The sequence below is a fragment of the Cebidichthys violaceus genome, unplaced genomic scaffold, assembly GCF_023349555.1.
Source record: "Cebidichthys violaceus isolate CVI_PGR_0920_01 unplaced genomic scaffold, fCebVio1.0.p SCAF_3, whole genome shotgun sequence".
In the NCBI taxonomy this organism is placed as follows: Eukaryota; Metazoa; Chordata; class Actinopteri; order Perciformes; family Stichaeidae; genus Cebidichthys; species Cebidichthys violaceus.
Window position 1 is genome coordinate 20,427,023 of NW_027176483.1, and position 72,089 is coordinate 20,499,111.

The 72,089-nt window shown below is 44.3% G+C and overlaps 2 protein-coding genes across 2 annotated transcripts; both read right to left on the reverse strand.

The window, feature by feature from the left end:
• Positions 1-4,874: 4,874 nt before the first annotated feature.
• si:ch211-266k8.4 (carabin) lies at positions 4,875-59,081 on the reverse strand. Its single transcript, XM_068723439.1, has 15 exons — positions 58,848-59,081; positions 58,143-58,230; positions 57,888-57,995; positions 56,032-56,224; positions 55,723-55,848; positions 55,133-55,256; positions 54,496-54,565; positions 51,607-51,721; positions 51,302-51,419; positions 46,453-46,559; positions 30,267-30,371; positions 28,525-28,715; positions 23,747-23,850; positions 17,825-18,106; positions 4,875-5,281 (listed from the first exon to the last, which is right to left on the reverse strand). The coding sequence occupies exons 1-15, from the start codon at positions 59,003-59,005 to the stop codon at positions 5,215-5,217; spliced, it is 1,956 nt and encodes a 651-aa protein (XP_068579540.1). The 5' UTR covers positions 59,006-59,081; the 3' UTR covers positions 4,875-5,214.
• A 2,715-nt stretch (positions 59,082-61,796) lies between these two features.
• olfml1 (olfactomedin-like 1) lies at positions 61,797-67,696 on the reverse strand. The gene is made up of 8 exons (XM_068723935.1): positions 67,237-67,696; positions 65,762-65,865; positions 65,322-65,512; positions 65,068-65,171; positions 64,005-64,196; positions 62,615-62,795; positions 62,371-62,530; positions 61,797-62,200 (listed from the first exon to the last, which is right to left on the reverse strand). The coding sequence occupies exons 1-8, from the start codon at positions 67,363-67,365 to the stop codon at positions 62,044-62,046; spliced, it is 1,218 nt and encodes a 405-aa protein (XP_068580036.1). The 5' UTR covers positions 67,366-67,696; the 3' UTR covers positions 61,797-62,043.
• Between the last annotated feature and the right edge of the window lie 4,393 nt (positions 67,697-72,089).

The window sequence follows — 72,089 nt, forward strand, 5'->3', positions numbered from 1 at the left end:
ACACACACACACACACACACACACACACACACACACACACGCGCGCTAAATGAGGAAGCCGGTGGAATTTTGATAAGATGAGAAACAAGCTCCGGGTTTAAAGGACGTAAAGCTGTTAAGTGGATATCAGATTTAAGATTTTGAGATTTGAAGGAGGGAGAGAAGCTGCAGCCGGCTCTGCTGACTTTTAAAATGTGACTTTAAAAAGGTTCATTTGGTGAACGACTACCTGTACGCCCCGGTGTTATGAAACAGACTGCTCTGGAGGACAAAACCAGCCCACCCCTCTGCTATCATGCTGGCAGGGTGGGTTTCTCACTACTCAAGGGGTCAGGATTGGGTGGGTGGTTCATTTTCATTATGTAATTAGCTGGGAATCTGAGGTTACAGTATCTATCTATATCTATCTAAATTATCTATCTATCTATCTATTTCTATATCTATAGATAGATAGATAATACATATATATATATATATATATATATATATATATATATATAAATAGATAATTTAGATAGATAAGATAGATAGGTAGATAGATACTGTAACCTCAGATTCCGCAGCTAATTACATAATGAAAACATGAATCATGTAGAACAGGGTGCGGTGGCGGGTTTACGATCATCCATTAGTAGCACACTGTGATTGACACACAGGCTGGAGTCAAAAGAGTGTAAAAATGACTCAATGAAAAAAAAAAAAAAAAAAGCAAAACATTTACAAAAAAAGGAATTATATCACAAAATAAGTTATTAAAACTGAAACAAAAAGACCAAAAACAACATGAATCTTATTTAAAATGGCTCACAGATACATTGTTTCACTTTTTAAAAAGGCTCAGCTGCAGTTTTTAGCAAATGCTACTTAAAGAGGGTGCATTTGTTTGGGACTATTTTGTATCTGTGGATTAAAACACATTTGGTGCTCTAGTCTAGTGAGTATTCATGGCAGTGACTTATAATAAAAATAAAGTGTGTGTTTGTTGTTATGAAGGAACGTGTGGATAGGAACAATTAATTGGTGGTTCTGGTCTTTCGGTGTACTTTGTGGCATGCGTGCTAACAATGCTCGTCATTCCATCGTAAACTGTCGTCAGTCTAGAGGACGTGTTGTCATGTGGGTTAACTACTATTTACTAACTATTTCATTGAGCAGTATTCAGTTAAAGCTTAAGCTGACTTAAAATGTATCCAACAAATGAGCTACCGGTGCTCCAGTATGTGTTACTCTAAAGAACTCAAATACAAAAGGTGCAACAAATAGTTTGACACTGTGGAAAATAACAAATTCACTTTCTTGCTGAGAGTTGGATGAGCAGATTGGTACCACTCTCAACTAAATATGAAGCCATAGCCAGCAGTTGGTTAGCATAGCTTAGCACATAAATGCTAACATAGACGCAACATGTCGATTTCTGTAAAACAGAATAAACAATACAGGTCCAACGTTATTGTGAGCTTTAGAGGTGCAGATTTTGTTACCTTCGTACAGAGTCAGGCTAGCTGTTACCAGTCTGTATGCTAAGCTAAGCTAAGCTAGCTGGTTGCACCTTCATATTTACTGTATGACCACGAGACGGGTATCAATCTTCTCATCTCACTCTTGGCAAGAACGTGAATATATGCATCTTAAAATGTTGATTCAATGCTCGTGTCCACTAAACCAAAGAGACGCCCAGTATTATAACATGGATAAGATGACACACAGCACTGCGAGTGAGAGAGAGACCAGGAGAGGAGGATGTCAACTCTGACTCCAGCCTCTTCATAGTCACAGACGGATGAATAGATGGAAACAGATGCTGCATTTCACTTTCCTGCTGCCACTTCCTTTTACTGCAGCATGTGTTCGTATAGGACGTGTGTGAATTCAGCTCTGCTCTCGTTATTTACTGTTCTCTATCAGCACAGCATCACCGCGCAGAAGGAAATTAAACCATTAACGTGTCCGAGCTTGCTCAGCAGTTCTAGGTGAGCTAGTTAGCTATTTCAATAGTGCTAGGTGAGTTAGCTATTTCAGTGGTGCTAGGTGAGTTAGCTATTTCAATAGTGCTAGGTGAGTTAGCAATTCAGTGGTGCTAGGTGAGCTAGCTATTTCAGTGGTGCTAGGTGAGTTAGCTATTTCAATAGTGCTAGGTGAGCTAGCTATTTCAGTGGTGCTAGGTGAGTTAGCTATTTCAATAGTGCTAGGTGAGCTAGCTATTTCAGTGGTGCTAGGTGAGTTAGCTATTTCAATAGTGCTAGGTGAGTTAGCAATTCAGTGGTGCTAAGTGAGCTAGTTAGCTATTTCAATAGTGCTAGGTGAGTTAGCAATTCAGTGGTGCTAAGTGAGCTAGCTATTTCATTGGTGCTAGGTGAGTTAGCTATTTCAGTGGTGCTAGGTGAGCTAGCAGTATAAAGTAAAGAGGCCTGCTCCCTCTTTATAAAATATAAAGCTGCAACCCAAATTACTAGTTTGACATAAGCTAGTAGTAAGAATTTAGGGAGGACTTTCCAAACAAACGTTAAGAATGCACAAACACTTCAACACCAATAAACGTGTTTTTTGGCCCAACAGGGCCCATTTAATGAAGCCGAGACATCTTAACTGTGCTTCTCACAACCTCACGAGCTTAACTCGGTTATTCTGACCCAGTTGGTGTGATGTTTACATGCATCGACTGAGAACAAAGTGACTTAAATAAGCGGGATGAGAGTTATCCTCGCACAGCCACATTTGTCATTTAAAATCACTTCTTCACGTCTGCTTTTATGTAACTTTACGGTGCGTTGCTCTTTCCACCCTCGCAGCCTTGTGTAACCTAATTTCTGTGTCTTGTCATGCCGGTACTTGAACTAATCACGCGCACACACACACACACACACACACACACACACACACACACACACACACACACACACACACACACACACACACACACACACACACACACACACACACACACACACACACACACACACACACACACGAAGTGGATATTTACGCCGTTATCATTAGGTGTGTGGAGCTGCGGTGCTTGCCAGGATTGAAAAGTGAGACACTCCCAGGTTAGTTCAGCGCTCATCCACTGCGGTGCAGAGACATCAGGGTCAGAGGGACTCTCCTCCACTTTCCCCTGGAAAGAATGTGATTGTAGATTAGCTCAACAGGGAGGATGTTAGGAAACGGGAGGCAATCATTAACCTGCGGGTTCCTAGCCAGCTATGGATTTCAAACTCTCTGAATTCCCCTTGCATTAAATTAGTTAAAACTGCAACCGTAAACAAACAGGTTTCCTTCAAGACGTGATGGAGAACGCGGTTTAGTTGCATAGTTATGTAATCTTCAGGACGGCTGGGTAGTGATGGGACAAACTACGCCAACAACGTCCCGACTTTCCACCTATTATTTACGGAAATCTATTTGAGAACCGAAAGACAAGCGAGCAAACAAACGAGACGTGAACAATGACGAATAATGTGCTACATGCTTTGCACCCTTCAGCTGCCAGGACGTCCCAAACAGCAACTTACTGGAATCATTTCTCATGACGACAAATCCTCCTGAAAACAAAAGTACGAGCAGAATAAGAATATTTTCAGGGACTTGTTAATGTTTGACTGAAACCTTAAAACGGTTTCCTGTAAATCCAGACTCACCAGCCGGTGTAACACATTTAAATGTCTAAGTAGGTTGAAGCTTAATGTTTCTCATACAGTGAGTTCATAATCAGACCCAAGTGAAACAGTGTGGGCTAATTGAACACAGGTATGCGACCCCCTAAGGCCCCCCCCCCCACCCCCGCACAGTTTCTCTCCAGGTTTGTGCAGTTCGCCTTTGATCCTGAACTACCGAGTCAAACCGTTACAAGGTCAGAGGGTCCACCTGCATTCCTCAGCTTTTAATAGATCACCAGCAGAAAGACTTGAGACAAAACTAGATCGTTTAATTACAGGAAGAAAGAAAAAGATAGAGAAAGAGATAGAGGCCCAAAAAAACAAACAAGTTCCCATCATCTGCTCCTTTAGTGTTAAATAACCTTCAGCAGCCAGTATCAGTGTGAGCTCGTTTCAAGCCACGCCCCTTCAGCCATCCACTGCAAACCGGGTTTTCATGACAGATTAACAGCGGCAGTAAATCAACAGTGTTAATGACCAGGGAGACACTTGGGTTTCCAGGTAATGAAGAAACAGTTTTGATATACGCGTCGTTAAGACGGAGAATCGAACACCACGTGCGACGCAAAAGATCAAGTCCTCACATCGAATTGACAGAACAGAGACGAGGATGTGAGGGAGCGAGCGTCCCGACTTCAGAAAGAAATGTGTGGGCCTCGTAGAATCCAGGTGGGCGGAGAAGAGACCGAAGGAAAGGAAAGGTGACGGCGTGCGCTGCTACATCTCTCACACACACACACACACACACACACACACACACACACACACACACACACACACACACACACACACACACACACACACACACACACACACACACACACACACACACACACGAAGAGTTGTTATACAGCACCTTTACGCTCAGCTTGGGAATGTTTTCTTTTAACCAGGGACCACTGCTTTACTTTTTTATCTTAGAGCAGAACTGATGAACCACAACTTTAAATTCCAACAGCATGAACAACCCTTTAATTTAAATGAGATAAACAGACTGTGAGAACTGTCAACACCATCTAGCAGTGACGTATTAAATATAAGAAGTTCCAACCCAGACTCGAGATAATTACATGATATGACTGTGGTGTACACACACACACGCACGCACGCACGCACGCACGCACTTTAAGCACATCGGCCCTGCAGCCCCGGACACACATCCTGTTGAATAAATAACAAGTCTCCATTAAAAAGAATATAAATATTTTATTAGTGCCAACTGTGCAAGACAATAAAAAACAGTCATTATGGGTCAACTGGAAATATAAAGAGCACCGGTGCAAAGTAGATCTGGTTCACGTGCACGTGTGCACGCACTCATACAATTCAAGTATAAAGACACCACTAGCTTCAGACTCTGGTGGCTCTAGAGGACCTGAGCAGGTCTTCACATGTGGGCATGGACCCTGCACAGGAGTCCCCACATGACACTTACAGAAGTTTAATTGGGTCGTTGTGCGTGTTAGTTACCCATTTGGTCCAAGATCACCCCGAGTTACAGCACTAACTAACGTCTTGACTTCACTCGTCCCGTCGTGTCCCTCTCCGCTCTTCAGCCTCAGATCAGCTGGGACTCTCTGGTGTTCCTGAAGGGGACGCTGGTCTGATGTCGGGAAGACAACTCCCTGGAAGATAGAAGGCTCAATCAATGAACAGCTCCATGAAGACACACAGGTTGTATGGTTACAAGTATACAACACACATGCATACAGGTTATTTAGATTCAAGATGTAATGCTTCCTTTTTGACCTTCTCAACATAGAAAGAAATATAAAGACATCAAAAGAAGGTGGAGCATTATGTGCTCATAAAGACTTCATTCTGACCAAAGAGCACAGGAAAGCTTCCTCACGTCAGACGCACTTTGTATGACCTTCAGTCATTTCCATTCTAACCCACTGTGTGAATTCCCCCGGGTTCACTGAGTTATTGGTTACGGTTTCCTGATAATATCTTCACTCCTAACCATAACAGAGAAACCGCACCAAGAGTCACATTCTCAGGAGGCCACAATTACATTTTGCTAATTTGCCAAAACCAACCCGGTGGGTAAAAATGTTCTTCAATAAACCACAGACACCACAGCGGTGAACACGCCCCAATGTCGTTAAACCGAAGCGGTCGGTCGGAGCAGAGCGAAATTGTGCCATAAAACAAAATCTGAATGCTTGAAATGAAACATTTGTTTCTCAAATTTGACAATTCAAAACACGAAACATTCAAAAGTAGAATCAAAACCGAAAACCAAGTCTTACAATTCCATAAGTTATTGAAACTACGTACATTTTGTAGTTTTTAAGGAGTGCAGAGGAGCTTTCATTATATCATGTCATTTCTTAGAGTATCGTCAAATCATAGTTTTCCAAACAAAATGCTTCTCAGCACAATTAACATTGTTTGAACGATATACATTTTTGTTGGTTTTTTCGACATATGCTCATCTTTATGAGTAGAAATGCTCACACACAGCCTGATGATTTAAACAGGATCAAGTGAACCGCGACCTCCTGCTGTCTTTAAAGCGTTAAGATGTCTGACTTAGACTGTGTGTGTGTGTGTGTGTGTGTGTGTGGTGATGGTGGTGGTGGGGGGGGGGGGGGGGGGGGCTGAAAGAGAGATTGTGTCCTTGATGAATGCTCCTTGTTCAGTGCCTGTCTGCTCCAGTCAGTGCCGATCGGCCTGATATTTTCACCGCGTTACCCTGAGCAGGTTAGCCACGGTGGCTTTAGCTGCATGTGGCCGCAGACAGACCGGATTCTCCGGGGCCGGCCCTCGGTCTGGCGTCCCCCCACAATGCCAGTCTGCGGGGGTAATTCCACGGAAGAATTGACACTATGGCAAACGGCGCTCCTCGACACCGCCCGCCCCCCCCCCACGCCGCACGAGCACGCGGCCAGGTCGGCCGTTGCGACTAAGCGGCTCAGCCTCGGCCTGTGAAGCAACAGCAGAGCGGTGGGCCCCTCGCTATTCAGTCTGCAGCCTTTAAATGAACTTGGATAATCACATTTAGAGCCAGAGAGGCCAAGTTAAAGGAACCACGGTGCCCCTCATATAATGGTAGCAAAGTATGACGACACACGGCTCTAAAACCCAACACGGACCAGCTGCCACCCACAAGCACTGCTAAACAAGTAGCCATACAGAGACACATAGAAATGCACTCACAATGTCTGAAGAGGACCCGTTAGTGCACAGTCTCCTCCCGTTGAGGGGGAGCTTACAGTGGACTAGACCTGTATGTCAAGTACGGAGCTGAGGGACAGTTAGCTTAGCTTAGCTTAGCAAAAGGAATGAAAGCAGGGGTAACCAACTAGCCCGGCTTTGTACGCAGTTTCAAAGATCTGTCCAGCGCCACCTTAACAGCTCACGACGGTTTGTTTAATCTGTATACAGACAGGAGTGTAAAAAGGAAGTGGAGGACCGTAACCATCTCTTGGTGACAGCCATTCATCACGTGCGGTGTCTCTGCTGGTTGCCTGACAAGCCCTGAAAGTCACAGCACCGGGCTGCTCACCAAGAAGTAGTTACAGCACTCCGTTTACAGGGATGCTAACGGCGCTCTGTTCACTAATAAGCCCACAGTAGAATAAGTATTTCAATAGTTAGACAGACAGACAGCACTACTCCGACCGCCTCGACACTTTCATTGATTGAAAATGAAACGAGAAATGAGGCTGTTTGACATCTGATCCAGGAAGCCAAACCAAACCGGAAGAAAAGCAAATAATTAAACTATTTCCACTGCATTGTGGGAGAGGAAACACTTTTTTTTGTTGGTACAGATTTCACCTTGAAGAGATTGTCCACAGATAAGTTCCTGGTTCTGTGATAACGATCATACAACCAGAGATATGGACTCTACTGAGCTCACGGGTCATATCTGCTCTGCATCTGTTCAAAACACCTCCCAGAATCTCAGACCTGAAGGCAAGAAGGACAATGGTGCCATTCACGTCTACCGGGAGATACTGAACTACAACGACATGTTGAGGCAGACTGAGCCGTGTGGTCCCGGTTGGGCCCCGCATCATTTGTCACTAATGTAGAGTTTAGTTGAGCACAGTTTTTCTCCCCCATCTAACAAAACTACTGAGCTTCCAGTCGTAAGGAGCCACAATGGAAACTGCTAAAACATTTAGACCGGGTGTCAAGTTGGGACCAGGCTGTAGTGGGGCGGGAACCATTCCGACAAGAACCACCGTCAGGTGGACAGAGCTCCTTCTCACACACGTCAAGTCTGTTGTGAGCCTCGATAAGGTTCCACACACACACACACACACACACACACACACACACACACACACACACAAAGGATAACAGGTATACACATTACATACATTTGTATGCATGCACATGTATAGGTATACATAGACAGATGTGTGTGCACACACACTTGAACAAAGAGAGACTATTACCTCTCCGCTCCAGCGGACAAAAAGCATGCATAATTCAAATTCAAATTACACTGCAAGGAGAAGAAGGAAACAAGAGAGAGAGAGAGAGAGAGAGAGAGAGAGAGAGAGAGAGAGAGAGAGAGAGAGACACAGAGAGAGACACAGAGAGACACAGAGAGAGAGAGACAGAGAGAGACACAGAGAGAGAGAGACAGACAGACAGACACAGACAGAGAGAGACAGAGAGAGACAGACAGAGAGAGACAGACTCACGTGTAGCCGTAATGTGCTCTTAGCACAGAGACACCCGATGCCCCTCAGAGGAACAGTGTGTAACTCGCGGTATGGCACTGTGAGCCGGTCCATATCCATTTGGTGAGACCGCCTGACAGTATTAGTGTCGTCTATAGAACTTCTGAAGATGGGGAAAAAAAATGGCCCGAACAAGTTCCCAAGTTAGCCTAAGGTGACGTCTACAGAGACACATGAGGCTGTACTTTATCACCTGTGGTTCACGGCTCACTTCAGCCAGACCGAGGGAATAAAATGACACATTCTAGTTCTGGTCTGGTTCCTGTTCACACAGACTTCTTACAAATGAGTACAAAATGAAGTCAAGTCATTTTAGGGATTGTCATTCTGCATCATCTGACTATACTGTATGTAATGTATCTGATCATAAGATAATATGAGACAGAACAGTACCATAAAGAAAAAGGATAAATGTTTGTACTACAGTTCATCAGAGGACGGGTTATAACAGATGTATAACAGGTATTTTAGTTCGCCAGCCATAGAGAAGCTCTCAGCTATTGACCCTTAGCTAAGCCCCGCCCCCTGCTGATCACAATAAAGCTTTCAGTTACCATGGAGCCCACACTGTCACCAACTGCACACACTGAATGAATATTATTTAATATTTTGCAAAAGCAAAAAAAGTGATTTTAGAGAAGCAGACAGGGTCTTGTTTGTAGCGTACGACTCGACTGCAGGAGCTGCAGACGGCTGCGTAACATCAAACGATGAAATTGGAAGCTAACTTTGCCTCAGCTACTGTCAAACAAGCATCACAACAAATGAGTGAAGCAATGACCCGAGGTGCGGGCTGAGCTCAAACATCTGGCTCTTCTTTGATGCCGTTGCACTTTATGCGATGTTCTGTCAAAGCTCTCCTAAACGGCCCGCGTTCTTCTTGTTCAACCTGGATACGTTAATTTGACGACTCGGCGTCGAGCTCTGCCTCTCGCGGAGAGAGACAATAGACCCGATCGTCCGCCGCCGAGCTTTACGGCCCCCCGTCTCCCTCATCCCGTCCTCGGCAGGTGTTCACAGCGACGCGCAGCAGATACAATCTGACATGCGGGACGTAGGAAGTGCTGGGAAGTTACTCAAGACCTGCAGCAGGCAGTTCATTCAGAGCAGGTTAGATCAGGGTAGAAACACGGCGAGAGGATCTCTGAGGCGGTAGTTTGATTCTACTTCTCGGCCCTGGAGACAGAACCGTACTTATCACATCATTCAAACTCCCTTTCTGTTCACGAGTACAAAACATCGCATCAGATTTAGATGAAGAGCGCTCCGTGAGGCCGTACGATGGCACAGTGATGCTAACAGCAGCAAGCTACCATGCAGACACTGAGCATTGTAACGCGGTGCTGTTAAGCAGGCATAATGTTCGCCGTGTTCGACATCTTGTCGTTGGGTGTTAGCGCGCTATGGTGGCTGGGATACGTGACATCATCATCATCATCATCATCATCATCGTGACATCATCAGCTGGTTCTGTGGAAGTGATGACGAGCTTCATGTCATCACATCGACCCCGCGGTAACCGTCGCCTCTGAATCAGAATCGGGCTGCTGGAGGACGTCCAACAGGCTGCGATCAAAATGGACTATTTCATCACGATTGAACGTTCTCGTGACAAACAAGTCCTTGAAGGAACATCTGCACAAAACACCCTCATTCATTTGCAACAGTACACTTCAAATCTGCATTGTCCTTAACCCCCGTCACCAACGTTGACCCTTTACTGCAATGACTAGATTGTAGATGAAATGGTTCTCTGCAAAAAAAATAAAAATAAAAGTATACTTCTACGAGGAATGACAGTTCCCTTTGTTACCTCACACAGCCATTTATTCTCAATCTATTCAATTTATCACTTCCTCTCACTGCAGGCGTCGGGGGGGGGGGGGGGGGCCTTTTCCATTCAGCTCTTGGAAAAACAGCGAGGTGTGGTCCATTCACGGTTCACTCGCTTTCACATTTATACCTGTTGGCCTCTGTTCACCTGCCTAGATAAACAGCGAGGCGTGGGCCAAAGCTGCCATTCACTCGCGCTGGACGCCGTGTGATCAGCATAATGAGGACTTTGTTTGAATTAAAGTGATAATGCCCTGGTTCTAACTGGAGACCAAGTGGTCTCTGTCATGACTGTAATGATGAGTTATTAAAAGAGCTGCAGGAGAACAAGAGGCGCCTGGTGTTGGACCGAAGGTTTAGACCACAAACTGTAGTTGACGTATGCAAACAAATAAAGTTCAGCCAGAGGTTGAAACAGTTAATCCACCTCTGTACAACTTTTCAGGCTTAGGGGTTGACACGTGAAGTACAGAGTGTGTGTGTGTGTGTGTGTGTGTGTGTGTGTGTGTGTGTGTGTGTGTGTGAGAGAGTCTAGAGTCTTTGATCAAACAAACACCACAGTGTTTGGGATATCAGTGCGAGTCTTGCCCCCCCTCCCCCCCCCCCACTCGTGTGTGAGCTGAGGAATGTTACCGTTCACATGGGTAAAGCCTGCTTAAACACACACACACACACACACACACACACACACACACACACACACACACACACACACACACACACACACACACACACACACACACACACACACACACACACACACACACACACACACAGCAGCTGGGGATCGCTGGGAAATCTGGAGTGATGTCATGAATGATTAAGATTACACTGGTGTACTGTGACAAGAGAACAGTGTTCAATACAAAGTGCAGAATTATGTTTGTTTTAGCCGCTATAAAGCTGTGTAATGTTCATAAGAAAGCCACTTCTGTCACAATACTCTAGAATGATCAAGCTATACGTAGAAAAAGATAAGTTATAAACGTTTATTAATACTGCATTGTTTTTAGTTGGTGAAGCAAACAGCTAGCTTGGTTAGCTTGGAAGTTTAGTACTGAGCTAACAGAGCTAACCCAGGGGGCTAGTCTGTGTTAGCAGCAGAGATGTTCCTCACGTCTTATTTAAAAGTTTAAACTTAGACTAGTCTAAGACACTCAATAATCTATGTGCTTTAACATTGTCAACAAATATATTGTGTGTACTACAACAGACAATTTTCCTTTCATGTATTACACGTCATTTCAAATACCTTTAACATCTGCCTTAATGCAATTTAAATACAGACAGAAAGAACATGTAGTCAGTTATGTCTCATCATACGATCTGATTGGTGATCATACAACAAGTTATTTTGTTCTTTTGAGCTCTCCGAACAGTTCATGCTCCAAACTGTGATCAGAGTATGAACTGGAGTCAAGGGAATATACAATGGTATATTGTGTGAAGTCTTTGTCCATGCGTGTCTCTGTATTTACATGTTTTCAAACAGCGAGTACTTTATGCAGCGTAAAAATGGACTTATGGAGATTATATAATAACAGACAACATACCGTCAGCTCATTATCGGTTTGGATGTTAAACTACGGTACATTGAACAGCCACTGAGGCCATGCATGATGTGTTTGTGGTAGTGGGGGGGGGGGGGGGGGGGGGGGGGGTGAGAACCACTTGGCTGGTTCTGAGCACCAACACACTGCAGTAAGCCTTTCACTGTCCTTTTGTTTCTTTAAATAGGATGTGTGTGTGTGTGTGTGTGTGTGTGTGTGTGTGTGTGTGTGTTTGATCACCCATCCGTCCTGTATCCTCACTACCCTGTTACATAACACCACCACACCTGTATCTTAGCAATTCCCTTAACAATGGCAGAGGTGGTGTGTGTGTGTGTGTGTGTGTGTGTGTGTGTGTGTGTGTGTGTGTGTGTGTGTGTGTGTGTATTAAGTGCATCCATGCATGAATTTTTCCTGCATATGGCAAAACCCTGGATTTATGTTGCATTGTGTTCCGTCACGTGAAGCATGCACAACTCAAAAGGCTCATCGGGACACGCGCATGAACGGCCGCGAGACAAACAAAGCGAACACAGGACGAGTGTCTCCGGTGTTCAGCTGACGTGTGCTGATCTGAGTACGTGAAACATGTGTAAACGCACAACGTCTCCCCCGGGGAGCGGCGATGAGAGGTGAGTACGGGACGGGAGAGCGGCTCCCACACTGCTGAACAGAACAGCCTGCATACAACACGGAGGGATCAGATGACAAGCGCCAGCCCCCCCCCCCCCCCCCCCACACACACACACACACACACACACACAAGCTCATGCAGTATAGTATGCACAGACAGGAATCATGTTTTTGTCTCTCTCTGTGCCTCGCTCTCTCATACATGCACACCGAATGGTGACACACACACACACACACACACACACACACACACACACACACACACACACACACACACACTCTCTCTCTCTTCTGGCAGGCTGCAGGGGCCACATATGTTCTGCTGATCTAACGAGGGAGGAATAACAAAGACAAACACACTCTGGCTCTGAATGCATCATCCTGGACACAATGATCAGCTTCTGTCAGTCCGCACACACACACACACACACACACACACACACACACACACACACACACACACACACACACACACACACACACACACACACACACACATAACCTTTCAAAGGGGAACTTTTCGACCCGGCGCTTATTTTTCCCACCTTTTAGTGTCCAAGCGAGTAATGGGGACAACACTTTTATGATATTGGTCCAACAATGAGGGTGAGCGCTGCACATGGCAGCCGTTAAATGGGCTACGATGTAATCGCTCACCGTCAACGTGCGTCCACTAAAAGTTCTGGTTCTTTCCGGCAACGGGCCCAGTTTGTTATTTTATGGGTCTGACTCGACAGAAACATGAACCCTTCTCCTTTATCTTTTGCTTGATCCAGTCCGTCGTGTTGGACCGTAGACCGTCGATGAGAAGAGAACGTAGTTGTCGTGACGTCACCAATTGGTTTGCGGTTTTGAAGCCTCATTAGGCATTTTAGCCGTCGCCATCTTGTTTTTGTTTTTGCAACACGGAAGTGACCTTATTTGGACTGCGGAGGAATGGCGCCGTGGTAGAGACGGCGTATACGTCTCTGGTAGAGACCTGTCAATCACTGTGTAGCCCCGCCCCTAAAGCATCCCCTGCTTCATGGTCTGTTTGACTCTAAATGGAGCATAATGTACTAAATGAACATCATGCTGTATTGAAGAAGACTGTAAACTAGAGATTGAGACCATAAACTCATGTTTACAATGTTTACTGAGGGAATAAATCAAGAGAGAAGTAGAGTCATTTTAGACTAGACTTCTATACAACCAGAGGAGTCGCCCCCTGGTGGACACTAGAGAGAATGCAGCTTTAAGACACTTCAGCGTTTGCTTCACTCATCAGAACCGGAGGCTTCAGCCCGTTTAGCGGCTGTCGTCAGCAGCATTCTCCCTCATTACTGGACCAATCTTTGTAACGTCCCTGTTGTAAACGGGAGTAAATGGGACAATAGGGTCCAAAAATACTAACGTTACTTTTCAACCCCTGTTGCCCAAGCGGACAGATACACATACTGCACAGATACAAGGCTTACAAGACGATTCTAGAATGTTTAAGCCAGCGCTTAGTATTCAGATCTTTCCTGAAGCAAATATCAAGCAAATGTGATATGAAACAGATTAAAAACAAATCCTTTAACATACGTGCGAGTCATGTCATTGTCAGATTTATGCAAGCAACCATACACACCCTTTTTCTGTGACAAGATGCCAAAGAGAGACAACGTGTGTGTGTGTGTGTGTGTGTGTGTGTTTCTCTTTGTCCACCAATTACAAATACACACAACTTCAGCTAAAAAGCCAAAAAGATACAACAATGCATGCAACATGAAACAGCGCATGTAATATAGAGATTCTTTTAGTTTGTTCGCAGTGGGTGCATGTGTGTGTTGGAGTGTAACACGTGTGTGTGTGTGTGTGTGTGTGTGTGTGTGTGTGTGTGTGTGTCACACAGAGTACAGGTTGAGCTGGTTACCTGGCACTGTGACTGTGAATAAATGTCTTCCTGCCTGCCCACCTGTCTGTCACGGTGCTGTTAGCGTGGGTCTAACACAGCAGGCATTAGTCGTGTAATTCGGTCAGAAGACAGGTTAATACTGTATAAAACTAAAATACAATTGGCAGTGCAGTCGGCTAAGGCATGTAAACACTTGACAATCCTTTTATACCTATTCTTTTGTGTATCCTAATCCTGTGATCTGTAGAACTAATGAGAAAAGCGACAGGCCCAATAACATAATTAAATCTAATTAAATTCTTGTTAAAATAAATAAAATTGGAATACTTTATATGAGCTCAACTCTGTGGTATTTATCAGGTATTTGGTATATAATTAAATAATTGGTTAAATGATTAAAAAAAAAACATGGTAGGAACCAGCTTCTATCCGTCTGTTTTGTGTTTCTTTGTCATTGAGCCAAAATGCAGCTAGTCTCTTCAGAAGTGGAGCTGTGGCATAAAGACGTCTCCGTCTGTCCCCTCAGGACTCAACACTGACTCCTAGAAGTGGTTGCTGGGCTGAAAACCAGGCGGCAGCTTCTGGTTGGACACTGTGCTTGTCACATTATACTTTGAGTTATGCAGATTCAATGCAATAACACATCAGCTGAACAGTGAAAGTCTTGTGAATGGTGTCCGCTGGCCCGTCTCTTGCAGACTCTTCACCATGTTGTTTAACTTGTATTATTGAGCTTCAGTGCTTCACAGCCCCTTGGTTCTGTAGCGACCTTGAACTAAACTCCATGTGTCTCTTACTGTATCGAGGTGTACGTGCTTTGCGGTTTAATATCACTTTCCGTTAATTTGGCTCCCAAGACTTTGCAGATGTCCTCCATGTCTTTGGTTCGGGTTAATCTGGGTCTTTGAGTCAATTTGCACATTAGCTTGCGATGTTAGCCGAACTTTTCAAATAACTTAATTAGCTGTGCCACTGCCTCTAAAGAGGATGCCTGAGCGCACGCGAGTAAAGGTATGGGCAGCATCTTCATCATCATCATCACATCGATATCTAAATATCACTAATGCAACACATTTGAAGAATACAATTATTTTACGGCTTTGGTTTCCACTGAACCAAGGGCCAAGAATTGGTTGTTGATTTGATTAAAAAAGGTTGCCCAGTGGAAACCTGGCAACCCTCACTGCTTGGTCAAAATAGAATAATAACATCCAGGTGTTCATCTGCTTGTTCTTTTGTTTTCCTTTGTTACTGAGACACTGAAAATGGGACCGTCTCTACAGAAGTGCATCTGTGGCGTAAAGACTTCCATCCTCTTCTCTCTCCAAAGGAACGACAAATCTCTCTCTCTCTCTCTCTCTCTCTTTTCAAGTCTGTCCCCTCTATCCGTCCTCCTGGGAAGACACAGAGGGGCCATGATGTCAGGCTGGGTGTGTCGACTGAGCCAGTGAGGACGCGTCAGCTGAGCTCATCTTCCTGTGCCATGACAGCCGTGTTTCCTCCACACACGCACGCACGCACACACACACACACACACACACACACACACACACACACACACACACACACACACACACACACACACACACACACACACACACACACACACACACACACACACACACACACACGTTGGATCTATAGCGGAGATGTGTGTACCGGTGATTCTCGGGCGGAACATGTTGTACAGAAGGTGTGTAACCGACTAAACAGGAAACTGCAGGTCTATTTCTGTGCCGCGGTGTCCCCACCCTGCCGTGCTGTGAAGCGCCATGGAAAACACAACAGGACGGGTCCAACGGTCTCATGAAACCCCTCAGAAAGACTGCTAACGTGTCGGCATTAGACACAAACCCCACGGGTCTGAGAATCGCCCGGCAGCGGTTCTCCGTTTTTTGTGGTTAGAAATATGACATTTGGCGATATCGAACATTCATCAACAGTAAAAACACATTCCGACAGGAGGAAATAAAAAGATCCGCGGTGAATGATTTACCAGTCGACATTAAACGCGGTGACAGAATTAAAACGAATAAAGGAATGTCGTGGTGATGTTTCCCAACGTTGCGTGTTTCCTAAAAATACACAGCGGCAACAGGTTGACGGGCTTCAGTGAACAGCGCACAAAGTCTTTAAATAACTTGATGATTGATGTGTAATATAGTATTGCAGTGTCTTGTGGAATGCCATTACACAGAAACAAATACCATTATAAATGAAACAACTACTATTCCTACTGATTGACACTCCAGATCCTAATCAGCTCACTTCTCACTCAAGCTGAGAGCAACAACAAACCAAAGCAAACAGGTTTCTGCGGCTGCTGTTTTGATTGATGAGCCAGGAGGCGTTTGATGTGGGCGTCGCCATCTGCAAAATAAGCGCACTTCCTCCAAGCGGAGCCTGGAACCAGATTAAGGCGGGCTCACGCGCTGCCGGTCTGACGGCGTGGAGCTGGATACACTGTGTGATGTGGTTCTGCTCCGCTCGCCACACAGATTTGGAGCTTGACCGCAGCTTTCTTCTGTATCCGTCATCTGCCAATAGAAGGGATCACTTGGCAAGTTTGATCCCGTTAGTCCCGTTTCACTCCCCGCTGTCACGATGCAGCACCTGCACCAAAAAAGGCTGAATTCCATGGTCGCTACCGCTTGTGTCTAATCTCAGCGTGTTGAAATGAAACACCTGACAGTGATTTTTACTGTATTGTTGATATAAATAGACACAGAAGTGTGTTCTTCATCCCTTGGCAATCATAAACCTCCTTCCCCGAAATCTCATCCGTTCATCAAGACGACAGGAGAGCAGTAAACAGTGCTTTACCGTTTTGATTGATACGTATCCGCAAACACCAATCGGAGCAACACATGCACACACGAACACAGCTATTTGTGGTTCAGCCTGTCACCACACAGCTCTAGCTGATCCAGAGTGCTGCTGCCAGGGTATAGTAACAAGGACCAAACAGGCTCAGCGTGACTCCAGATCACGGCCGCCAGTTCCTCAATCAACCTCAGCTCGTCCATAAATCACTCTACCATTTATGTCTCGGGTATCTTTTGGGTCTCCTGGCCCAGTGAAGCTGATGTTAGCGTCTATGCTGCTCAGACTTGAGGTGACGATGACACACTTTCTTTAAAATCCAAGCTAAACACAGACCTGGTTACCACTACTTAGTTTTCTTTTCAATCTCATTGATCCGTTAGGTTTAGTTATTTTGCTTTTATTATGTTTTATCATGTGCTCCTTGTGTAATCTTTAAAACACTCTGTATGAAATCTGTATGAAATGTGCTATTTCAATAAAGTCAAAATCACCATAACAATTATAATAATGAATATAATGTCGTCATTCAATCCCATTGGAGGAGGATTAAATACATTTGTTAACTTTATTCCCCAAATCTAATCTTCTGTTCTCATCTCTGACTCTGATGTTAAATGACTTTTATTCCACAGAGAGAGAGAGTGGACTGCAGTTGCCGGTTTGATTCTGAAAGCGTGTTGTGTGATTATATTTCACAGAGAGTGTGTGAACAGCCTATTGACGGGGGGGGGGGGTTCTTACTTGATGAGAGCTGTCCTGGGCGTGTCGCGCCACTCCCGCTGATCAGCGCTGGACGACGGAGGAGGAGACGGGACGACGGAGGAAGACGGAGGAAGGGTGGAGGAGCGGAGGGACGGCGGCAGGACAGAGGAGGAGGGGGGAGTCTGGCTCGGCGTCTTCTTGCCGCCGCGCAGGAGACGGAGGGACTTCAGTCTGTCGGGCTGGACGAGAACGCGGTTGCTACGGCGACCGGCCGCCTTGCCAAAAGGTCCCGTGCCCGTCCTCTTGAGGGTCGACTCTGATCTGGAACAGAATCACAGAGAGTTTAAATGACTTCATGTTCATTGATACGCAAGCTGCAGTTACATTTGTGTATGTCAATAAATTGCTTTGAAGTTACATTAAGTGTTCATTGGTGGCACTTTGTTCTTTCAACTTCCTGTAATAGTACAGTCCACTGATGGATGTCTTCATGGTGTATCTAAACTGTTAGGATGGCAGAAATGAATTAGATCTAAAGTTCACAAATTTAAAAAGACCATACGAATAAAAACCCAACAACAACAACAACAACAACACCACCACCCAGAGAGAAAACACGTTCCTCCTCTTCCTCCTCTTCCCAAACCCTCAGGTGGGATTACATCTGTATTTCCACTGTGTTGGTCTATGCTCTTCATCCTCAGGTGCAGACATACAGCACTGACACACACACACACACACACACACACACACACACACACACACACACACACACACACACACACACACACACACACACACACACACTGCAAGAATTTGAAGCAGAAAATAACGACATCTATGTGAAAGTGCCATGTGATGTCATGAAGAGGTGGGATCAAGTACTCAAGTCTACAGTAAACAAGTCTACAGTCTGAATCCTAAACTTTGAGTTCAGAGTCATAAACAAGGAATAATGCACTTTTCCAGTGTAATGTCATTTTAACAACATGGAAAATATAATATTATAAAATACATTTATTTATTTGTTAAAACAAGTGCGACAGAACTTAATCATAAAAAATAAATCTAGGGAATGAACCGTCTAACTTTCTGGGGATAATTAGCGTTAAAGTCAGTTTATTTAGGAAATGACCTGATTGGAGGCAAACTGTTTAAAGGTGCAAGACACCAGATTGGAAGCCTTTCGATTGCCTCCACATGGCTCTCAACATGGATACGCCTGAGTCGGCGGCTCGTAGCTAAAGGCTACAAATTACAGCATGTTGACAGAGCTAACAGTGTTTACCACAGGCCAGTATATATAGACAAAATACATAAAGTATGAATTCTCTTTTGTGCTACAATATGCAAAGTCTCACAAAAATTACAAATCTGGCAGAAAGGCTCAGGAGCGTTTTAAAAATACTGCAACCAAGAAGAATCATCCAGGTTGAACTTAAATATCAAGAGATCGACGGTAAAAAGTACAAAAATAAAATACATTTCAATGCAGGCAAAACATACTGTATAAAGTAATTGTTTTTCTGTAAGTGTGCCTGTGGACACAATACATTTCAAAGGCTGCTAAGTTAGTCAACTTTATATGCAATAGTGGACTCGTTGGTGGACTGGGATCAGCACAGACTAGTGACTGGAGGTCCAGAGATGTTTGGGAAAACAATATTACAAACATGTCTGTAATTTTGAATATACTGGCCAAGTGTGTGAGCTAATATGTGGGGGTAAAACATGAAAGAGTAATGCAGGTCTTCATATGATCCTGATCCTGCCACTTCAAAGCCTTATGGCAGAAGAAGGACATCCCAAGGCGGACTCGGGGGTGCTGACCTGAAGACACAAGTCATCAGCCGTCACACTATCTGGGTCCAGAGGCAAAACTCAGCGTGGCCCAGCCTACATAAATCTTACGCATGACAAAAATATGTAAACTACATATATAGCGTATGGAACAGCGAAGGAGTGGCCATCGCTCTTCCTGCTCGTCTCACGTTGAGAGGTGCACACGTGCAGTACGGATCGAGCGGCGACACCGCCAGTCATATGTTTTACAAACCAACCGTGTTTAGGTCAGATGTGACCAAAAATATTATACTTCAAAAGTGAAACAGTAAAAAATGCTAATTCTACATCATTCAGTTGTATTTGTCACACTCAAAAGCTTGAAAGAAGGGTTTTAAATAGGCTGCTGAAGACATTTCCTGCTTTATAAATGTGAATCAGTGATGCAGTGTAGTGTAGTGTAGTGTAGATGTAGTGTAGATGTAGTGTAGTGTAGATGTAGTGTGGTGGTGTAGATGTAGTGTAGTGTAGATGTAGTGTAGATGTAGTGGTGTAGTGTAGATGTAGTGTAGTGTAGTGGTGTAGTGTAGATGTAGTGGTGTAGTGTAGATGTAGTGTAGTGGTGTAGTGTAGTGGTGTAGTGTAGCTGTAGTGTAGATGTAGTGGTGTAGTGTAGATGTAGTGTAGTGGTGTAGTGTAGCTGTAGTGTAGATGTAGTGTAGATGTAGTGTGGTGGTGTAGATGTAGTGTAGTGTAGATATAGATGTAGTGTAGCGGTGTAGTGTAGTGTAGTGTGATGTAGTGTAGTGTAGATGTAGTGTAGTTTAGAGGTGTAGTGTAGATGTAGTGTAGTGTGATGTAGTATAGTGTAGATGTAGATGTAGTGTAGTGGTGTAGTGTAGATGTAGTGTAGTGTAGATGTAGTGTAGTGTAGAGGTGTAGTGTGATGTAGTGTAGATGTAGTGTAGTGTAGATGTAGTGTAGTGTAGAGGTGTAGTGTAGATGTAGTGTAGTGTAGAGGTGTAGTGTAGATGTAGTGTAGTGTGATGTAGTGTAGTGTAGATGTAGTGTAGTGTAGAGGTGTAGTGTAGATGTAGTGTAGTGTGATGTAGTGTAGTGTAGATGTAGTGTAGTGGTGTAGATGTAGTGTAGATGTAGATGTAGTGTAGATGTAGATGTAGTGTAGATGTAGTGTAGTGGTGTAGTGTAGATGTAGTGTAGTGTAGTGTGATGTAGTGTAGTGTAGATGTAGTGTAGCGGTGTAAAGGCTACATGTGCAGGACAGCAGGGGAGATTCTGAGAGTCACAGAGCATTCCTTCTATTGTTTGAGCCCCCCCCCTCCTGCGGCCCGCATCGCGTTGCGTCTACCGGTTTCCTCTCAAATTCAACACGTCTGACAACAATTCCAACAAAGACAAAGGCGTAGAGATGGCCGAGCTGCTCGGACGATGCGGTGCAGCGGGAGACATGTCACACGCTCGTGGTACAGTGTCAAGTGACCGTGGTATTCAAGCAGTGTGACCCTTAAGGCTCAGTGAGGGCAGCGAGTCCTGAACTTTGACCCCTACAATACCATCCACGTCCTCACCGGTGGATCTGTTCATCGGACGTCTGGAGCGGCAGATGATTCAGTTGATACGACGACAACAAATGTTTTAAATATCTATTTAAGTCTACTACAAGCTGGATATTTATGAGAGTCACTCAATGGTGGAGGTCGCTGGTCTTTAATAAAGGCTTCAATATTTAGAAATGGAGGCGCGATGCGGTCTGAGAGAGGCGAGAACACGCTCTTCCTCCTCCTCTATGTTATTACTTCCTCTTAGAGCACCGGGGGCTAAATATTGTGCGATCACCGCGGCTCTTTCCACAAAGCTGCATAAAGCCGCGAGGAACGTTTGCATAACAGAAACTTAGGTCGGATGATTACAAAAAGTAATCTTCTTAACGGATAGATAAGGGCAGTAACATTACGCCGTCCGTGTCTGAAAGGGCTTAAGACTGAAATATAAAGTTAAAACTGTCTTTTTTAAGTCCCAGTGGAATGAAAGAAGCATTTTTCCACTTTTAATCCTGTGTCAATTGTTCATTTATGTCTCGTGTACGTCTTGTGTATATACTGTCCGCGCTGCTTGACACCGTTTCCCTTTCATCTCTCCCTCGTCCTCCTCCGTATCGAGCTGAGCCCGCCCACTTCTCTGCAGTCCAACCAAGAGTGACAGATTTGATTTAAAACAGTCTTGTGCCGTTAGCTGAAACGTCTTCACTGTGAAACGCGCTGCAGTAGAAGAAGTAAGAAGTTTTCCTCTGGCGTCTCACCTGTAACTCAGCTTGCCCCGGTCTCAGTGTGTGTTGGTTTTGTTAATGTGACTTACTGATGTTTTCAACATCTGGCAGACAGCATTGTCCACTTCTGTCCCTCTACCGCCAATTTGCCGACCGATTACAATAATCCTCTCGGAGACCCGATGACCCCGAGTGACCCGCAGCCTGGTAAAACAAACCTAAACCACTAAACACGAAGACTAAGCCTGCGAAGAATGACAAGCATGCTTGAAACATGCACGTGTACACGCACACACACACACACACACACACACACACACACACACACACACACACACACACACACACACACACACACACACACACACACACACACACACACACCACTAACACGAGAGGGACAGCCTTTTGTTTAGAGCGCTGTGCCTGTCAGAGGGAGAATAAACAACAACATTACAATGAGAGGATTAGAGGACTATTGTGACATTCTGAGTGCTGCTGAAGGACCAGCTGGTTTTATTAGGAGGAAACTAAACCTGAAGACATGGTGGAAGAGAGAAACTTTCCAATGGTAAATAAACGCAAGCGGGTTCCACAAAACACACAGACGTCACGCACCCGAGCACAGTACAGCAACAGTGGCTCATCTCTACCACTGCTGCTGATGCCTTCTCGTGAACATGAACGAGGTCGCTTTAAACTGCTTATCGTTTCATGCGTGAAAAAGCTCAATTGTCTGCACACAAGCGTGAATTCCTACGTTCATTGAATAAGCCCGACAGAATGAAGAGGAACGTAAGTCTCTGCACATCGAGCTGTAACAAAGCCTGAGAAGAAGCCCGCTGATTGACTAACCCAAACCTCAGGACTAAATAATAATCTCACATTACAGTTTGTACCTGAATCAAGTGCATATGAAGGGTCGTCTGCAGCCCGGTGACTCTCGCTGCAGGCGCAAATATCAATGGAGAAATCATTCTGGGAATCAAAAGACTCACAAAGGAAAAGACGATGACGAAAGAGAAGAGAGTGATTTAAATCGCACGAGCAATACCAAGTGGTAGACGAGGATAGAAAATAAATAAAAGATTAAATCTGAATTATATTGCGCAACCCTGTTTTACAACGACAATAAACTAAGTTTGGACGGCGGTGCTCTGACACCACACCTCTCAAATAACAGGCTGACGTTTCTGTGCTGCTGCCTTCAGACGGCTGCAGGGATTTAATGACATGAAGAAGAAGCTTTTCATACAGCGTGAAGTGGACAATGGATATTATCCTATTCATTCATAGATCAATGCACGCTGCTTTACCAGCATTCCTGCTTTGTCCACTGTCGACGTTAAATGTTACTCCTGATTGCCTGTTCACATTCATCCACCCGCTGGTAAGAGTTAAAGCAAATAACTTTCTTCACATGCTCAGAACTATTCCGTTATTCTGTAAATCCTAAAGTTGAGTAGTGAAGTCTGAGACACAATTTCCACCAAAATATCAACAAATGACTTTACGCTGGCTCATGTGAATGAACCTCCTAGCTGCTCCCGCCTGTGCACTGAAATACCACAGAGCTCAGGGAAGTACCAAACGGTCAGAGAGCTGGTTGTTGTGCCGCCACGAAAAATAGGACCCTAAGATGTGAAATTGGGCAATGGTACAGAAAGACAGAGAGTATAACTGAGGTATGTATGATGTTGCCACACAGAGTAAATGAATGACATCATGAGCTTCAGTAGCTCACTGTATTGTACAGGTGTTGCAGACCGGGGTGAAAAATAGACTACCAGCAGCAACATGCTAGAATTTACATTGACAGGTCAGTGAAAGGTAAAGAGCTGACGAGCATGAGTGCATGTCTTTTGTTTGCCGTGTTTAACCTCCGTCCTCACCCGTCGCTTCTCCCGGCCGTATCTGTCACTGTGACGTCGCCGCTCCCCTGCACCACCGGCTGCTGAGCCACGCCTCTCTGCTGGCTCCGCCTCCGAGATCTGATCTGAAAGAGGAAACAAAGAGGGGCTGGAGTCAGAGCAGGACGGCAGCTTCCGGTGTGAAAGTGTCTTAAAGCTGCATTCTCTCTAGTGTCCATCAGGGGGTGACTCCTCTGGTTGTATAGAAGTCTATGAGAAAATTGCCCTACTTCTCACTTGATTTATTACCTCAGTAAATATTGTAAACATGAGTTTAGGGCGGGGCTACCTTGTGATTGACATGTCGCTACCGCTACCAGAGCCGAATACGGCGTCTCTACGTCACTCCTCCTGAACTTCGTTCATTGGTTGCTAAAAAGCCAAGATGGCGACGGCCAAATCGCCAAACTCGAGGCTTCAAAACAGCAGTCCACAAAGCAATGGGTTATGTCACGATGACCACGTATATTTCTTATATGCAGTCTATGAGTCAGAGTGAAGCGGCTATAGATCCGTCATAGTGAAGAGGAATGTCTGGTCTTGCTCCTGAGCCACAGTCCCCACCCTCCAGTCTGTGTGGTTAACCAGCACTAACAAGGTGCTGCTGAAAGGATGCGTTTAAATCAGTTTTTGGACTTAGCCCAATGTGTGTGTGTGTGTGTGTGTGTGTGTGTGTGTGTGTGTGTGTGTGTGTGCTGGCTATACCTTGACTTTCAGTCCTATTTACAGTACATATCCTACTGTACTTCTTTATCTGTTGCCTGTTCCTAGAAAATGATATTTAGACATTTATACATGAAAATAATAATTTAAAGCTAGGGTGGGTAATGTATTTTATAAATCATTTTCCTTACCAGAGTCTTCCACAAGCTGCTAGCTTAACAGCTAAGTGCTAACGATAGCCATGTTGGTTGTTTATAAATGGGGGAGTGGCTTCAGAGGGAGGCCGGAAGGGATGGACTGTCAGTGTTAACGACTTGGCGAAGTTCTCGCTAGATTTAGCATCTTTTGTTGGTAGCTACGCTAGCTACGTCCATTGAAAAAAGAAGCGTTGGCGACACTGGGCTGGAGTTTTTAGTTTGGATACTTTCAGAATCCAGCTAACTGTTGCCAACCCCATGCTTGAACAAGACTAAGAGTCTACAGCTCGAGGCTGTACTTAGGTGACGGCAGTGCTCTGAGCTAAATGCTAACGCTAGCATGCTATGATGACGATGCTAGCCTGTTATCCATCTTAGTTTGGCATTTGCTAATCAGCACTTAACACAAAGTACAGCTAAGGCTGACAGGGACGTCGTTAGTTATTTTTTAAGGTATTTGGTCCAAAAAAGTATTGGAGAAGATACATTTTTAACCTGAGAAAGAAAGAAAGAGATTCCTATCGCGAGAAAAATGCCCCGGGCAAAGCTTACAATCACTTTTAATAACCAATGTGACGTAACAGATGGCAAGGAGCTGCATTCCCCCAATGATCGGTGGAAGAAAACTATTTTCTTTATTTATTCTATCTTGTAGTAGATGGCGTTTTCACTTTAATTTGACATTCTACGCTTATCTTTCCTTAGCTTCTATCTCTTATTTTATCCCTCTTCTGCTTGCTTTAAACTTAATGTATGTATGTATGTATGTATGTACAGTTGTGGTCAAAAGTTTACATACACTTGTAAAGAACATAATGTCATGGCTCTCTTGAGTTTCCAGTTATTTCTACAACTCTGATTTTTCTCTGATAGAGTGATTGGAACAGATACTTCTTTGTCACAAAAAACATTCATGAAGTTTGGTTCTTTCATGACTTTATTATGGGTTAACAGAAAAAGTGACAAAATCTGCTGGGTCAAAAATATACATACAGCAACATGAATTGGCAATTTTGGTGACTTAGAAAGTTGTGTCAATGAAATGAGCTTCATAGCATGGCCTCTTAACTTCTTGTGAGTGATTATGAGTGACTACAGCTGGTGACTTCTCTGAGGCCATTTAAATAGTGCTCATTGGATACAAACGCCCACAAACGCTACAATGGGAAAGTCAAAGGAGCTCAGCATGGATCTGAAAAAGCAAATCATTGACTTGAACAAGTCAGGAAAGTCACTTGGAGCCATTTCAAAGCAGCTGCAGGTCCCAAGAGCAACAGTGCAAACAATTGTTTGTAAGTGTAAAGTGCATGGCACTGTTTTGTCACTGCCACGATCAGGAAGAAAACGCAAGCTATCACCTGCTGCTGAGAGAAAATTGGTCAGGAGGGTGAAGAGTCAACCGAGAACCACTAAAAAGCAGATCTGCCAAGAATTAGAAGCTGCTGGAACACAGGTGTCAGTGTCCACAGTCAAGCGTGTTTTGCATCTCCATGGACTGAGAGGCTGCCGTGCAAGAAGGAAGCCCTCGCTCCAAAAGCGGCACCTTAAGGCTCGACTGAAGTTTGCTGCTGATCACATGGACAAAGATAAGACCTTCTGGAGGAAAGTTCTGTGGTCAGACGAAACAAAAATCGAGCTGTTTGGCCACAATGCCCAGCAATATGTTTGGAGGAGAAAAGGTGAGGCCTTTAACCCCAAGAACACCATGCCTACCGTCAAGCACGGTGGTGGTAGTATTATGCTGTGGGGCTGTTTTGCTGCCAATGGAACTGGTGCTTTACAGAGAGTAAATGGGATAATGAAGAAGGAGGATTACCTTCAAATTCTTCAAGATAACCTAAAATCATCAGCCCGAAGGTTGGGTCTTGGGCGCAGTTGGGTGTTCCAACAGGACAATGACCCCAAACGCACATCAAAAGTGGTAATGGAATGGCTAAATCAGGCTAGAATTAGGGTTTTAGAATGGCCTTCCCAAAGTCCTGACTTAAATCCCATTGAGAACATGTGGACAATGCTGAAGAAACAAGTCCATGTCAGAAAGCCATCAAATTTAACTGAACTGCACCAATTCTGTCAAGAGGAGTGGTCAAAGATTCAACGAGAAGCTTGCCAGAAGCTTGTGGATGGCTACCAAAAGCGCCTAATTGAAGTGAAAATGGCCAAGGGACATGTAACCAAATATTAGCACTGCTGTATGTATATTTTTGACCCAGCAGATTTTGTCACTTTTTCTGTTAACCCATAATAAAGTCATGAAAGAACCAAACTTAATGAATGTTTTTTGTGACAAAGAAGTATCTGTTCCAATCACTCTATCAGAGAAAAATCAGAGTTGTAGAAATAACTGGAAACTCAAGAGAGCCATGACATTATGTTCTTTACAAGTGTATGTAAACTTTTGACCACAACTGTACATACATACATACATACATACATACATTAAGTTTAAAGCAAGCAGAAGAGGGATAAAATAAGAGATAGAAGCTAAGGAAAGATAAGCGTAGAATGTCAAATTAAAGTGAAAACGCCATCTACTACAAGATAGAATAAATAAAGAAAATAGTTTTCTTCCGCCGATCATTGGGGGAATGCAGCTCCTTGCCATCTGTTACGTCACATTGGTTATTAAAAGTGATTGTAAGCTTTGCCCGGGGCATTTTTCTCGCGATAGGAATCTCTTTCTTTCTTTCTCAGGTTAAAAATGTATCTTCTCCAATACTTTTTTGGACCAAATACCTTAAAAAATAACTAACGACGTCCCTGTCAGCCTTAGCTGTACTTTGTGTTAAGTGCTGATTAGCAAATGCCAAACTAAGATGGATAACAGGCTAGCATCGTCATCATAGCATGCTAGCGTTAGCATTTAGCTCAGAGCACTGCCGTCACCTAAGTACAGCCTCGGAGCTGTAGACTCTTAGTCTTGTTCAAGCATGGGGTCGGCAACAGTTAGCTGGATTCTGAAAGTATCCAAACTAAAAACTCCAGCCCAGTGTCGCCAACGCTTCTTTTTTCAATGGACGTAGCTAGCGTAGCTACCAACAAAAGATGCTAAATCTAGCGAGAACTTCGCCAAGTCGTTAACACTGACAGTCCAGAGCCATGACATTATGTTCTTTACAAGTGTATGTAAACTTTTGACCACAACTGTATGTATATATACATACTAAAATTATAACAAATCTATCCAACATATCCCTGATTGACCTCAACCTTCAGAGGAAGCTGCTACTGTACTGGCAGAAGGAACAAAAAACCTTTTCACCAAATATGATCCAAAACTCAACCGAGTAAGAACAGAGATAAGCTCTGGTGTGTCTAAAGTTCTAAAGTGTTATAAATCAGACGCCAACTCAGTGAGCCCTGCTGCCCGGTCGGCTTTGAGCAGAAGGATTTGGCATCTGAATGACGCTGTTTGAAACAGACACTCGGCTCTTTGTTGCAGACTTGCAGACTGCTGCTGGCTCTCAGTGGATCCGGATTTCTTTAATGGCTAAAGAAAACCCAATACCGTCTGGGAAGAGAGCCTCCGGACAGCAGCCCGCAGAGACCAACGTTACTGAGAAACGCAGTTGTAATATGTAAAATGCATATTGAGCGAATGCCTTCCTGCATTATTAACACTGTTTACTTATGAACCAACATTAGGAGCTATATTGTACTGGCGCATTCAAAACAGCTGGCACAGAGTGACGGGTCTTTCAAGGACGGAGGGAGAGTTACAGGCACAGGACATGGAGAGCACAAGCGCCGGGTTGAGTGGAATATGATCCCAAAAAGGTATGGTGGTTAATCAGAACCCAGCTGTGCCAATCACACGACTCACCAAATGAAGAGGTGAGCGCAAACTAGCTCAACATCATCAGTCAGGTCCTGATCATCACGCTTCTAACAGAGCTTTACCTGAGCTTGCGTCAGTGAAGACGAGGTCCGACTCCGGAAGACTCGTCCAGGTGCAGGACCGCGTTGTCTGGGCGTGGCCTGTGTTTGAGAACCCTTCGCCTCGGCCCTCTGCCTACCCATCGGGTCCAGCAGGTAGCGCTGGGCCAGGCGCATCACGCGGGTCAGCACACTTTTAGCCCCGGCAACAGATTCTGTGGGGAAAAAAAACAAAACAGAAATTATAAAAGACGTTCTCCTGGCGTAACAGGCCCCATAAAGTCGCCCATCTTATTATGATCAGGCAGGGCCTAAGCACCACTAGGTTGTAAAATCACAGAGTGTGATACTGTTAGCAAAATAAGTTGTCATTCCATGACAGGCAAAACCCCCCCCCCCCCCCCCCCCCGCTGAATCGCCTTTGTGTGTGTGTTTGTGTGAATGTGTCCTTGTTGCGCACAAATTAATGTTATCAGCGGCTCACCATGCTTACTCAGGGGGCAGAATCGGGCTGCTTAGGCAAGCTGTGAACACAAAGACCCGCTTATACAATGTGCCGTCCGTGTTTGTGTGCAAGCAACACTCGCCGAACAGACACGGGAGCGGCTTCTCATGTTTCACAACACAAGGAGAGAGCATGATATCAGAGGCTCACTGTGTTGAAAAGAAGACCTGGTTACACCACAGCGACACTCAAACTCCAACACTGACGGAGCATTAATACGATTCCTGCTAACTCCCGGAGCTTCAGTGCACAAAGCCATTTCAAAATGTGATGCATTTGCTCTTTTTGTTCCTTATGTATTTGCTCAGTAGAGCCCTGGAGCCACATTCCCCTGTGGACGAGCGGAGCGCTCACTGTACTCCGTTTGCTGAATTTACACAAGCTCGTTAGATTAGATTTGCCTCGTGTTTTCTCTTTCTAAAAGCATAACTTTTCCCTTTTCACAGACAGAATCAGTGCCGTTTAATGTTTGTTCGTATCGGGTCGACGATATAGAATGAACCCATGCCCAACAACGTACCACAGACATTATAACCTAAGCTAATGTGCAATATCTCTCCCTAGATGGGCCTTTAATAAAATGCACTAAACTCCATATTTTAATAAGTGCAAAACAGCATCTAATGTTTATTAACTACATCATGAACAAAAGTCTGAAAAACAGGAACCACAACAGCAACTACGGCCAAATCAAAATGCACTGTACAAATAGTAATCTGACTTACCTGAGTGACCTAAAGATGGTTAAAAACTAGTTCAAAAGACCTAACAGAGCTTTATTTAACAACTTGCCAATAGAGAGCAGAGCAGTTTTGCAGACAGAAGGTTTACAGTATGTTTGGTGAGGGGCGATTAACTGCGGTAGCAAAACTTGAAGCGTGTGCTTGTTGTACAATGGGGCCTCGGGTTAACGTATTGTTTTAGGCTTTGCAGTCTTTCAGTTAGCCAATGAGAAGCTATGCAGTTCAAATATTACCGAGGCTCGTCTGGTAACGATTGTGACTTAACGCTCTATTCTGCAGGCTCGTACTTGTCAACCATTCAAACGTGCTCCATGTTGAAACCTCTGTCTTGAGAGTGATTCAGTACCACTGACTTCTTATCTTCCTGTATTAGCCGGCACCATTCAGCAGTCAGGCTAAGATATATGGATGTGGGAGGTCTAGACCTGTTGCATGGACTAAGGTCATCCGAGCAAACCCCCCCCAAGAACCCAGAATGAGACAAATGATTGAGACGCAGCGGCACAGCACACACTCACCCGTCTCAGCGGTCTTCTCTCCTCCTGCAGGTGTCGGTGCGTTTTCTTCTTCACTACCTCCACTGACTTGGGTTGGTAGTGTGGCCTTCGGGTTTTGACACGGTTCTGAGAAAGAGAGCACCGTATTCAATACATCAGGCTACATTAACCGCTACTAGCATAACGCACTGAAAACACTGCGCGCTGAAACAACACCGCTAAAATCAACACAAAATCAAGGTTCTGTACCACCGGTGAAAGTCTGGAGTCCCCTTTGTTAACATGTTAGCCTTAACGACTTAATGTTAGAACAAGTCAATTTGATTCATTTTCTTCAGTTAGTTCCCAAGGGGGTGCGTCAGTGGACCAGAGTTCACCACAGTAGGGTCAATGACTTCGGTCCTTTTTTATGTTTTCTGGGCCCAGCAAATGCAAGTCGGCGTGCGGGTTTGCGTCCTGTGGGAGGTGACTCCTAATTTGTTTGCGGCGCGTATCGGCGTTTTAACACAAGCTTCAAGGACATGGCTTCTGCCAAACAGGAAGAGGCGACGGTAATGTGCGGTGTCTCCCGGGCCTAATGCGAGGTCTTCGCAGAGTCCCGAGTAGTGTTATCTTTGATGTTAAAACAACTCCATTTCCCAGACACACCCTCCCCCCCCCCCCCCCCCCTCCGATAGCCCGTGGCTCTCTGCCTCATGTCCTCTCTCTCTCTCCCTCCCTCCCTCCCTCCCTCCCTCCGATCTATCTCAATCACTGTCAGACGTCGGTTAAGGAGAGGTTCCCTTCCACAGCCGACTTCAAAACGGCCTGACGTGTCACAGCGTGTCTCCCGTTAGCCACCCAGAGACTGAGGAGGAACACATGGCTGTTTTCAGGTAAATTAAGAGGGGAATTAGTCAGGGATTGTCGATCCGACAATATGCCTCTTCACTTCCAAATTTAAACCTCTTTTGAAAACGTCACGCTTCCCTCGGATGATCGGCTACAAAGCCAGACGATATAATCACATATGACTTATAGAAATGTTTTTCCCAGAGCCAAAATAGCGGCCCACAAACGGCCAACCGATGCATAAACAGCGGTGAGCTCACCTGCACGGTTTCTGTATGACTCGAGGCTCGTAATGAAAAGGTCTGAATGACGGTGTGATTTATCGCTGGGGTTCAGCCCCGTGCCGCTTCTGCGTCTCCCTCTGAAGCTGCCACCCAGCAGCCGGTTTCCATTCTCACAGGTAGATGCTCTTTAAAAAGGAAACACTGCACACTATACACAATACTTCACATCCATCTCACACACGTCTTACGTAACTCAATTCCACTTAACCGGTTGCATTTGCACGAGAGGCAAATTTTCATACTTTGAGTCCATTTTCTTCTGGTTTGCACGCGCAATGTTTGTTTGTTTGTTTGGCTCCGAGTGCTGCCAAAACCCCGGAGACCGACACTGAACACTGTGACTGAACGCATCCTGTGTCGACAGACGGAGGAGAGGAGAGCAGCCACGGCTCTTTTTTTTATCCACAGGTGGCCAATTAATGTCGTAAAGTTGCTTTGAATGTTGGATTGTCGGTTTCAGAAATGTCCGGACACGCGCCGCCTAATCCGACATCGGGAAGTTGTGGGATGAGGGGGTTCTTTACCAAACATTCCCTCTACAGAGAATCAGGTGACGGGTTCTGGTGTGGAATGGACTCACAGTAGGAAACAGGCTTGAATGACAGCCACAGATTGAAGTCTAGTGAGAATGTGGCTTTCGGCCCGCTGAGGCTGCACAGATAAAGGACAAAAATGACAAAATAAAGTGTGTGATGTTTTCAAAATCTGTCAGTCTTTTACCATTCCTCTGGGCCAAAGTATTTTACATTCTTTAGGATTAAACACTTCCTTGAATTGAAACTATTTTTGCAAGTATGAGAGCTAAATCCACCGCTCCTAGCTTCTCTATTTTAGAGTTTAAAGGCTTTTAAAACAGTCGCCCTGACTTAAAAATGTCACAGTTTGAATTTAACGACACAAGTCGTCTAAAGTCATTATAGTTCAACAGAAACTGGCTCGGGATCAAAGCGACTGCTCCAAACGAATTCATCTTGGATCCTGTTCAGCTTTAATTTAACTGTCACTTCCAAACAAACAGGAGCTTGTTCTGTCACATGACGTGAACCACACACACACACACACACACACACACACACACACACACACACACACACACACACACACACACACACACACACACACACACACACACACACACACACACACACACACACGTTGGCAAAGCCAGACAAAACAACGTCACATCAGGTGTCATGAAATTCAAACATACATTCATGGTCCGCAGAGGATGAACCTCAACATCTCTGGTGAAGGCAGAGCTGCTAGCCTGACTGTAGACTTGTTTATTGAAGAAGTAACTTAACATTAAATACACCCATTAGTTAGTGAATTACATGTGCAGTCACTTTATCATCGTACCAACTGATCCTGGTCCCAGTCGGTAGTATTCATTGCAACGTACGTCATTTGCCTTTTCAGAGAACATACAATAATTCTGTCCTCTAGATGCCCAAAATCTATGACCATGTGACAGTGGGACCCCAAATTACGAAGCAGCGGAACAATCCTCCCCACAGCCCTGACGAATAAATACAGCAATGAACCATTAGCAGCGTGAAGTAAAGAGAAGTTAGCTAGTTGATATCACCGTCACTGCTTTCACATTCAGCCAGATACAAAACAGAGATTGGAAATAGAATTGGAGGCAAGTGGAGAGGCGATTCAGCTCGTCGTCAGCAGTGGCACCAGACCCTTGAGCTAAGCCGGAAGGCAAAGCTCTCCGTTCACCAGTCCATCTACGTACCGACCGATGTTCACGAGCTTTGGGTAGAGACCGAAAGAATCAGAGCTCAGATACAAGCGGGTGAAATGAGCGTCCTCCGTTGGGTAGCTGGGCTCAGCCTCAGAGATGAGGTGAGGAGCTCAGACATCCGGAGGGAGCTCGGAGTAGAGCCGCTGCTCCTTCTCCTCTAAATAGGCCGGCTGAGGTGGTTTGGGCAGCTGATCAGGACGCCTCTGTTTGGAGGTTTTCGGGCATGTCCAACTGGTGAGTGGACCCAGAAAACACTGGAGGGATTATATATCATGTCTGGCCAGGGAACGCCTCAGGGCTCAGACAGATGGGAATGGAATGGGTTGAATGGATTAGGAGGGAGGGATGGATGGATGGATGGAGATGATTGGGATGGATGAGACATGTGAGCGGCTGGAATAGACACATATGTAACAACGGTTCTATGATATCTGGGTGACTAACGGTGATTTATTAATCTTGGCATTAAAATGTCTCCAATGTGAAATGATCTGACAGACCTGTGAGGGGATTGGGAGTGTTGGCGATGCATTGATACGTGATAAGGGGGCTTGTTCAGGCTGAAACAGAGGGTCAAGTTTCTCTTTAACTTTTACTGTATTTCAAATTGAAGTGAAACACATTGTTGCAGACTAGCGGACATACGATCATGGAACGTTAGATTAAAAACGAACGCTACACCGACGATAGACCGCCAATACCCAACGTGATCAATCAACTGCAAACAGGTCATCAAAAGCACAGGGTAAGACGTGCTCTCTAAATACTTCACTAACTCGTACATATTGCTTAGAGGGTGAGGGTCGAGTTTGTGTCAGACAGTCAAAGTTATAATTATAGGTCTAACTGTCGGCCTCAAAGTCTGTCTTAAAACACATCCACACAGACTCAGTACAGTACACACACACACACACACACACACACACACACACACACACACACACACACATGAAAACAAATGACATAACACAAACAGTGATGAGGTAACTTTAACCTATTAAATTGAAACACAGAGAATGTCAGTGTAGGTGAGCTCAGCTCCGGGGTTTTCTCGATGACTCAGGGCTATAATGAGAAGGTATGAATGACAGTGGGTGTTTTTTCTCTCTCTCTCTCTCTCTCTCTCTCTCTCTCTCTCTCTCTCTCTCTCTCTCTCTCTCTCTCTCTCTCTCTCTCTCTCTCTCTCTCTCTCTCTCTCTCTCTCTCTCTCTCTCTCTCTCTCTCAGTTTCAGGTGACAGAGTGCTCTGCTGATTCCTCAGTGTCCAGGAATTGATGCTGATGACACGCAGCCTTTTGAAGGTTGTGTTTCGGTGCGTTTGAAGCGCCTGCCGTCCTCTGGGAGGCGGCGGGGCGAGCACACCTGTGGCTGGGATTGAATAAGCTCTAATGTAAGGCTGGGCTCAGCAGATCCCTGTGGCCTGGGAGCTCCCTGACGCTGCTGCAACGGAAAGCTTTGAAGTGCTGATCATTTAACGGAGGAGGGGGGGGAGTAGACCGAGACGGGGCTAGGGTCGAAACCTGGTATCAGACCTGCAAACCACAGTGAAACAGAGGACAAGATACAAAACTAAAATCAGGCTGGGGGGCCTGGGGCTTTTCTGTGGTCCAGACCAAAATAAGAAAGCGTCCTGAAGGAAGGAAGACGGAAGCAGATTCTACTCCTATATTACCTGAACACCTAGCCAACAGGAAAAGAGGAGATAAACCACCTGAACATGATGGCCTCTAAGCTCTCCCTGTTGAACAGTTTATAGAGAAATCATGCTGAGCTTAGTTTACATGGACTGGAATCACATTTCTTTGGATTAGGATTGACACCAGATGAACCCATTATGCTAGTTGAAGAGAATTCTATGGCTATAAGGATACAGGCGTTATGTGAAGGCATTCACAAATTTGTGGTAAGCCTGGAGTTCTGTCGACCATGTTGGATTACGGCCGTCCCTATGTTGTTGTTTCTTTGCAGCCAATGTGTGGATGTGGGGATGTGACCATATTTGGAATGCGGAGGAGTGACGTAGAGAGACGCCGTATACGGCTCTGGTAGCGGCAGCGACCTGTCAATCACAAGGTAGCCCCGCCCCTAAAGCGTCCCCTGCTTTATGGTCTGTTTGACTCTAAATGGACCGTAATGTACTAAATGAACATCATGCTGTATTGAAGGAGACTGTAAACTAGAGAGTTACATGTCTGGAACTAAAGTGTTTACAAGTTAGTTTAATGAAGAATCAAATATTTAGCTTTTTCTTTTTTAGGACTGAATTTGTCCATTTGTCACTCCTCAGGCACACAGTAAAGTAGTGTTACAAGTTTCCAGATTCTTAGTTTACTTTTCTGTGCAAATTGCAAATAATAGTCCTCTTAAAGCTGCTCTAATCACCTTTTACTTTAACAATGGATTATGGATAGTTTTTTATCAGAATACTGAAACCCCCCCCAGCTCTTAACTTTTAGTGTTTGTTAGCTCCTGGTTCTGGTTTTAAGGCTATGGTGTGGTTTACTCTCACAGCTCTCATCAACAGAAAAACCGCTCTGATTGACCTGCTGTCTGCTGTCTGCCCAGCACCAAACGGCACACAGACACACTTTATGACGACCTGGAGAATGAAGACGAGTATTTAACAGCTTAAGAACCGGAGAATTCGGTGGAGACCAAAACGGAGCTACAAGGAGAGTGAATATTGGTCATGCTAATGTTGCCATGAGACACATCTTTGTAAGGTGACAATATGTCAACGTGCAGTGTGTGTGTGTGTGTGTGTGTGTGTGTGTGTGTGAACAATGTTAGCTCGTCAAGTTATTTGTTATTCTAGCCTACTGGACGTGAGTCCGATGAACCTCCAGTCACCCCACGTCCTTCCCATGCGCACCGGTCGGTCACACGACACAAAGGACCGTTTAACCTCTACTGCTGGGCACAGTCCGCAAAAAAGATAAAGAGCAGAGAGGACAAACACTGGGGAAAAGAAAGCTTGAAACCAAAGACGGAAAAGTAGAAGGTGATTGTGAAAGAGACGCGAGGGGGAAGGAAAACGGTAAGTAAGAAAATAGGAAACGGTGCGATAATGGGCAGATGTGTGGCGCAGTCGGAGATAAGCTGATGATTAGTAGGACTGCTGCAAACAGATCAGTCGGATTAAGATCAGTCGGCACTCGTAGTCCTTTGTTTTGCCTTTTCAGCAACAGTTGTTAACAAGAAAGTGGAAGTAAGTTAGTGGAATTAAACTTCTTCAGTTGGGTTTCACATGGTTCATACCGGCACGAACAGATGGACATGTGGTTATTTTATCAGGCTAGCTCATCGCTAACATCAAAGCTGTTTGTACTTCAAAGCCCTAAGCGGCCGTCTTTGAGAATCAAAGTTTGGAATTCCTTTTTTGATTGGACACATGAGGTCATGCGTGAATCTTTAAGGCTGTATTCGACCACACAATGGTGACTAAATGACAATGAACCGATATGTTCAGCCTGTGCTGATAAAGACGGGAGGAACGTGTAAACAGTAAGGGAGGATGAGGACAAAAGAGGAGAGGGCTGAACATGTGAGGGATGGGGATTTCCACAAAGAGGCTGTGGTCCGCTTACAAAGAAAAACACAGCTACCAAAGAAGAACTGTTCGAACACTTCTCTCGAAAAGAGAAAACATGGCACACGTCGGATATTATACGCCTTGTATTCCAAATTTCAAATGGCACAATGATACAGATGGTGGAAAGGATTTTGCTACAAAATGTTCACACAAAAGTGCCGTCGCAGCGAGAAAAACATCAGACTGACATCAGGCCAGAGAAACGCGAGTGGCCAAGAGACGAAGAGGAATTCAATATGTTCCGGGTCATTTGACATAACAAGCTGCCCTTATTCACAAGTGTAGAATATAGACTGATGTAAAGCCCCTCGTTATAGGCAATGAGCAGTCAGTCCTCACACGTAGATAACGCTTTCTGAAAGGTGTGCTTAAACTACATCAGTGACGATCACGCAACATCCTGCAGCGATCAAAAAGTTTGAAATTTCAGATTTATGCGTTTTCTGCATCGAGTCATAATCGTTCAAGAGAAAGTCACGATGCATCTAAGAACCGCCCCCCACCACCACCACCACCACCACCACCACCACCAATTCCATCCAAACATCCGTGTCCTCAGCCCGTCCCGCAGAGCAAATGCACTTTGACTAAATTAGGGTCAAACGCTGACGCCCACGCTCCTCTTCGTCGCTACAGTCTGGGTTTTGCTGTAATACTTAAGATCAACATCTCATCTTACAGGCTGCCCGTCTTCATTAGGCAGACGGCTGATAAACTGCTGCTGCTGCTGTTGGTTTTCTTGGGCGTTCGCCGCTTCGCACGAGTGAGAGTAAACTGACGGGCAGGAAGAGCTTGTGCGTCTTAACCGGTGGTTGGAAACAGAAGAAAAAAAAGATTAGATTAGAAGTAACCTCATTGTGATGTGAGCTAGAGACACTTTGAACGAATGTGTATACGTGTTCTAAACTAGATTTTTCTATTCGAGTACTGAATGTACTCTGCTGATTCAGTGGTTTGTCTTTTTCATGTGAGATTCTTATGCTGCTTTTCACATTTAGCCGTATTGTTTATAAGGCGGTTATTATGGCTTTTACGTGTGAAATGTTCTCCCTTGGAAAGGAGATATTTAATCTCAATGGTATCTTAGGGTAATGATGAAAAAATAATGAAGTGAAGGAGAGAAACTAGGGATGGAATAGAGCAAGTGAGCGATGTGAGGATCCCCGCTGACCTGTGAGTTCTGACCCCCATCACACCCCGTCATTCAGAGCCTGCCTCTCAAGACGCCTTGAGGCCCGCTGAGAGGTCAGAGTTCATACTGTAAGCCAATTTATTGAGCTTCCTTTTAGCTAAATGCTCTGAGTGAATTTGAGTTCCCCTGGTTAACAGTTACAGTTTATATATCTGGGGCTTTTATTGTGAAGAGTAAGGAAGGAAGGAAGGAGTGGATCTGGTGTGCGCTGCCTATGTCAAGGTTGAGAGGAGTAATAAAGTGTGCCGTCTTGGTTCAGATTATGGATCCTCAGTGTTGATGTACACTACAGCGTACGTATTGAATGTGTTCGTTCAGCACAACTTGACTGGTCGATGCCTTCATTTGCCGTACGAATGCTCAGAAAAATTAAAAAAATAAAGTGGTTCCTTGTTTTTGCGTTCTGTGTGAAAGTACTAATACTGTATATTGATATTTGAATAAATCCAACAAGGAAAAACATGTCCCGTCCCCCAGTGTGTAAAGGCCTCAACGCACAACACAAGACAGGACAGGCTGGAGGCACACATTTAATACTCTTAAGGGGGGGGGGGGATGAGAAAGATTGGGGCATGAATAGAGGAAGAGAGACAGAGAGTGGGAGGACAGGGACGAAACTAAAAAAACCTGTAATTACAGCTGCCAAAACTAGAATGACGAGCAGCCTAAACAGAGTCCGGGCCTCTAATTTAAAGGCCACATGTTTAGTATTCAGCTGTGTCATGTGACGGCTAAACACAGAGACATGAAGGTAAGCTCCAACCGTCACCGGACTCAGACTCGTCTCGCTCTTCCTTTATGTTTTACATCTTTTGATTTTGTCTTTTTTTAAATTTGGCTTTATTGATGGCCAACATTCTATCCATCCGTTCCTCACTTTGCCTGACGTCACTCCTCTTTTCAATCACACATTTGACATTATGATTGATTCCATTTTTTTTATTTCTCAGTATTTTAGATCAGCTCTTTTTCGCCTTGTTTGGCGAGAAGAAGACGACCCAAATTTAAGTGCACGCAAATCATCACAACCTCGAACAAATTATGCCGCAGATTGTTTTAGATTTTTACCGGAAGTGAAGATAATTAAGAGAATCTATGAATTATGAAATCAGCCCCTCACACACACACACACACACACACACACACACACACACACACACACACCACACACACAGACACACACCTTGAGGGTCCGGCCCTGGAGGAAATGTGTTCCGGGTCTCGGTGCTGCTGGATCCGATTCCAGCGCCGCTTTCCTTTCTTTTCCCTCTAACCAGATTAGTTCTTCTTTCCTCAGCCCTCTCATCTCCTCTCCTACCTGCGGCTTCTAATCCCATCATCTAACACATTTGTACACAAGTAATTAATTCACCCCCTAATTTGATCTAATTAGCGACCGTATGCAAAACAAGCCCAAATCCCCAACCGTCTGCCTCGTGCTAATTGAGTGAGGGGAGAGGAGGACATGCTCATTGTTCTCTTGCTTCTACTGAAGGAATTCATCGGGTCACTATTTGTTACTCCTGATGCACACAGAAAAGTGACATCTGTTTAAAGCCAACTCCTACTTTACAAAAGCTTCACAACTGAGCTGAAACCTTTTTGACATGAGGCGCCGTTTTAAATGTTCTTATTATTCATTATTGTGCCATATGAACATTATGGTTGAATTATGACAGATCATTAGTTTTATCCTATATAGCAACCTTCTTAAAAAGCTTTTTCTCCAATTATCAGTAATTATATAATTAAAAGGCTGCCATCCTCACAAAAACATCCAAATCATTCACTCTTTTTTTTTATCAGCAATGAACTAAACGAATCAAAGCAACGAGTGCTTCTCTAGCGGCGCGTCTCGGTGCGATCGGGGGCCTTAGGTTGCCCAACCTTTGATGAGTTGATCAACAGTAAGTCATCAGACGGTCCACTCATTGTTTCGGCTCTATTTCAAGCTTTCGCTTTACGTTCCAAGCTTCTCCAATGTGAGAATTTGCCACATTTTGTTGTCATATCTGATAGTACCAGATATTTGGACTGTAAACTAAACATGTCAGTGTGAGCTCTGACACACTCTGTATTGTATAGACTCAATTCATTAATCGAGAAAATAATCTGCAGATTGATGAATCTTGAAGAAAATGCTTATTACGGATTAAAATAAATTGTATGGCACAAGTTGTACTAGCATTGATTTATGGATTGTAAAGTTCAAGTACAAACAGGAAGATCGTCAACTGGCAGGTAAAAAGCTGAGAGAACTCAATTTAAATGGCATCAACATTGGGTTTGACATCTGAATTAAAAATGTGAGCTGGAGACACAACACAGCACATAGTTGCTACTGATCAGTCAACGCGAGTAGCCAGACTAGCCTCCGGGACATTGGCCCACTTCCTGCAGCCTGCTAGTCAACTTGAAGTTGAACAAAAGAAAGTTGCGTAACATGAAATATCTAGGCCACGGAATGGGTGGAAAGCACACAAACAAGCTTAACTTATGTCCCATATGGGGGTTAAGAGGTGGATTTACCATCGGAGACCGATACAGAAGGAGCACCGTGACCCTCTGGTCCTCATACAGAGTGAGATAAAGACCAAAGAGATCTGTTAAAGGCTTCCTCGTGCTTCAGTGTGGAGCAAATTATACTAGTAAAGGTCCAACTAACACAAGAGATGTGTCTAATGAGGGCTGTAGGTTAGCCTAGGGCTGATCAGGCAGGTGGCATTCCACTTCAACCATAAATATAGGGGGGGGGGGGGGGGGGGGATTAGGACAAAACTTTATAAAGAGCAAAGCTTACTAGAAAGCAGGTCCAACTGAGGGGTCATAGGTAGGCTAATTGCCCAGGGCTAAGAAGCCTTATCCAGGTTAGAGGGGTGACATTCTTGTGGGACTAATAAATGAAGCCCAGACCCAACAACCACCTCAGACTACATGACCGGAACAAAAGATGGCCCTGATACTTTCAACCATCTCTAACCGAATACGCCGTTTCTACCACCGGTGACATTGTTTGGAAAAACAAGCGGTTCCACAAACGCAGCTCCATCTTACGTGACGTCAAACATGTCAGCGCAACACGCAAGGTGACTTCCACTGTCCGATCAATAGGTGAGATCTATTAAAATAATATTACATGAATCTAGTAGAGTCACAGCAGAATGACCGAGTGCCTTTGTGAAGCATTAGAGCTATAGATCTCACAAAGTCTCAGAAATAAGGGTTCTAAATGGGTTCTTCCTGAAGGGCCAGGGTTCTACCCAGAACCATTTGATTCTGAAGAACCCTTGTTTGAAGAAAGGGTTGAAGACTAAAGGGTCCATTAAGAACCCTTTACATCAAAAGAACCCTTTTTTGGAAGAAAGTTCTTCAAGGATTGTTAAAAACATGGGTGTTAAAAGGTTGTCCCAGCCCCCCCCCCCCCCCCCCCCCCCTCCCAAAAAACTGTGATTGTGATGGGTCAAGCCTTGTGAGGAACCCTGGGAGGGTTCTAGATGAAACCCTGCCAATAAAAAATGGTTCTCGGTAGAACCCCCTGGGTGGGTTCTTGCTAGCACCCTTAGAAGGTAGAAAGGGTTCTGGGTGGAACCATTCCACCATAGAAGGGCTCCCCGTAGGACTTCTCATAGGGGGGTCTAGGTGGAACCTCTGACAGATGGTTCTAGGTAAAACCCTCTATGCTGGGCGTGAGGTGGAACACTCTGAAAAGGTGGAACCAAAAAGGGTTCTCCTACGTGGACACACCGATGAACCCTATATGGTTCTAGATTGCGCCTCTATTTCTAAGCGCGTACAATGTAAAGATGAACGTTGTAACTAAAGATGTTGAACAGAACGTTGTTTACTTTCATCTCTCGGCTCCGTCTTGCACACTTTACTTTGATGTTGAGGACTTCTATTAGAAGAGCCGGGCCAGAAGCTGAATAACCTCAGCTGAACCTGTTTTTGTCTCGGTCACCTGTGACCTGTGTGTCGTTGACCCCGTTGCTCCAGCCCTGAGGGAGCCGGCGTGGCGTTACGCTGAGAACACCTTCTGGAGGTCGTAAACTCCACGGCACGACCCTCGGGACTCCCTTCATCTCCTCTTTAATCCGATGGTTTGAGAGCGAGGCCGCTCCAGCTGTGAGGCTGGGCCCATTCCTTTTTTTAGCCTGACCTTGCTTGTTCCAACAGGAACTATCAACTCCATTTTCACACATTTGTTCTTGATCTACGATCTACATTTTGATAACGTCTACCTCTGTTATTATTTATCTGAAACAGGAACGGCAGCAAAAGCATGAAAGACAATGAAAAGTATGTTTTCTGTGTTGTCATTGTTTTTTACAAAGTATTGAACGGATTTTTTAGGCAGTCCTGACACACACACACACACACACACACACACACACACACACACACACACACACACACACACACACACACACACACACACACACACACACACACACACACACACACACACACACTCACTAAAGTACATTAACTACTGTAGTGAGTCTGCTGGAGCCAAACAACATATACAGATGGACATCGAGGTCAGAAATGGTGTGAACAAGAGGATGAAAGAGATACTCAGAGAACAGATGCATCCGGAGCTCACTGATGGGAAGAGCGAGGAAACAGGCCGACAGTGTGTCGTAGTGAAGTGTAGAGCCTCCTAACTGAACTAACCACCTGGTCGTCCCGATGGTCCGGTGCATCAAGACATCGCAAAGCCAGGACAGTCATGAAGCATAACAAACCAGTTTAAATCAAGAATACAAAGCAAGAAAGCAGCACAGGCTGGGGGGGGGGGGGGGTTTAGGGGCACTGACTGCATAAAACGAATGCTGAGTCACTGTGCTAGGGCTCGAGCAGCAGGCGGACAGGAAGACAACGGCAGAGGCATCATGGGAGCCCGCCGAGGAGAACGGGACACTGGCATCTGCCGCTGCACCGGAGGAGTTCACAAGGGGGGAAAGGAGACGTAAAGGAGAGAGTGAGAGGAAACAATGGAGGGAAGGAGAGGGCGAAAGGAGGGCTGAATGAAAAGGAGAATGACGTGAGAGAGGACAAGCAGGGGAGGGAGAGGCGGCGAGCGTAGGGGGGGGGGGGAGGAAAAGGTGGAGGTGAGGAATTCAAGAGGGAAGTAACCTACAGAAGGACACGTCTACCTGCTCTCATAGCTTCTCGGACTGCTGACTCGGCATAACCTGAAGTCACTTCAGCTTTGCCCTTTATCGCTGACTCAGCCTGCAGTTCGACGGGCCCCAGGGGGGAACCAGACCAACGCGACTGAAACCCTCTCCAACACCGACTCAATGAGGCGCATGCAACCTCTGTAGTCACTTGTACCACCATGGTAGCTTCATGTCAATATATATACACACATATATAATAAATAAATGCTCAAGTTCAAGTGAAGTCCTGAGTGCTATCAGAGTCCAAGTTGAATCGTTGAGTCTAAAGTCATCAATTTTGTGACTCAAGTCTGACTCGAGTCCACATCTCTGCTGCATGTTAGCACTTACAGCTAGCTATATATAGCTATAAATATTTTACATCAGCACATATAGACTACACAGTCAAACAACATGTCCTTTAGCTTTGACTCCGGGTCGGACGTCCGTTATAGAGTAGCTGCCATCCTCCGTGAAGGAGCAAGTTTAAAACCTACAGAGTTTAAGATTTCAAATAGTAAGAAGGTTCAATATGATCATACGGTCAACATCTGGGAATGTGACAGACCTAAGCACATCATCTGTTCCCTTGATATCGGCGGTTCTATTAGGACATTGTGGGCAATGATGTATGAGGTGAATTTGAAGCATTTTGTTTGTGTCGATGCGATGAAGGGCTTGGATTGCTCGGGCATCCCACTGGATTAGTAAAGAGAGGTTTCTGAGTTGTTATTTCATCCATTAGTCAATTCTCTAGCAGATTTCTTTCACGGCAGCATTTCATTGATTTGCCATTGGCCCAATAACAACAATGGCTCTGTTGTTCTATTGAAAGGAGTACTCAATCAAAATCTAGCATTGCCCCCCCCCCCTCCTGTGACTTTGTCATAGGGGGAAGTACAGATACTTCATTTTGAGCGTCTTTCTTCCTTTTCAAAACCTGGTGCCTACATTACCCACAATGCAGCTTCAACGGCAAAAGTTTAGTGGGAGATTCCGCGCGTGTTACGCTAGTAGCGGCTAATTTTGCAAAGTTGTAGTCTTCAGAGCCCAACCCACGCCGACTAGTGACATCACTGAAGGCTACTCATCACATTTCCGTAAAAGGCTCAACACCGCTCAATAGCACTCCCTAGACCCTGTGGACACACTGTGGTGAGAGTCGATGGAGTTCCCCGACAGTGAGACAGTGAGACGGTGAGACGGTGAGACGGCATGCACACTGCTGCGTTCACAGTCACACGTGAAGCGAACTTTCGCGCTGCGTTACTCGTGGATCATTTGTGGTTATTCGCCACAAATAAACAGATTTTGCTGCGATTTAATTGCAATAAACGGATAAAAGGGACGCCGAATCAACTCCATAATGACGGCCATTTGTAAAAAGTCTGAATTCATGTTTTGTTAGCTCTCTCGCAAGATAATAACTTTTAAAAATACTTGTTTTCTCAATGGAGCTCTGATCGATCGGTGCTATTCTATGCTAACGTTGTAGCAGCTCCATCAACACTCAACATAACGTCACATAGGCGTAAATACGGCAGCGTCTTTTCATTGTTTCTACAGTATGGTTTACACACACACACACACACACACACACACACACACACACACACACACACACACACACACACACACACAGTCTAATATGAGGTATCGTAGCGCTCTGGGTTCCTGATTCAACAGCATCAGTGATGGCAGGAGGAGCGTCTCAACACTGATAGGCTGTAAAGACACGCCGTCACGCGGATGATGCACATTTTTTTTTTGTTTTTTTTTAGCGCTCCGGTTGGCCGCTAACAACATGCGTTCGGTTTCAGCAGCGGAGACCCTAAACTGTCGATGGGTGCGTGGAGCACACAGCGCAGGATTTGTAACAACACCGTGACGGTGCTCGGTGTCGGTGACAGAAGGAATGAGTGAAAGTAAGACAGAGACAGAGACAGAGAGAGAGAGAGAGAGAGAGAGAGAGAGAGAGGGAGAGAGAGAAAACAGCATCGTGTCAGAGTGGCAGGCGGCGAATGAATCGGCTTGTTTCCCCCCGCTGCCTTGAGGGCTAGACAGTCTGACAGGCCAGCAAATAAGGATGACTCATCCTGACTCACACACCCACCCCCACACACAGGTGGGCACACACATGCGCACACACACACACACACACACACACACACACACACACACACACACACACACACACACACACACACACACACACACACACACACACACACACACACAGGGTTGAGGGATTATTCCCACTGTAAAACATGCTTTCGTGGCTTCCAATTGCCCTGAAAGGAAACCTTGCATGCTCCTCTCAGATCTTCTTCCCCTTTCGCAAATACTCTCGCACTTACATTCTTCCACACACACACACACACACACACACACACACACACACACACACACACACACACACACACACACACTCTTTTGTTGCCCCTCTTCGTCTGCATTGACAAACAGCCCTACAGCCACCAACCTGTTACTCATCCTGGTTGTTAGCCTTGAACGAACACAAGCATTCGTGCTCAGTAGCACGCACGCACGCACACGCACACACACACACACACACACACACACACACAGCATTCCGATCTTTTGTGAAGATGAGACTGCAGTGGTGAGGGGTTTCCAGATCTAGAGGAGCTGATACGTGAACAACCTTCAAAAGATAAAAAAGCTGCTTTGATCCATCAAAAGTAGACACACACACACACACACACACACACACACACACACACACACACACACACACACACACACACACACACACAATTACGTGAACTTTGTCAGAGGCGCAGGCTGAAGCTGAGATTGTTTTAAAAAAATTTTTTTAAAAAGGTCCATGTATTGTTGTTGAGCCAGAATAAAACAAGACAAACTCAGCGTGTCTGAACAGAAGCACTAAACTATTTGCTTTGTGCTAACTGGCGGCTCGTTAAGAGGACAGTCTATCGCCAAAGCATCAGCTTTGCAACTTTACAGCTCCTTCTAACATTTAGCTCTTTAGCTTCCAAGATGCTAATAGCATCTAATTATGTGGGAAACGCTGTCCTCCTTTTGTTACGGCCCTCTCAGGAACAAGATGGAGACGCCTTCCCCAAGGTCCACCAATCACCGTGCAGAACAAAACGGTGTGTGTGTGTGTGTGTGTGTGTATGTGTGTGTGTGTGTGTGTGTGTGTGTGTGTGTGTGTAACAGGATCAGCGTGTGTGCCGAGGGTTAAGTGATGTGAGCCTGAATGAATTAGCGGAGTTGGAGCGACTGTGCGCCGAGTGGTCCCCGGTGTCCCTTGGTATTGTTAGCTTCTGCTTGAGAACGACTGCTTTGTGAGTGTAATGTGTGTGAGTGTGAGTGTGAGTGTGTGTGTGTGTGTGTGTGTGTTAGTTACCTTGTCCTTGGAGGTTCTCGTCCAACACCAGACTGTTCATACATTTGAGCTCCCAGTCCTGGACCTCAGTATTCCACAGGGCAGGGATTAGGACGGCGTACTGGGCTCTGCGGGACGAAGTACAATGAGATTTCACAAAAAAAACCAAAAACAGAATTATTATTAAAACAGACAGAATTATTGAACCATCTTTAACCCCGCTTCTGTATTCATCAAAGCGTGGACATTCAGGTGCAGATAATGCAACATTGATGGGAGGGTGACGGAGGAAGAGCGGACAGAGACAGAGGAGGTGATGAAGAAGTGACGTGTAATCCAGATGGATCACACGGTTGAGCCATCCATCCCAGCATATGATGATGATGATGATGATGATGATGAACGGTTGGAGACGGCAATAGACGGAGCGCTTGGGAGCGAGTGAAAATCGAGCGATCGTGGGAGAGGAGGAGTGACCGATGTGTGCGAGCTTCCCGTCAGCTCATTTCACAGAAGACGGTGACGGTAAACCGTTCACACAAGTAGAGGCAGGCAACAGCTGGGGAAACTCTAGATGGAGTCCCACTTCTCTCATTTCTTTGCACAAAACTGCATTTACATCAAATAATGGTTGTGATGGCTGCTGTACCAACTTACTCCAATGATGGCTCAGACATGAATCGCACTCTTCACTCCTTAATAAGGTGCTACATTTTAAATTCAGAGCGTAGGTAGTGCCTCAACACGACTCTCGACAATATATCTGCATAACAGCTTTCTATTCTTTGTATCCATCTTTATTCATAATTATTTTAGGCAACAAGCAGGCGGCAACCTCCGGTTCTGAAGAGTGAAGCCGATGCTTCATGTCTTAAAGCTGCATTCTCTCTAGTGTCCACCAGGGGGCGACTCCTCTGGTCGTATAGAAGTCTAGTCTAAAATGACTCTACTTCTCTCTTGATTTATTCCCTCAGTAAACATTGTAAACATGAGTTTATGGTCTCAATCTCTAGTTTACAGTCTTCTTCAACACAGCATGATGTTCATTTAGTACATTATGCTCCATTTAGAGTCAAACAGAACATGAAGCAGGGGATGCTTTAGGGCGGGTTATATGGTAACTTACGTTCATGGGTTGCAAAAAAAGGCAAGATGGCGACGGCCAAAAAGCCAAACTCGAGGCTTCAAAACAGCAGTCCACCAGCCGATGAGTGACGTCACGATGACTACGTCCACTTCTTAAATACGGCCTGTGGCTCAGTGTACTGTGGCCATTTAGGACATAGTGACGATTTCTTTTTCCCCCACACATCAACCAATCAGCCTTTCAGTTGACCAAGACTTCCTTTGGTTGACTACGGCCCTACTGATCTGCTCCTGTTCGAGCGCTTTATTTACTGCCCTCGTCTGAGTTACACCAGCACCAAACGGATGTCTTTAGCTTTTGGACTGTTGGTTGGACAAAATGTGAGGCTCACCAGACAGTTAGCGACCAACAGATCAATGGATGCAACATAACGATACAACATACTGAACAGTTAGACGTCCGTGGGCTTGAGTATACTCTCACATGTATGACTTGCATACTGCTTGTACAAGTATATACAGTATGCAAGTAGCTCCAAGCGGGAGTGACATTCACACAATACTGATCAGGCCTTTCACCAATCAGGAAGAGCTCTCTGCATTCGTGGTGTCTGTTGCTACTTTTGTTTACGTCAATACCGGTCTCACAGACTCAGCATTGGTCGGGCTATACTTCACATTTCTTCTCTTTTCGGTAGTGTGCGGTGTCGATAAAGAGACATAATATGATGCATACGCGCGTGTCTTTAAGGGCAGTCAGTTGCGAGACTGAACGACTGTGCTTTGTAAAACGTAGAGGTAGGTCTACATTATTAAATGTAAAAACTCTGACCATCTCAAACCAATTTTCTGGACCGGGTCACAGAGGGAAAGACACGGAGTTAAAAAAAAAGAAATCTAAAATGCGTATCGTGTCAAAAGAAGAAAGACCACGAGCGAGAGGGACCCGCTGAGTGTCCCTCAGTCTGCATGCATTTGGGAATGTTTGAAAGAGAAGAAAAAAAGACTTGTCAGAGTGAAGTAAACAAATGATGCGTGGACCCCTCTAGCTGAACGAGGGTGTCAGTGTGTCAATGAGGATGAATGAAAGGAGGCATATAGGAGGAGAGGGGGCGCAGAGGAGTAAAAAGGAGGAAACACGGAGGGAGGAGGGACAGCCCGGGGGAGGTTTATGGGAATCGACTGCTGCTGAACAAAAGAGAAAGAGGCAGGACTGGTGGAGGACACTGAGAACAAACTGAGTGTAGGGAGTGAGTGGGATGAGGGGAACGGAGGGGGGAGACAGAGAGACGGGGCCGAGCACAGGAGACACTGACGGGGGAGACGAGGGAGCGTGATGGTGAAAGAGAGGGAAACAATTATTACAACTATTTCTAGTCATTCTTATTAAGAGCAAGTGCAGAATTATAAGGAAAGCATATCTTTTACCAATTGTATTCCTTATGATGGCGCTAGATTCAAAGTTAATGGGTCAACAAAGATTACAATTCATTCTGAGGAGGGAAATAAATGTGTTTAATGTTCAATTTAATGCCAGTCCATTCGATAGATTCATCCCCTGGACACGGTGGGTTCCCGCAACAAATATAATAGAAAGCCATCCAATAGTTATTAATAATGATGATTTCCTTCAGGACCATAGTCTGGATGTAAGAAGTGGACATAGTCGCCCTGAGGTCACCCGCTGGTTTGTGGACTGCGGTTCTGAAGCCTCGAGATCAGCATTTGGCACGTCGCCATCTTGGAATTTTTGCAACTGGTGAAAAGAAGTGACCATTTTTGGACTGCGGAGAAGTGGTAGAGACTCCATATACGGCTCTGGTAGCGACCTGTCAATCACAAGGTAGCTCCGCCCCTAAAGCATCCCCTGCTTTATGGTCTGTTTGACTCTAAATGGACCATAATGTACTAAATGAACATCATGCTGTATTGAAGAAGACTGTAAACTAGAGATTGAGACCATAAACTCATGTTTACAATGTTTACTGAGGTAAACCAGAACCAGAAGAGTCGCCCCCTGGTGGATATGAGATAGAATGCAGGTTTAAGGCACTTGGCTTCACTTTTTAAAAGCGGAGGTTGCCGCCTGGTCTGGACCAAAATGTTGGACCGACCCACACGCAGCGTCCATAGAGCCACACCGATAGGATGGCTAAAAACAGACTAAGGGAGGCAGAGCGGGTTCTCTCACTGAATAAAGATGGAGGAAGGGAAGAGAAGAAGCACTGGTAGAAATACCAGCAAGAAAAAAACAACTACATCCACCCACTGTGTGTGAAGCTGCTCTGTGACTGGTGATGCTGGGAGCCATTGTTGCAACCTGTGACGGCTGACTGTAGGCCCGTCATAGACAGACAGACACACACACACACACACACACACACACACACACACACACAAGATGGATGAGCCCCTCCACCAACCATTAATCACAATAGGCTATATGAGTGGATGACAACTTCTATTTATACCATTCACACAGAGTAAAAGAGCAGCGATCCTTGAGGGAAATTTAGAGAGGTTGAAGATCTCACCCTCCTTCACTTCTAACCCTATCTCTCTCTCTACCCCCCCATCTCTCTCTCTCTCTCTCTCTCTCTCTCTCTCTCTCTCTCTGACCCAACATTCATCTCCCTTCCCCTCACTCCTTCAACAGTATCTTCCCAGCGTAAGGGGATCCTGCCTTTGGGAGACGGTCGGACCACTTAGTGCTCTCGTAAGGATGCCAAGCGGGCAACAAGGACTCCTCAATGCGCCGCGGTGGCAGGCTGCCCACTGAACGCCGGCACATAAAGGGACCGTCGGCGCCGCCCTCGGTGCATGCATACACAAACAGAGGAAGAGTCTGGCGCATTGGATCGTTTCGCTCCTCGCGGCGCAGAAAGCATCGGTTAAAATGAAACGTAACGCTCAGCTTAACAGTTGTTTAGCTGTTCTCCTGCGATAACCCTCAAGATTTGTCCTTCATAATCCAATTTGCAAGTCATTGGTGCGTACCTAGCACCCCCCCCCCCCCCCCCCCCTCTCTCATGATAAAGTGCTTTATCACTGCCTGTGACACAGCTACGCTTATGGAAACAACTTGGCTGCAACTTCTCTACCGCACACATCTCAGTCCTAAGGCAAACAGACCGAGGTCCAAACGGTCCAAACCTTCTCTACAATGTGATCACATAGGAGCTTATCTATGAACACACACACACACACACACACACACACACACACACACACACACACACACACACACACACACACACACACACACACACACACACACACACGTTGCCATAACTACAGCTCCATGTCAACAAAACACGTCCGCCGTCATGTGACGTTTTTGTGTATTCGCCACAGTGAGGGACAGACAGAGGGGTCCCGCTGAAAGCAGCGTGGGCTTCCATTGAGGAAACTAATTTAGCATAAAGGATGTTTAATCCAAAACATGTAACAAAGACAACCACAGCGAAAAAACAATGACGCTCTACTTTTTCCTGGAATGCTTGGTGTCAAAAATATGTCCAGTCCTGATGGGCTGATTGATATTCATGAGCTGCCTGGGTTTCTGTATTTAGCCGAGTCGAAAAACTGAGCTCTGAGAACTGTGCTGCACTGGGACATTATAATATGACAACAGATCAGGGCTTGAGGGTCCTAAATGAAGAATATAGGCCTCTTAATAAATCAATACAAGTGGATGAAAACACTAAGTTTTATATATATATATATCTATCTCTCTCTCTCTCTCTCAATAATGTCGTTCCATGTTGGGCCTCACTTTACTCACACATCAACAGGCACTCTCAACAGCAGGGGTAACACCGCTCCCTCGTCGTTCAGGTCCATCAGTCGAGGCTCCAGGAGCTCGACGATGGTCAGCGCCGTACGGAACACAGCCGACAGGCCTGGTGAGAAGAGGAGACAGCGGGGTGTCCAACAAAACGATCGCTGTACATAAGCTAACACAAAGTAGAGGTAGAAGAGATCAGACAGATATAGAGAGGATGGGAAACAACGAACCATGTGAGCTATCCAACCATGAAGGGGTGTGTGTGTGTGTGTGTGTGTGTGTGTGTGTGTGTGTGTGTGTACCGTGCAGAATGATGAGATCCCAGACAGCCAGGACAGAGTCCCAGCAGGGCAGGGAAGTGAAGAGAGTGAGGAACCATGGCATCACAAAGTGGACTGAAGAGACTCCCACCGCCTCCTGCGGGGAGGGAGGAACAAGTACCCAAGACTCCTGTCACTGCCAACTTCTGTCAACTTTACTTATTTACTGACCACCGCACTGAAACATTCACGCGAGACGTACGCATGTGAGACACAGCCGAGTCTGGCGGTTGTGTCAGTAGTTTTGCAGGCGTTTGGTCATTTGGAAAACTTTTGGACAAATTAAAATGTGTAAAGTTAAAAGATCACTAAAGTGTCTGAAGCTCATCCTGCGGTGGACATTTTATTTTATGAAAAAGGTTCTGAAAACTACAAATGTGAACAAAACTCCAATGCAATCTATCCAGTAGCTGTCAGAATAAGTCGGTGGACCGATTAACTGAACGTTAGCTCGGCACTCTCTCAACACTTCATTGTCAATTTTCCAGAACCGTCTTCTGGACAATCGTCATCACAACTCCTTGTTTCCTGTAACATTGTGAGAATAGGTTGTTTTTTTTTTTTAGAGCAAAACAACTTTTGGTTGCAAAGGCTATAAAATCCAGTTAAACATCACCTCTGAACTAGAAAACACACGGCAAGTTTTAAAAACAGCTTTTCATACAAATAAGAATAAATCCGCCTTATTACACGATCATAAACTGTAAAAAAAAAAAAAAGATTTCAACTTTCTGACGGTCCTTGAACACATCATGAGGGATGAATGTTTTCCTCAATATCAAAGTTTAAAATGGTGATATTTCATTATTTATTCTACACTTTGAACCGACCAGATCCTGTAAAGATAAATAAATGAGTTATTACTGCTGGGAACCCACTAATGACTCGGCCGAGACAGAAAGTCACATGACCAAAAGAACACCGAGCAGAGAGGTAAACGTGTGAACATTTCACAACAACATTGAGATCACTTGGAAAAATGTTGGATGTACAGAAACCATTGTTTTCCAACTTTTGCAAAATACATCATCAAAGGAATTCCACCTGGGTTTTTTCTTTGTTATGATTTATGGCATCATAAGTGTGTAATACTGCCCAAAGACATGTTTGACTTCTCTCTGTTTCCACAGCGGTGCAGGACTGTTAATATTAAAATGAAAAACAACAAACAACAGAGAGTCAAATGTGACGGGCTCAGAGGGATCACCTGCTCTGCTTCCTGATATCATTTGGGAGATTATGCTAAAACCAAACGTGTCCTACAAAAAAAATATGCTTTTAGGATTTCGCCAAAACATAAACTTCTGAGTGCTAAATAGCTTTGCTCAGGCTTTACGAAGCAGACGAGAAACGGGAATAGTCTAGCTTCTTTTCAATAGCTTATATAATGTATCAAAATCACAGTAATTCATCTCATTATGAGGTCTAATAATAGCGCAGGTCAAAAATAAAACAGCAGAATATAGTTTATAGGACACACGCTGTCCTCTTACAAGAAGCAGCTGGATTAACACTGAAGGGCTTCATGTTCGTGTCATCCCTCACGGAGTCATTCACAAAACACACTCTTCCTGAGTGGAACCCACCAGCATCCAACAGCACAGAACAGAGACCAACAACCTGCATACTGAATGATTCCCCACGAGATGACCAGCAATAGAAATGAAATATATACAAACACACACACACAAGTATGAACACAATAGCCTGCATCCAATCGGTTTCTTCAGGTTTTATTTTTGCCTTATTTTTTTTTTAATGCTCATTATAGCCCAAACCAATCTGATTTAAAAAAATGTTGTATTATTTTATGCATCAGGTCAAGTCAGCTGAAGCTTTGGACATCATGAAATAAACAGTCCTTAAAATAAAGGATCAGGATTGTATCGATCACAAAATACACATTCAATTTAAGATCCATCCTCAATTCTGAAGAATCTGATTCTGGAAAATTAGCTGCTGGTCACTAAACATGATTTATAGGAGAGTAGAGAACAATCTGCTAATTCACAATGATCTTCAAACACACCTCTGTACCTTCCTCTTTCAATATGGATTGGTGACGTGACACCAGGCCCGTCTGTGGCCAGAGAACTCCACTTACAACATATTTTACAGTCTTTCTTCAATCAACAAGTTATCAAATTTGGCTTTTTTTGTCCAGGTTTCTATTGCTCTCCTGCTTCCATGTTTGTATTCATGTTGGCCTGATGTGACGACTTCTGTTTTTTGTATTTCTTTTAGCTAAAACATCTCCTTATCCATAAGTTGTTCCTGTTCCGATGTGAGGGTCCCGGGACGGCAGATGTCGTAATTGTACAGATTGTAAAGCCCTCTGAGGCAACTTCGTGATTTTGGGCCGTACAAGTTCTGTTCACGTGCAGCTGCGGGTGTTGCATGTCTGCCGGGAGGTTCACCGAATGCATTTAGTAAAAATAGATGAATGAGAGTCGGGACGGAGCCGTGCTGTGTGACGCTGCTGAACGGGAGGAGCCTAGAGGCTGACAGTGAGCGACAGAAGAGGCCCTGCTGCTGACGGATGCATTACAGCGGACTCTGCCTCACAGATCAACTACTCATCACTTGGCCATATCTGGCCTGACACACACACACACACACACACACACACACACACACACACACACACACACACACACACACACACACACACACACACACACACACACACACACACACTATTTTTTTCAGGGAGCATTTTCCTTGTCAGTCAACTGAAGCGTTTCCAGTACCAACAGAAGCACGCTACTTTCCTCACAGTTGTGCGTGTCCACTCATGATCAAACTCTCACTTGTGTCTCAGTCAAAGTGGCATTTCACAGAGAAATAAAGTGAACATTCACAAACACTCACCAGGTGCTGGGAGAGCTGAGGCTTCCTGTGTTTCAGGAACTGGTCGAACGCCTTCGCTTGATGCTGGACCCTGATTGGACCAAAGATAACAGTTTAGTTTAGTGTCTGCAACATGGCAGCACTCCAAGGAGAACGAGTCCGAAAACCCAGAACTGAGTCAGCAGGTTTGAGCTGCAGGTGACCCCGTTGTACGGACAAACCTCTGCTCTTACCAGCGCTAGCTTTACCTATGAGGTGTACTACAGCCATGCTGAACTCCAGATGCACTTAATGCATCTTAAGACAAAAATAAAACTAAAACATTGGAGCCTGGCTCGTACAAGCAAAGGGCTACCATTCAAACTCACCTATTTAAATCTGTGATGCATGGTCATTTAATGTTAATTTTAAAATGTCATTTATTAGCTTTGTTTATTATAGGTATTGTTTACCATGTAAGGTATCTTTGAGTACCTTTTAAAGCGCTGTCCAAAATAAATGTATTATTAAATAATTCATTTAAAAGTACATTCTAGCTAGTACTTTGTAGTGCATCTTAAAACTTCTGTACAACCCCTACAGAGTTATTAGTCACAGTATCTTTGTATGGATTATTGATATGCATGCACGTTCATCTACTCTGTACTTTGAGTCTTACTTTGTGAGGCTGAGGTCAAACAGTTCGCTCAGATATTTGGGTTTATCCAGCAAGGCGGTCAGAGCCCAAAACGCCTCCTCCTCCCCCAACTGCATCAGCAGCACCGCAGCTAAGTAGGACATCCCTGTGTGACACACACACACACACACACACACACACACACACACACACACACACACACACACACACACACACACACACACATTACACACATTTAATAAATAGTTTAAATAAATCAAAATATATCTCATCAGAAATAAATAAAATATAAATCTGAAATATTAATATTGTGTTTAAGAGTAATTAGAAGTTTTCATTTCACAGAGCAGAGAAGATGTTGAAGAAGAGGTAATTCTCCATCAGCAGTACTCTGCTTCCACCCAGTGTTAACCTTAAGTACTGCACATATTTTCATTAAATTACTGAGTATGCAAACACAATTAAGCTCAGATTAAATAATAAAGTCCCGTCCATACGCATTTAGAACAAGGGCAACAAACAACAATCCCGTGAATGCTCTTTGAGGTTCTTTATACTGTTTTAAGACGATACAATGTGGGATATAAAGGTTAAATCACATGATCCGTTACCTTGGCTGTATCCAACCCGCGGGCTGTATTTGGCGTAAGCGATGAGGACCCTGAAGAGCTTAGCCTGGCCCTCAATGGCTTCTGGGCTGTCCCCCATCAGAGAGCGGTGGGTCGGGAAGGACCGTTCTGTGGAACGGGTCAAATGAATACGCCTGTTCTACGACGTCACATACTAATACCAAAAGTCAACATTTACTCAGTTTTACAACATTTTAAGAATCACTGAAAACCAGCCTAAACCATGTTTCCCAACTTAACCGACCGCCACTGTTCTTAGAATGAAAGTAAAGTGTGCCTGCGCTCCCGTACGTAGGTCGAGGGCGATCTGTCTGAAGAGCGTGACGTCGTCCACGGAGTACCGGGGCTCGGGGGAGCCGGAGGGCTGCCCGTGGTTCAAACCCAGGTGGTTCTGGGTGTCGCTCAGTGTGGCGATTGCCGACAGGATGCCGTACTCGCTGACTCCCAAGTCCACCAGAGGCACTCGCACCTCTAGCAGACACTTCTGTTGGAGAGAGACCAAAACGCCCCGTTGTTACGAATCAAATCGGTGACATTTGTGTGAATGAGTGACCAGGGCCCCGCTTCAAGAGAGCAGGTTTACCAGTACGGAGCCTGACCCTCAGACGGAACAGCTGATCCGAGTTTGTTCCGTCAACTCAGAGTCTATTCACTCGCAATTTGGCCCATGAATGAAAAAAGCGATCATCAATGGATCTCTGATTCCACGATTCACTACGGCAACAAAAGGCCGGCCTCCATTTGAATCCAGAGGAAGTAGAGATATTCATGCATGTTAACTGTGGACGGTGCTCATTTATCTTAAAAAGAGCCTGAGTCAGAAGGGGGGGGGGGGGGGGGGGGTCAATAAGTTAACACAATCTATTAATCTAATAATTCATTATTTACAGGACTATGATTACGTTGAATTGATTGGGTCTTAGGCTCTAGCCTACTTTACATTGTAAATACATTTGTTCAGCTTCTATTTGGATTATGACTGAACAGCATTCAGTGGCTTTATTTCAGCTACTTCAACACATGTTATAGAGTTCAACAGTCGCTGAAATGCTGTTGAAACAAAAAAAAAAAAAAAATCACTTTCAAACTATGCGTTCTACAGCTGCACCACGATCCTGCTCACATAACATACGATCTCCAATATAATAGGAATTATGCTCACAGTATATGGAGTCTCAGGATTATAGATTTAGAACTAGAAATACTCCCACCTGCAAAAAGGAGGACATGCAGAGGTTTGATTTTGAGCCGAGAGTGTCGACTATGTAATATTTGAACATGAGGGGGGGAAATTATCATTAATTAACGTTAGATTTTCCTGTGTAACAAACCACTATCCAACCAGGAGTTACATCCTAACCGACAATAGACCTCTGCCTATTAATGCACTGCAAGGCAGGCTTTAGTACGGACTGAATGAAGAAATAAAACAGCATGTCTGGCTCTAAACTAGAGTTTAAGTCACCTCTCTGCCTGGAACTGAAAGCCCAGAGTTTCCCTCATCTCAGGGTTAACGAACTCAGAGTTTTCACTAAACCTGCCTTCTGAATCAGGGCCCACGGTTTTGGTCAGGCAGCAAAGTAATGTACAGCCAGCCTGGATTAGTTAAACTGCAACAAGATCATGGGTAGTGATGGTGGAAACGAAGCTCTCCGAAGCGCCGAGCCAAAATGGAGACATCTGCTCGCCAAACCCTCGGTGTTGCATTTGTAGGAACTGGAGTTTGTGTCCCCAATATGTTCAGAGTGAGACAACACGAGTCCTAAGGAAGTGAATGGAGATCTGGTCATATCTGGTCATATCCCACTCTGTCGTACAATGACGCTATCGGCTCCACAGCTGACCACAAGCGTCGGTGGCTCGGCCTCTCCTCTGTGCAGACAGTGCTGATGAAATGTTAAGTTCAGGTTTGTATCTTCTACAGTTGAAATGTGCTCAATAGAACAAATAACACTGCTGGTTTGACTGTTTATGATAAAGAGAATGTATGAGTGCAAAGTAACGTGTGATGAAGTGAAATGAAACGCGAGAGACATCATTACGATGCCTCTCACGTTTCATTTCTGATCCCGCTTCAGCTCACCGCCTGCGACAACAATCCCACAGCGACAACAAGACAGACGTCCTGTCCGGCGCGCGTCTCCTACCTGATAGCTGAAGTCACTGGTTTCTCTCAGACCGTCGGTGGCGAGGAGACACTTCCACACTCTGCCGCGCAGACTCGGAGGAACACCCATCCGGATGAAGCGCTCGATCTAAAAAAAAAAAAAAAAAAAAAAAAACAGTAGCAGAGTGTAAAGCAGACAAAGCCGTCTGATGGAACAATTGACGCATGGTTATGGTTCTGCAAAATGAAGGTGGGTTTTGTTTATTAAACTTTTTTTTTTTTTGTAGAATCTCACTTGGCTCTTGCAGATGAAGCTGGCTCCATTCCAGTAGCTGAGCAGCTCACACAGCTCCTTCACCCTCACTGAGCTCAGCTGCGGGAAGCTGACAGAGACAACACCACGTGGTGAGCTTGGGCTCATCCAGCACCGGTTCTTTTGAAGTGTTCATGAACAGGATTTTAAATGTCGCTTCTCATCGTGTGAAAGCATGAATTCCTTTCAGTGTGGTCTGGGGGGGGGGGCTTTGCTTTAAACAGTTAAAGTCATTAATGTACGTGATAAATGCTGTTATCCACATGAAATAATGTGTGAGGCAGAGGAACCATTTATACTACCCCTCGTGAGCAACAAGAGACAAGAAAACTCCAATTTAATGATCAAATATATCTTATTCCTACTTTATTTAACGTTTGAACTTAATGTTAAATGAAACCTGGAACAATAGAGTTGGCGACATGACGTCACTTTACTGTCGTACTCATATTGGTCCCACGTAAAGTTTGTTACGTCAAATATTGCGAACGTTAGATACGCAAACTTGAGACACACTTCAAACAGTCTAACTTAACAGCATAAATAACGTCTGTTACGTAAATATACAACATGATATAAATGAACGTCAACAACCGAATGAAAACTACTAAAATAACACTAAAGTAAACACAGCTAACTAGCTAGCTTCGTTTAACTAGCCTTGGTTAGCGTTACGCTGCCCCGCACCTATAATTGTGACATCGGTGATGGAGTTTCTGGTCCTTTCGTTTAGTGAGAGCGAAGCCGAATTCATCAAAACGCAAGTTCTCACTGCGTCTCCTCAATGTTGAGCTTCTCCTGCCGGCGTTACTGCCGTTTCTCCTCCTCATACTTTTAAAAGACATTTTTGTTTTGGACGCAATTTCGTCCCGTGTTCCCCAAAATCACAGCGACAAAACAAGCAGCCTGTTTGGGTGAAAGAGTCGCTGCTGTCCTCCTGTCAAACTCAACGGTCACACTTCGACCCGCCCCCTTTCACCGCGTCACCACCAACCGAAAATGGGCGGGATGAATCAGAGTCCAGTTCAAACAAAGAGAGTGATGTCTCTCGCGACAGAGACACGTTACAGCATGGACACACTAATAATACTAGACAGAGAAAGACACACGTTACAGCATGGACACACTAATAATACTAGACAGAGAAAGACATACGTTACAGCATGGACACACTAATAACACAACACGGTCATGTAGTCATACAGAAGGCTGACTCACACACTGGTGATAGAAAACACTTTGATGCTTTCCAGATATCTTTTTTTAATCATAGGCACATTTTAAACGCAGAAGACCAGATATTGTCTACACGTGTCCCTGACTATATAGGCTACCATTAAAATGACACCATTATCCCTCTTTTTGACCTTATTAAAGATTCAATACTGCTGCCTCGTCATAATTTTTGCAGTTTTATGCTTTGTCACCGATGACAAATGTTGCACTCATCACTGCTCTCTTTGTCATAATGTGTGTAGGAAGGACTCCTGCTGTCCATCTACAGTGTACAGATCTTCTGTTAAAGCTTCCAAACATCCATTCTCTCACTTAGGTCCAGTAACTATTAGATTTTGGTTTTATTCCCCCTTTCACATTTGAAATGTTCGCTATCTAATGCATTTGTTTCTATTGCCTCTATTTTTGCTTGATTGTAGGTTGTCTGGCTTATTTTGTATCTGGTTGTCTGACTATGAATGTTTCTAGTTCTCAGGTTTATTTAAAAAAGAAAGAAAATAATGAATAAATGCGACAACCTGATTAAGTAAAGTTACAGATTTTCAATTTGAATCAGCTTTGCACAGTCGGCGAATAAGTAACAAACAACAGAAGAGCAATTACTTTGATATAATCTATGTTTAAACTGTGAATTTACCGCATAGAGATTTATTTTATGCTACAGTGCCCTCCAGAATTATTGGCACCCTTTAGTAAAAATCAGCAAAACGAGATGCAAAAACATTTCTTTATTGTTTATCCTCATCATCTTTCATTCAAAATATTCACAAAAATCTAACCTTTAACTGAAGTAACATAATTGAAAGAAACATTAAATTTGTATCATGAAACAAATATTTTTCTCAAAAATATATGTGCCACAATTATTGGCACCCCTTCATTCAATATTTGGTGCAGCCTCCCTTTACCAAGATAACAGCTGTGAGTCTTCTCCTATATAGCGTGATGAGCTTGGTGACCACATGGCTCTGGATCTGAGACATTCCTAGATGCAGAATCTCTCCAGATCCTTCAGATTCAGAGGTCGACGCTTGTGGACTCTCCTCTTCAGCTCATCCCACAGATCTTCTCTGGGGTTTAGGTCAGGGGACTGTGATGGCCATGGCAAAACCTTTATTCTGTGGTCGGTGAACCATTCTTGTGTAGATTTTGAGGTGTGCTTCGGATCATTGTCCTGCTGGAAGGTCCAACCCCGGCCCATTTCAAGCTTCCTGGCAGAGGCTGTTAGGTTTTCATTTAGTATCTGCTGATGTTTGATGGAGTCCATGATACCATGTATCCTATCAAGATGTCCAGGGCCTCTGGAAGAAAAACAGCCCCACAACACCAACGACCCACCACCATGCTTCACAGTGGGTATGAGGTGCTTCTCTGTATGGCTATATTTCTGTCTACGCCAAACCCACCTTTGATGTTTGTTGCCAAAAAGCTCTATTTTGGTCTCATCTGACCGTATAACCCGGTCCCATTGAAAGTCCCAGTAACGTTTGGCAAACTGTAGGCGCTTTAGTTTGTTGTTGATTGACAGCAGAGGCTTTTTTCTGGCAACCCTCCCAAACAACTTGTGGTGATGTAGGTGGCATCTGATGGTAGTTTTGGAGACTTTCTGACCCCAAGACTCAACTAACCTCTGCAATTCTCCAGCTGTGATCCTTGGAGATTCTTTTGCCAGTCGAACCATCCTCCTCACGGTGTGTGGGGTCAATGTACACATACTTCCTCTTCCAGGCTGATTCTTAACATCTCCTGTCGCTTTAAACTTCTTAATTATTGCCCTGATAGTGGAAATGGGTATTTTCAACTGTTTAGAGATTTTCTTTTATCCATTTTCTGATTTGTGAAGCTCAACAATGTTTCGTCGCACATCGTCACTGTGTTCTCGGGTTTTTCCCATTGATGATGATGAATGACCAAGGGAATTTGGCCTGTATTATCTCATATTTATACCCCAGTGAAACTGGAAGTCATGGTTGACCACTTAAGAGTTCCTAATCAAACAGGTGAACTTACAAATGTAAAATATGACTGGAATTATACTTCAGTTAGATTTTAATCATGATATTTTCTAGGGGTGAATAGGGCCAATAATTGTGGCACACATGTTTTGGAGAAAAATATTTATTTAATGTCAACATTTTTTTTTTCTTTCAATAATTTTACTTCAATGAAAAGGTAAGATTTTTGTGAATATTTTGAGTGAAAGACCAAGAGGATAAACAGCAAAGACATTTTTTCACAGCCTGTTTTGCTCATATCTACTAAGGGTGCCAATGATTCTGGAGGGCACTGTAAATGCAATATCAGATAGTGTGGTGTGCCACATCTGAACCAGCATAGCACAGACAATCTCACTGTGAATACTTCAAAATCATTCATTGAGGGCGAGTGAAAACACACACGACACTTCAATGTTCTTTATTACGGTGATACAAAGTGAAAAATGCCTACAAGATGTATAAAATGCCGTTGGTTGGACATGATCTTTATGTCTAGAAGCACTAATAGTGTATAGCATCCATTGCCAGCAAATGATCACTATACTGAAGAACAGTAGATTACAAGATACTCATCAAAAGAATGCTTCTATTGGTGATGTTTAGTGCGTTATTCTGGTGATTTATGAAAGGGTAAACACCGTAGGGCGTCGTCACTCTGCAGTGACTTGGTCATTTCGACGCGTCTCCACTTTGTATATCGTCTGGTAGCCGTCGTCCCAGGCGTACAGCTGTTTGTCTCCGGGGTGGTAGTGGATGCTGCTGTGGCTGGTGTAGCGCTTCGGGAAGAACATCACGGGACTCTCGTCGCTGCAGACGGGTGGTGGTGCAGAAAAGGGAAAACAAATGTTGAATCATATTAAGACGATCGCTTTAGTTGTAATAAAAGAGATTCGGTGTCTGTTTTTCCTGTGTTTACACATGTGGATGGTTTAAGTATTTTGGGCAACACTGTCGTTTCCTCCTGTGTGTAATCCAACCTGTGGATGGTGTCGTGGATGTCGTAGAGACACTGTATGGTGGAGCGTCCTCCATAGCGTGTGTTGTAGACCACATAGAGGGTCCCGCATATCAGGAAGGCTCCTTCAGCATCACGGCTTCTGCACTGAGTATCCCAGGTGTACTCTACTGCCAGACTCGCTGAGGTGAGGAGCAAACGAAGTGTTAATTTACACCAGGTTACTTAAATATGTACGCACACGCACAGATGCGCGTACTCTCTACCTTTATCCAGTTTGGTGACGACCAGGTTTCCTCCATACTCAGGGTCGGCATGGATGACCCAGAGGCCGAGTTCGTCCACAGCCAGGTCCAGGTAGGTGTTGGGGTTCAGACTGTAGACTGGTAGACGACCCGCTCCTGGTAGCAGTGTACTGTCCACCACGGTGCCATTCAACAGCTCTACCTTCATGTGGGGGGAGCAGATGGAAATAGACAAAATTCAGAAATGCTTCCATTATGGTTTTGTTTTCTCTTCAGTTATGTCAGAAATGTTTCTTACAACAGAGTTTGATGCGTAAACTAACAACGTTTGGGTAAGCAGGGTAAAGGCTCCTATCTCACACCCGCCACCGAAAGTCAAAATTTACTAAAAAAGTAGTCGTCATTTTCAAAATCCACAATATGTTTCTAATGAAACGTTCTGCTGCAATTAGCCTTTCAAAAACTAAATTTTCCCAGAAAACTGCTCGCTTCTCCAGTCCGCCATTTAAATGGCAACGCCTCAGGTAAACAAACACAGCAATGATCTATTAAGAGACTCAATACAACCCCTTTGCCCCTTAAGTCTTGCTTTGTGCCCAGATTATGCACCGTTCAACTAGCAAAGGTTCAGTGTGACGCGCCGTAAATGCATTTTAGACCAGCTATTCTCAACCACTGGTTCGGGGCCCACTAGTGGCCCTCCAAGTGGTTAGTGTAGTAAAACATATATTTTTTTGGTAACTTACAAACTTACTATTTTTATATCTAACTATGCTCGATAATTCACATCAATACAAAACATCACATTAAAATGCATAATTTCAATGACAACCTAACTCAACCTCATGGTGGCGCTATAGAAAGAGGCCAGGATTCATCCTCCGGTAACTACGTGTGGTAGAACAAAACTTCATGGCCATCCGTTCAGTAGTTGTTGAGACATTTCAGACAATCCTGATACCATCCTGTTTCAGTGTCACATACTGGAGTTTGGCTTTGTGGACGGTTCTATAGAACACGCTTTCAACAGAACACGTTTTCCCCAGTAGACTTTCTGCTCCAAAACACTGAAAGTATCTTGAGAAAAGTCAGCTCCTTCCACAGAACACAATTGTTTATTTTGGCATTGTTAGCTCACTGACCTCAGCTAACCGGGAAAAAAGAGCAAAGAATGTCCAATGACTGAGCGCTTTTGAAATGATCTGAAGTCAGCCTCCAGCCAAAAGCTGCACAGCAGTTTGCCAAGAAATGTGATCCTTCAACGTGACCACTGACTGAACACACTGCTTTACTCAATGCATTATATGTTACAAACATAATGCAAATCAACACACACACACACACACACACACACACACACACACACGCACACACACACACACACACACACACACACAGTACAGAATCACACCTTCAGGATCTGGTTGGGAGTGTCTGCCTTGTGGTAGTAGAGGAATCCGTTGTAGACCACCTGACCTGTGCCCTGCCAGTCAGAAGGCAGCCGCACCTCCTTCACTGGTGGTGTGGTGGTCCTCCCTGTGAAACTGTGCAGAGAGACGTACTCCAGCAGAGTGTTGTTACGAATTCCACTGAGCAGGTAGACCTGAAAGAGAAGAAGAAGAAGAAGAAGAAGAAGAAGAAGAAGAAGAAGAAGAAGAAGAAGAAGAAGAAGAAGTGGAAATTATTGCTGTGGAACTCAGGTTTGACATCCCATTCTTGATTTAAATGTACTGATATATCTATATTTATATATATATATATATACATATATATATAACGAATCAACAATATATGTGGTATTCATGCGATTAGCAGCTTTGCTTTTTTTTGCACCCATGAATCACTTCCATTGTGATGCGTTGGAAGTCAAAGTGAAACAGCAAATTTAGGTTAAGGCAACAAAACACATTTGTTTGGATTCAAATAAGTATGCTTTTTTTATGTAACTTGGCGTAAGTGAAGTACATAACTTACGTAACAAAAGTACGGTAAATCACATCAACGTTGACTTTTGGTCTCCAGGGTGCAACATTTTAAATCCTACTACGGCGAGGGCCTGACCAGCCCTACGCTGCCTCTGATTGGCTGGTACTCGTTGCCTTTGTTGGTTGGATTGCTTAGGTTGAGGCGTTTAGGAGTGCAATTGCGGCGGGGTCGGCGTCGTCTCCTCGTATTCGCATCGCTCAATAGTGATGACTGAATTGATGATGAGGTCCTTCTGAACCTACCAATAGGTGTAGCAGGCCCCTTCTAACCCAGTCCAATCAACTGTTAACAGCAGGTGTGTTTTTACGTTACATATCTCCGTTCATGAGGAATGTTTTTGGGTGAATTAGCAATTCGTTTACATCCGTCCACCAGCAGCTCAACGCTGAGAAAAAGATAAGAACAGTTCGACCGGCCAGAAAGAAAATCATCCATCTCTAAACAGCCCATTATTACTGTAATCACGTCACCGTTAAAAAAGAACGGACCTTAGCTGATCCTTCGGAGGGGTCCTTGAACCAGGATCCGTAGGTGTCTCCTGCCTTCTTCACTATCTTGAGAGACTTGATTTGACTCAGCGCCGTTCTGCAGTCTGGGGATGTTGGAAAGAGAAGAATAAACTATGACCTGCTTAGTGCATTTTGTATCTTTTCTTTTTGCTCTTTCCTTTTCCCCTCCTGTCACACATAAGGTAATCAGGTAAATGCCGTGATCGTCATCTGTATACCGGCCCACATCCTACCATTCTCCACTTTGATCTTGGCTTTCTTTTGCAGCTGGTCCAGCTCAGCGGCCTTTATCTGTTGCTCCAGCAGCGCCTCTTCAATCTCGATGTCGGTCTGGGGGGGGATCTTGTTTTCAAGATATTCCAACTCCCTCTCCACCCGCTCCACCCGCACAGACACGCTGTCCACCTGGCTCCTCACCTCTGATCTATGGAGCAAAATGAATTATTCTCACAGTCCTCACGCACCTTAAAGCTGCTGTTGGTCATTTTTCTAAAAATCATTTTTAGTCATATTTGCTCAAATTGTTGGGTTACCAACAGAAGGCAGGGGAACCTGATTTATTCTCATGTACTACTGCAGTGTATAGTCACAGGATAAAAAAGGTATTTTCATTTAATTAACTAGCGTAGTTCCTTCATTGAGTCCCATGATGAAGTCTTTCTGTTCAGCCTACCTCAGAACACTGAGAGTGGACAGATAACCCCTGACTTCAGAGGACAGGTCATAGGTCTTCTGGGTGACGCTCACTGTCTTCTGCTCGCATTGATTCAGACGCTCCTGAGAAACAAACATGTGGTGAATACAGGATTAAAGCAAGAATACATGTCTTTTGAGAGAACTTCATTTTTTTTACTTTGGGATTTATTATCAGAAATGGAATATAATGTTCACAACTATGTGTATAATCACCTAAAACTAAGACTTCTTGAGTTTTGAGGTTTTAGCCCAGAGGATCTAGCGTTTGATCTTCACGGTTTAACATTACCTGCAGGCCAACTCGGTTCTCTGACACACTTGTGAAATGTCTGTGCATGAGCCCCAGAATGCATCACTGCAGTAGTGTTATTATGGTAAGGATGACTTCCGAGCGAGGCGAAAGGCGTTATCCCGGTTTTGCACGTTACTGCACTCTTGGGAAGGGAGTATTTAGTTAGCACCAATCTGCAACCACACAGATGCCACTAAACCCTGCACACTGTGCCTTTAAGTAACAGTAGAGTCTGAGCATCAGAAGACACTTCAGGTGTAACTTCACCCCCCAGGTCTGAGCCATAGGCTGTATATAAGACATGTAGGAACGCCTGTCGCCAGATAAACACTCATAAACACCGATTCAGCAGACGTTGTGATGGAACGTTAGCTTAACTTCCAGCACACAGAAAGGTGAGAACAGACTTGTGCTGCGATTGTAAAGCTCCACAGCGGTTATTGATTTAAAGGGCATTCATGCTTTCATTTCATTTTCAATCATTTTCAATCATTTTCAATCATGCATTTAAAAATAAAATGTCACTATTAACACCAGCAATGATGTGTTTCATCACAGTACAGTCATATAATTCAGTTTACAACTTTAAAAAAGTGTACAGTTACTCTTTAAAGTGCCAATAGTCAGATTACTAATGCAAAATGATATTACCATGTTATATTACTGTATTATAATTAGTGATGTAGTACTACTTTAATGTTGCGTAATGTACTTTATGTATTGCTGGGTAGCTTAATCTTTTAAAAAAATGACATTAGTTTTTGCATTAAAAATCTAAAAGCTGTACAATGAATGTAGTAGGGTGAAAATTACATTTGCAAAAAAAAAACTGTAGTGGAGTAGAAGTATAAAGTAGCATAATGTGAAAATACTCAAGTCAAGTACAAGTACCTCAAAAGTGTACTCTAGGTCAGTATTTGAGTGTACTTAGTTACATTCCAGAGTTGGTTGCTGTTACACTTAGTTGTATTCATGCTGGTACCGGACAGCACTGTGAAATGAAGTACATTAAAGTACATTAAAGTACATTAAAGTACATTACCTCACTGACACATGCACACATATTTAGTAGACGTCTGTGGCCAGATATCCCGTCACAGGAGGACGTTTGGCAGCCAGATGATCTGATCCGTGTGTAACTCACTACTCATCAACCTTACCTCCATCTGAGACAGTCTCCTCTCCAGGTACTGGATGATGAAGGCATCCTGGGAGGAGCCCTGGCTCTGGACTGAGCCCACAGTCAGATAGAGACCCAGGAGAAGGACGAGAGCCAGTCTGCCTGACATCGCTAGCACCTCTGTCGACAAGTCACAAGCTAAAGCTGCAGCTGCTGCTGAGACAACTCCACTACTTCTGCGTATGGAAAGCCTCGTCAACGACAAAGAGACTGCTTCCTGTGTTTCCTTCAAGCACTCGTGCAGAGAACAACTCACTGAAACATTCCTCCACGCTGACGATAAACCCCCAGAAAGATCAATTCATAGTGTTCAGTCACAGTTTAAAATAGTCCCCAATGGTCCCCAAATGTCTGCCGTGTCCAGTTTGCGTTTAAGAGTTGCAGCCGCAGAGCTGTCTGTCCTGCTTCTCTAGGTGGATTTGGATCCAAGTGAACCTCACCCTCGCACGGTCCCTCCCAACCCCCCCCCCCCCTCTCTCTCTCTCTCTCTCTCTCTCTCTCTCTCGCTCTCTTTTTCCAGTTTCTCTGACTGTCTCTCAACCCACCCTTTTCCCTTCTCTGGAGTTTGTGTATTTGAGTTCTGCGAGAAAAAAACAAAAGAGAAAGGGGGAGAGAGAGGGAGAGAGAGAGAGAGAGAGAGAGAGAGAGAGAGAGAGAGAGAATAGGGAACCAACCGAGACAGTTCAGACCCTGCTGTCCAACCCTGCAGTTTTCTATTGTAATAATCTCCAGATGGTCCACTGACACGTCCCCCTGTCCACACTGGAGCAGGAGCTGGTCGGTAAAGTCGTAAAGTCGTAAAGTTGTAAAGTCGTAAAGTTGTAAAGTCGTAAAGTTGTAAAGTCGTAAAGTCGTAAAGTCGTAAAGTCGTAAAGTCGTAAAGTTGTAAAGTTGCACCACATTAGTGTGAAAGAAATACAAACTGTTGATAATATCTAAATCATGAAACCTCCATCCTCTTGCGAGGCACTAAGGGTGTTTCCAGCCGGCAGGATTACAGGCTTTATTTATGACATTATATTATAAAGCAACAAAGCAAATATTACACAACTGCCTTGTAATTTCTCGCTCCTATAATTCTAGCCTACAATGTCAGAGACGCGCTATCTTCTAATATATCACCACAGCCTCCCAAAGCAATGCTTACTGTAGACTGAGGAGACTGAAGGCTTAGCATGTCACTACAGAGAGAAATGAACAGATATCTGACTGTGAGAGTCTCAAGAGTTTATGCTTTCATCATCTGATCCAGATGATATTTTGAGTGATTTCTATTTATGGCTAATTCCTGGTTGGCTGCTGTCGGTTGTCCATCTGGTGCTTTTTTTTTTTTTTTTTTAGAGCCACCTGGGCCTGTTTCCTGTTCTGTTCTGACAGACAACATCTGGCTGTCAGCTTTCAACGCTGTGCTCGATGCGGCGCCCAAACACCCAGCAGACCCCGTCCTCTTCTGTTGAGATCTTCAGCCTTTATCTGCGGTCAGGCCTCTGAGTGTCACCGGGGTTCTACCATGAGGTGGCGCCACATCACAGCATTACCGCCACATACTACAGGCCTTCACTCAGCGTCCACATGGGCACCCTGACTATCGCTCAGAGACAGACGACTTCTTGAGTGAATGCGTCCCGACAGCAATCGATGAATCCAGTGCTCTGACGGAAGAACAGAATATTAGATTTAGCACCTTTCTGTTTCACCTTTCAGTGAAAAAGACCCAGTGTACTCTTGCTAGTTTCTCAATATTACCTGTCTTTAAGTAAAAACACAGAAGTTTTAGTCACAAAATGAAAAAAGTGCTGATTTCGCAGAATGACAGCTGTCATAATGGAACACAACTGACTAAAAGATTCTTCTACACAACTTCTAAAATGTTTTACTGTTGACATTTTTTTTGCACTAAAGGCCAATATAGTAATTATTTTTACTTATAGATACCAGCATATTCCTCAAGTTGATCACTTTCTTTACATTTTGTGTTTCAATGAACAAATGAGGCAGGCTCTCTTATTAAATATGTGCTCATGAACGTTGGATAAAGCCAGGTTTAAAATTCTTGTTTCATTTTGTTTACGCATGAACATATGTACATTAAACATCTGGCTATGAATGATGTATGAACAAACCCCTCTGTAGAAACCTTCAGAACACAGAGAGGGATGAAAGAGGAAAGTCTGGTAGAGAAAACGGCCAGATATGTTTAGTAAAATACATACGTTTAAAAGAAAACTCCAAAAAATGAAGAACAGATATCACCATGAAACTTCTCCAGTTGATTTCTTACATTGTATTAAGTGTTGTGTTTTCATACACAAATAAGCAATTCACTAATGGTAACTTTATGCTGAATTTAGGAGAAAACAGTTTAAACATAGTGAATGAACGAGTGAAGATGAATGGCACCAGGGTCACACACATCACCTCCTCTCTTGTTCTGCGAGTGTGACCCATCCCTGGTCACCCTCTGCAGCTCTGTCCAGACATCCATCCGTTCACTGCGTCTCATGCGGCTGTTGTTCCCAGACGTTCCACTGGAAATGATTCTGTGATGAGAAGAGAAGGGGAAACTCCTCTTATCCTCACCTGGCACAAGTCTGTCAGAGATGTGATCAGGAAATTCAAAAGAGAGGCGCAAAGTGTCCCCATTAGGAGTTCATTCCTTTTTATTTCTTCTAAAATGATGTTAAGTTTTGAATGGAGACGTAACAGTGTTGGCAGGATGTAAACACACAGAGGTCTGGAGATGGTTGAGTTTGGAGTTCATGAAATTTGAAATCACTTCATTTTGTTTTACATCAATGTCACAGTGACCGTGAAGTTCACATTGACTTCTGCTGTGCTGACTGTGTTAAGAGTTTGGCAAAACTGCTCTCGGTGAAAGTTGGCAATTGTAATTTTCGTGACATATAAATAAAGAATAGCTCTTCTTTCTGTTGGAATATTGTTTTTTGCTAAATAACCAGTAATACATTTACTTGTACTGAATGCTGTATTGTAATGCTACCTGTGGTCAGTGCTGCTTCAAGTCATTGTGTAATGAGGGACAAAGGCTTCTATTTAAATGATCTATAGTGCACGGCAAGGGCATTCAGTACAACTCCACTTCTGCTCGTTAAACGGCCCATACTCTGGGAGCAAAGTTAAACACAACGGGCAAAGGGGCGGATTAGTCTCTTAATTAATCGTAGGTGTGTTTTGGGCGTAACATTGAACCGATCAGTGTCATCGACTTCCTTTGACTGCATATGAGCAAAATGTATCGAATACATATTTAAGTGAGGAGAAAAGCGCTGCTGCTTTTTGTGTGATGAGTGTACCCACGTAGCAAACCCGCCTATGCCTTTAAATAGTCCTTTAAATAGTCATTTAAATAGTCCTTTAAATAGTCCTATAGTCCTTTAAATAGTCCTTTAAATAGTCCTTTAAATAGTCCTATAGTCCTTTAAATAGTCCTTTAAATAGTCCTTTAAATAGTCCTATAGTCCTTTAAATAGTCCTTTAAATAGTCCTATAGTCCTTTAAATAGTCCTTTAAATAGTCCTATAGTCCTTTAAATAGTCCTTTAAATAGTCCTTTAAATAGTCCTATAGTCCTTTAAATAGTCCTTTAAATAGTCCTTTAAATAGTCCTATAGTCCTTTAAATAGTCCTTTAAATAGTCCTATAGTCCTTTAAATAGTCCTTTAAATAGTCCTTTAAATAGTCCTATAGTCCTTTAAATAGTCCTTTAAATAGTCCTTTAAATAGTCCTATAGTCCTTTAAATAGTCCTTTAAATAGTCCTATAGTCCTTTAAATAGTCCTTTAAATAGTCCTTTAAAATAGGAGGAAAACACTCCACCGTTGACATTGGACCACGTTTTTTGTGGCCAATGGTGCAATCACTTTCTGCTGCCACAAGATAGCGATGCACCAATAATGCACCTGAGCATAGATGAGCGCAAGTTACACAACATGAACGCGGGGTGTGAAAATGTCAACTGTGTCTAGAAATGAAACTAGCATCGGCAGTTGTGCAGCTTTGTTGTGTGTCTTTGCACTGCCGCTTTGCTGCGCCGCTTTGCGCGTCGCTTTGCTGCGCCGCTTTGCTGCGCCGCTTTGCTGACAAACTGGTTTGCTGAGCTGCATGTCGGTAAAGAGAACTGTGGTGACTCTTTTGAAGAGTAGAGTAGAGTAATGTGGGACTAGCAACTGTAAAAGACAGCCCACTAAAGCATTTGTTTTCAGCGAGGCGGTAACCGTGGGAAGGTGAAGTAATTTAAGGATTTTGTCTTGTTTTAGGGGATCGGATTACTCATGAGCACCACTTTGTAATCTTCTGGTTGCGTGCCACACACACACGTGTTAGTACACACGCGCCCCAACTACACATACCCTCACAATGCGATGTAACCTCATGAAAGATTCATACAGTTTGTGGAAGAGACCTATAAAATATCCATAGAGTCTCAGCAAGACATCCGACTGGGTTCACTTTCAGAACTGACGGGAGTAATCCATGGAGCTTTGTGTGTGTGTGTGTGTGTGTGTGTGTGTGTGTGTGTGTGTGTGTGTGTGTGTGTGTGCTTCTGTAGCTGTGTCTCTGATATGTTTGACTGTTTGCTCATGTTTGCTGTTTCCCTGCATGTGTTTCTCTCGGTTGTACATTTACTTTGTGCCTGGATATGTTTGTGGACGTGTATGTGCATGTGCATGCAAATGTATAAGTGTGCATGACTATTCAAGTGTATAAGTGTGTGTATGTGATTGAATGTGTGTGTGTGTGTGTGTGTGTTTGAGTGACGTCAACTTCCCACCACACTTTAGAATCTGACATCATCATTGACCTTTCCTGCCAG

Bases quoted from the DNA above. Each gene is read 5' to 3' on its own strand.
- olfml1 (XM_068723935.1), bottom strand. From the start codon at position 67,365: ATGTCAGGCAGACTGGCTCTCGTCCTTCTCCTGGGTCTCTATCTGACT. The intron at 65,866-67,236 runs GTAAGGTTGATG...TTTGTTTCTCAG, and splicing joins GGAGACTGTCTCAGATGGAG to GAGCGTCTGAATCAATGCGA. The intron at 65,513-65,761 runs GTAGGCTGAACA...TTTGCTCCATAG, and splicing joins TCCACTCTCAGTGTTCTGAG to ATCAGAGGTGAGGAGCCAGG.
- si:ch211-266k8.4 (XM_068723439.1), bottom strand. From the start codon at position 59,005: ATGTCTTTTAAAAGTATGAGGAGGAGAAACGGCAGTAACGCCGGCAGG. The intron at 30,372-46,452 runs GTAACTAACACA...TCTCTTTCTCAG, and splicing joins CGAGAACCTCCAAGGACAAG to AACCGTGTCAAAACCCGAAG. The intron at 18,107-23,746 runs GTGAGGACGGAG...ATTCTGTTCCAG, and splicing joins ACGGCCGGGAGAAGCGACGG to ATCAGAGTCGACCCTCAAGA.